The following is a 66597-nucleotide window of genomic DNA, read 5'->3' as shown; positions in this document are numbered from 1 at the left end:
ATCAATTTAATCCTACCCTATAGTAATTTAGAGGTAGCTACTTAAATCATTCCCTAACACAGTATTTTGAGTAAATTATAGTTTAAGACCTGCATCCCCTGTTTAAGGACTCACAATCAAATGAAGCTGGTTGGAGCTCATTTCCTCTTCAAGAACAGCAGAAATTATGAGCCAGTCTATTCTTTCAGGGAGTTACAGAGGAGAAGTATGCACATGTGCTACTTTTGCCTATTTCTGTTCCCCCTCCATAATTTTTAGTACTCTTGGGAAAGAGGAAGTATCTTCATTTAGCCCTGACTGGCACATGGAGCATCTAGAAAAAACCCAATACTAATGGAGAATGATTGAAGTCCCAGTCTACAACTCAGACCCTCATTTTGTTCTCTGTATCACTGGGTTCTGAAAAAACCCAGCTTCATTCATTCAACTTATTGCCATTTTCCTTTTAACTTCATATTGGTTGAACAGCAGGAAAGTCCACAGCACATCTGGAAAAGGATGTCAGGCAGATATGTCCAAACTCAAAGCCCCACTTTTTCCCCCCAACAGTGTTTTTCCCTTTGCTTGTTACAGGAAGTCTCCCCCCTCCTCAAGTGTCATTGCTTTCCTTCTTTCCCTTTGTTATTTATTTGTTGTTACCTGAAGTGGTATCCAAAAATGTGGCATGCCCAGCAAAGCCATTTAATTAATGCAATAAAACACTTTTTAACCAAGGATTTTGGCTGAATTTGAAATGTTGGCTTACAGAACCGATGAGCACAGCAACTGTTTGCTTTGTCTCCAGAAATCATCTCCCAGCAGAAAGACTGACTAGGTCTCTTTCAAATATCAATAAAGACATGTACATAAATTTACAGTCTGTTCTCAAAGGGCCTCTCAGAATCAATGAAAATCAATTAGAGGTATAAGCTAAGGAACATGCTTTTCAAGAGAGCCTATTTTACCTGCAGGGGATCTTATTTAATGAAGATCATATTCCATTTTTTTTTATGGCCAGTACCACGTTAAAGCAAACTCCTATATTCCACTTTGTGTCCCAGACTGGTGATTTTTTGCTGGGGAGGGTAAACATCTGCATAGTACTTTTCTGTGGATGAAAGTTATTTTTTAATATGGTCCTTTACAAGCATTTCTAACTAGTGCTAGTAGAAATACTATTTGAAACAAGAATACTGATACCCTGGTGTGCTCTCCTGGGGCCTATGATACAGTAATTAGTGCCTGCCAAACACAAACACCGTTATATGCAAACAGTGGAGCCATTAATATATCACACATCAGGTATCTCAAAAGTAGGTTACACATACACACACTTTAGAGAAAAGTGTAAGGTAAGTGGAGTGGGGGAACCCAAAAATACTCAGCTAATTTCTTCTCCTTTCAATTTCCCATCCTTGCTGAATCTCTAATTTATTTGCTGGTACCTATATAGCAAAGTCTTCTTCATTCCCTTCATTAGGTAGAATGATTGCACATTTTGTTCCATTACTAGCTGGTGTTTAATGGTTTTGCTCTACAGAGTAGTAGGTATTCCATAAACATGGAATTAATTTGGAAGTGAAAAATGAAAGCACATTAGGGTGAGTCAATAGTGCAAGTTGGCTTTTTAAGTGGTATCACCACTTGTTAATTCAGGTATCTCTGAGTTCACAGGGAATAAAAGAAGAAAGTTCCTACTCACACGCAGCTACCATGTGCAATACCTTTGTTCTGCACTCCTACAATCCAGGTAGCCTGTCTGAAAATAAGTATCTAAGCAGAAACAAACTGCCACAGAAGGTATAATGTTCCTGTACCAAAAAAAGAACTGTTTTGTAGGCCTGTGTACAGTATCACAGATCTGTGATCTTGTGACTTTGTATTACTGTCACCCAAGACACACAGCATATTAACATATAATAAGGATGCAGTTGCACAATACAGAAGTGGTTGCACAGCTTCCTTTAGTACATCTAAAATGGGACCCATCTTTAAAATGGCCACATGAACAACCTTACACCCAAACAGAGAAGGTGTCTCGCACACAGTAGCAACCACATACTGAAAGGCATTACTTGGAAATCCTGCATGAAGATAAAATAGAAGTCTTTGCCTACAAGAAGTCTTGGAAAGCTGTGGAAAATCTCTAACAGGGCAAGTGATAGCTTGAAGCAGAAGCACACGCAGCTTTTCACAAACAGCAGCAAACTCAGAATTGCTGGAGGTCAAAGTAGGTCTCTAACAACTGTTGAGCACCTCTGTCAATAAATGCATGTTCAGTCCAGCAATGTGGACCCTTAAGCAAAGGAGTTCATTAAATGGCCAGTGTGAGTCCTGGGTCCTAACTCCAATATATCGACATACTGCTGCTACTAATGCTCCTCCAGCTTCTGCTCTTCTCCAGCAGCTAAGGAAAATGTACCTATGCACATACCTTTGGGCATTGCTCTTCTGAGAGTGGCTCAATGCTATAAAGAGTAAGTTTTCTCTGTAGCATTTACCATCTCATAAATTTTCTGTGCTGCTTGATGTAAGCTTTTTTGAACTGATATCATCCACCTGATGTGCTCCCTGGAGTCCCCCCAGACCTGGAAAAGTCAGTGTGTTCTTTGTTACGTGTTGTAGCACCTTTTTGTTTTTTGTACTTAAAACTTCAATTAAAAATACTCAGACACTTATGCTGATGTGAGGTTTGGGATCTATTTTTAAACTTTTAAATAATGCAATGCTCAAACCACATGCACTTTAATTCTTTTTAAGTTAATAAACCACAAACACTCTGAACATCAAATTCTGGCGTCAATAGCGGTAGGCAGGCAAACGGAGCAAAGCATTCAGTTAATAAGGCAACCATGATATAGGTTATTTTTCTGCTAAGCAACTTACCAGAGAAAAAGTGTATTTAAGAAGAGATTAGAAACAAAAATTAGGTCTAGTTAAATTATGTAAATGTGATATTAATTCAGGAAGTGTTCAAAACCCAATCCTGCAAGACATCGGTATTTGCTGGTGCTTAATTCCAGTAAGAAATGTACACTGGTCTGAGATTTAATGAGGTCTGAAAACTACTTAGGAGGTCCTAAAACTGTTCTTTTACACAAAGTTGATTTGTAGGATGCAAAACATGAAAATAGAAAGGCATGACAGGCAGGCAGATGTTCTGCATAGAAAGGCTCAGAAACTAGGTTGGTAGAAGTTTGCAGGTGTCCATCTCTATACTTAAAATCAAGCCAGTGTATTACACACTTACCCTTGCAACTCTACATTATACCTGCGCTTACTCTTCTTGGTCCTGCACAGAATCTTACCCTATCTGTACACCTCTGTTGAGAAAATTATATCTTGAAGACCCAGTCTTCATTCAGTCATCACACAGTAATGACATGATAAATATTGTCATCATCCTTCTGTCTTGCAGCTCAGAGATGACAGAATAGAATAGAATAGAATAGAATAGAATAGAATAGAATAGAATAGAATAGAATAGAATAGAATAGAATAGAATAGAATAGAATAAACCAGGTTGGAAGAGACCTTCAAGATCATCGTGTCCAACCCCTCAACCAAACCCGCCTAAACAACTAAACCATGGTACCAAGCACCCCATCAAGTGTCTTCCTGAAAACCACCAATGAAGGTGACTCCATCACCTCCCCAGGCAGCCCATTCCAATGGGCAATCACTCTCTCTGTATAGAACTTCTTCCTCACATCCAACCTAAACCTCCCCTGGTGCAGCCTGAGACTGTGTCCTCTTGTTCTGGTACTGGCTGCCTGGGAAAAGAGACCATCATCTGCCTGCCTGCAACCTCCCTTCAGGTAGTTGTGGAAAGTGATAAGGTCACCCCTGAGTCTCCTTCTCTCCAGGCTAAGCAACCCCAGCTCCCTCAGTCTTTCCTCATAGGGCATGTGTTCCAAAACCCTCACCGATTTCGTAACATTCAAAAGCACAGGTCTGACTCTTCAAAGAATTTTGACTCAGCAGACTGTCCCTGCAGGTGATAGCTTTATACTGGGTGCTTTCATGGCAAATGACACCGGCCAGCATGGGACAATGCATAGCACAAGTTCTGCCAGTCTAGATTTTCAGGCTTTCAGCTCCTCTGCATTTCAAAAATCACAAGTCTGGCTCTGAAAACATTAATCCAAATTAATTTGTAACATGGCCTTTATGAGGAAAAAAAGATCATAAACCCTGACAATGTTTCAATCCATAACAAAAAAGGTAACACCCAATAACAACAACTGTACACACTCCCAGTATAAAAACAATCTGCTGCTTCACGTGCAGAAATCGTGGCATCCAAGTATCAAATTCTGCCAATCTTTATTTGTTCCATGCAGGGCTAAACTGGAAGAAAATCATCTGGATTCAACTTAAATCCTTAAGTTCTCTACGTTGTAAGGAGAAATAATAGAAAGCCCCTCGAGCCAGGTGAGGGAACAGAGCCAATACCTATGAGGAGAAAGGTGACTAGCTGTAGAGGAAAAGGAAGCAATATTGGTGTTTGGGGACCAAAGAGAAGGGGACAAAACAGAAAGCAAAAGGAACAGGATGGAGGCAGCAACACTCATAATAATAAGGTTAGAAATCATAAGATATAAAAACAAACACCCCTCTTCCATACAACACCCTATGAAGGGAATGTCTTAGCAGAAACAGTTAGGTATTACATTTCCTAGTATTTCAGTACTTTAGCAATCCTTGACCTATTTCTTGGCCTTCAGAGTGCCTAAATACTTCAATATTTGAGTTTATTCCATGCTCAGCTACAGACACACATCTTAAACTACAACTCCAGACATATTGCCCTGTGCAGTCAGAACTAGTTTATAGTGAAGAACACTAAGATTTGAAGTAGCTTCACATTTAACTCTACTAGGTACTACCTTGCACTAGTGGGAAAGAATTATGGATGTTATAACCAGTGCTGCACTTGTCAACCCTTCCTCTATTGGAAAGGTTCTCTCTCAAGTTCTCAGTATCCTTAACAAAACATCAGCTCCAGAGGGGTTAAAAGCAGTTGAAAACCAACTGCAGACAGGCTGGTGCTGTTCAATAAAATGAAGTCATGCCCAATGAATAGAGCTGAGTAAGAATAAATGACAAACTGCTGGTAGCTTCTCTACACTGTCCCACATTAACACTGCTAGAATTGTAATGAGAAGTAAAACAAGAGTCTAAAAAGCATATAATATCCTTTTTCTTCTTCCCCAGGAATAAGAAAGTAGGTTCCACCTATTTAGGTAACTACTTTCCTCAAAGAGATTCATTGAGGTGTGATCAGATAAGTGCCATGGATGAAAAGGAGACATCGCTGGAAGGTTTAACAAGGACATTCTCAATAGGAACTGCAGAGGATATAGATCTTGTTTCCAACACAGCCCTGCCAGGTCCCCTGATCTAATGATCCTTACAGTAAACTGCAAGATAAACATCTACCTCTAGACACCACTGAGTACATCATTCCTCTTGCAGGGAAGAAGGAAAAAGAAAGGTCAGTTCTGCACCTGAAGTGAGGTCCTATCTCTAGGAAAGTTACTAAACACTAGTTAAAGTTAGGTCTTTGAAAGGGAATCTGTACTGTACAAAAGAAGCAGAAAAAAATTTAGTTCCTTTTAAACATTCTGAAAAGGCAATCATAACTAATTTTTACCACTTTTCATCAGATAACTGTATTTCAATCTGTAACAAATGTTAAAAAAATCACCTCTAAGAACCAAGTTTTACAAGCAACCTCTGTCACTCTCAGGAGTTACGACTCATGTTCCATGGACTCGAGCTGACTGCAGGAACGACTCCATCCTAGCAAGCAAGTCATGACAAATTGTACGAGTTTGTCACTTGCCTCATGCAGGAGCTCCTGCTAGTTGCTAACTTCTCATTATCTGCTTATTTAACAAGCTGGCCATGCATTTCCAGGAATCACTAAAATAACTGCTGATTGTTTTCAGATTTAAATTGGCACGTGCAGTTATAAGAAAATCATGTAAACAAAGCAATGCTGGGAAACAGAAGAGAAACAAGGAGTCAGGTTATACAATTGTATATTGTGTAACTGTAAATTCCAAACAATTCATTTTCCCCCTATTCATCTCAAGGTGAAAACAAGCCTACTCTTAACTATGGCAAATAAATTTCCACATCAATTCCATAACGCTTTCAAGGGACATAATGATCAAGAAAACAGGAGCCCAAGACTGCATCATCAAAATCAGCTGCAGAATCCACAATTCACCTTCTTTCCTTTCACCGGACCAAGGAAGTGGCAGTATGTATTTACTGTTGATCTACCTTCGAATTCCTAATCTTTCACTGAAGTGCAAACTATCCTACATGGTTGTCATAAATGTAAAATCCAGAAGGATGTCTGACTTCATTTTACTTCTCTTAATGAAGCAAAATACAAATTCCATGGCCAGAAATGTACTCTAATAACTACGCCAGAAAACAGGAGGGACTGGATCTGTTTCTCAACATATAGGCCTAGTTCCCTGTCAAGAAAATCTTTATTACTATTTTAAGACTTCAGTGGTGGGGGAAAAAACCCAAACCAACCAACCAACCCAAAAAAACCCCAAAACCACATGCAAAACCACAAACCAAACCAAACCCAACAAAACAAACAGTTAAAACCAAAACAGGCTGGGTCTCACAGCCAGAGGTGCAAGGGGAAGGGGTGGGGGGTGTGTGTGAAGGCAATGATAAAGACTTCATTTATTTATTTTTCCAGCCCAAGTTGCATAACTTCCACTTTTAAGGGGTCATCCACAGTGCAAATACAGTGAAATGATGACAGTTAAGCTAACTCTTATACTGGCAAGGATAGGAGGGAAAGTGATGGCCTCTTTATGATTAGAGTACCTCAAATGCATTGCAGAGTTTTGCGCATTTTCTGATGCAAGGCACTTGTACACATTCCCTATTTGTACTGGATCTAGCACAAGAGATTACCAAGCCACAGCAGGCTCAGAAAGAATTACACTCCATCCTAAACACATCTTCAAACACACTAGACTATATGCTGCAAGTTCCCTCAGTTGGTATTAGATTTAGATCCCTAACTACATCAGGACCAGGATTCTTGTGGTTTATGTTTTGTAAGAACTGTCAGAGAGGATAAATCCCAAACCTGCAGAGCATTACAGGCAACGTGGGAAAGAAGAGCACAGCAGAGAAAAAATAGGAGCCAAAGCATTCTTAGAACAGAGCACCCCTTCACAAACAGCTCCTGCTTCTTCACAAGGAACGCATTGGATTTCCATTTGAACAACCACAAGCCTGGGTGCCTGTGATTTATTTTTTGTATTTGGTGCCCAGTGTTTATCTGATTGCCTAAGATTCCATTTTCATGGTCCAATTGCCTAAGTGCCAAGGTTTATCACTGCCGCTTTTGTGCCCATTTACTCAGGTTAACTTGGCATTTGTCTTCCTGTGCCTGAAAGAGCCACACTGAGAAGATCTGTCACACTTTGTTTCCTTTAAAAGCAAAGAGATGCTGAGAGTACCTTACCCTAACACTTGAACACTTTTCAGCCACTTAGCTGCCTATGATTTTAAGGATCCAACAGTTGTACTGAAATATAAGCACTTGAAACAGACTGAAACAAAAATTCCCCTCAGAATCACCAGCACTAACACTGAAATAACTTATGCAAATGAGAGACCCAAACCTTATAAAGCATCAAGGCTGCTGAGCACTCAAGACTGCAGCTCACAGAAAACAGTCAAGTGTTTAAACACTACTAGACCTACTGGGCTGCATTGCTGCCACTACCACATTTGCTTAGGTTAAGTTAACCAAGCACATAAGGAGAGGGAAAAAAAAAACCTAAACAACCTTGCAATGAACTGAAGCCACAGATGCAACTAATTTTGTAGTACAGCTCTCAGCCTACATTTTGCTAGGAAAGAAAAGCAGAGTAGAATTTCCTTATCCACAGGTATTAAGCTATTGACATTTTTGCATCTCTAAAATTTTCCAATATTTTAATAGGTGTTCAGATCCTGTGTCGTGCTGGTTCATCATTCAGTCTACTGTAGCTACCAAAAACTCTTTACTTCTTTTATGCCTTCCTGCCTGCAGCTGGGGAGAAAAGAATGGGACAAGAACAGAAATCTAACAAGCTGAAGCAACTGATCATCATGACCCACAAATTTATTCAAAGTCTGCTTACAATGCAGAAGAGTTCTCAAATCCAAGCAGTGTTAACAAAGAAGCACACCATAAAGACACAGGAGCTTTTAATGAAGGTAAAAAGTATTTTCTTTTTAATATGCACTTAAGTCACAGTATCTGTTTTGAGATAATTACACCAGGTAACATTTTCATTGTATTCTCAAAGTACTTCACCAGAGCCTGTCTATACACTGAAGGAGTAGGTACTAACTAAAGGAACCCAAAAAAATGTGGATTCAGAGCAAAAATAAAGCCAGTGACCAACATTCTTTCCATTCATCATTGAATTAACCTTTGCACAACACACCATTTTTAAAAAAAAAAATCAAGTCATCACAGTAATTAAATGAAATCAAAGGATATAGGCATTTCAGGAGGTTTCTGGCAGTCCTTACCAAATGCTGGTAGAAAAAGGCAAGCATCATCTAATAAGACCATTTTAACTTCTTTTACAAATTCTAGATTTAGGCTATTTTCAATGTCCTGAATCACTCTGGGGGAAATAAAAATCTTTAAAGGACAAACAATCATTTCCTGCAATTTCTATTACTAGAATACATTAAAAAAAAAAAGCAGCTATTGATTAGAATATTCTGAAATGAAGACAGACCTGGTGTGCTAATGGAATTTTAGTTGAAAGCAATATATCTAAAGATATATCAAGTCAAAACTCAAGAACTTGAGGGTAGAAACCAGCTGTGAAAGTATTAACTGTGTCTGCCAGCCGGGTACACAGTGCTTACAAATGCTCATTCTCTGTGCAGTATTCATTTGCAAGGCTGTAGCACTGAGACTTCTCCTTTGGCAATAAATTACTTGCTATAATACAGTGCATAGAACAATGGTGAAACATTTCTTGACAACTCAGAAGACAGACACACTGCAAAAGTCCATGTCTCTGAAAACGAGAAATGGAGACAACCGCCTCCTTACATCTTCATTAGCTAGACCTCGTCTTCTCTTCGTCAGCAGAAGCCTCCGTCAGAGCAGCTTCCAAATCTTTGCTTGACTTCTCTTTTTCTTCATTTTCATCCTCTTGAGGGTAAAGATCTGGGTATTTTTGCATGCATTCCTGCATGGCACGGAATTGGTCCACACAGTCTGATCCCTTTATTTCTTCTGTGCTATAATGGAAACATGAGAAGGCTGACTTGAACTGTTCCCCACAGGGACCACTAGCCATTCCACCCAGGCATGGGCAATTCCAATTGATATCTCCATTGGGCAATATCAATCCTGAACAAACAAGAAACAAGAAAAGTTAAGTACTCTCCAAAAATCGATTTCATTTGGTGAAAGCTGCAAGGTTGCAGGTGTAAGCTGAAGTATGAACAATGCCAAATCATTTCTGTACCTTCAGGGGTGTTATACATCCTGCACTTTGTGGCCACTCTGTTCCTCTCTCTCTGATTCTTTACTGGGCACAAGTGAAATTAGCTTTATATCCATGCTTGAATTAAAGTTTTTCCCCCTGAAATACAGACCACTGAGAATACTCAATGGAAACAGCAAAACAGATTTAAGTCAAGTCAATCCACTTGCCAGACTCTAACAGGGGAACAGGCAAACCTTAAAGTCACATCATACAAGTCATAAGAATTTAATTCCAGTATCAAAACCAGAATTCTTTTGAATCAAGTTGGATGAATGCACTTTTCTTCTTATTTTAAATGCACTCAGACACTAACCCTAACTTTCCCCCTTAAAATTTGAACTGGAAAACCAGAATTACAAAAGTGAAAATCAGTTTATTTGTAAAACACAGATTAAGTCATATGCCACAGAACTAAAGAAGCAGTGACAGCCTGCCTGGTTTCCAGGAATCAAATTGTGCCTTAGATCACAACTGAAAGAGAGTTAGGTCTTATTTTAGACTCTAAACTAGAAGAGCTGTAAATTTTTTGTTCTGAAACAGTTGACATCACCACAGAAATACTTCAGTGACAGAACAGCAGGGTGAAGATTTAAATGGGCATATGTTCCTCAAGACATCAACTGACTCGCACAATGAAATTCAAGCAGAAAGCAAGAGAATCTATTTCCTCCAAGTTTTACAAAACCTTTTAAACATTCAGGTATAAAAATGTAATATAATGGAGTTGGTCACATGGGTTTCTAGACTCTCCAGTGTACTTCTCTAAGGAAATGCATCTCCATTCCTTTTCTGCTTTGCATGAACATACAGGTAGACAGGTTCATCTACAAGGATCAAGAGAAATATTTGCTGTGATGCAAACTGCTTCCTTCCCACCTTAAGTTTGCTCTCCTCTTCATAAACATCCCTAACTTCATCTCCAGGTTGAGTTGCTGCAGATGCTAACAGCATGTTAGAACCTAATGTAACTCAGTGTTCCCCAAAATACTCCCACAGAATTCAATAAGCCGACTTATTGTCTTTGTCTAGTGGGATCATGAAGTTCCAGACACATGTTTAGCAACGCCTGGGACACTAGGTCACAATATCATGAATCTTACGTACTGGTACAGCAAAAGCAGCTCAATCATATTTGTTGCTGTATTAAAAGGAACATTTTACTCTGATTTGCAGTTCATCAGTGATGTGCTCTAACTCAGTCAATGCAGTTCAACAGAAAATTACAGCCAAACCTCAGTGTTCAGTCTGCTCTTCATTACAGAAAGTAAAAGCCTCCTTAGCATGATTTAGCCAAGCACGTGAATACTGTCATTCTTCACAGGTTATGCTTAATTAAGTACTGTGTCCAGTTCTGGGCCCCTCAATTTAAGAAGAACATTGAGACTCTTGAACGTGTCCAGAGAAGGGCAACGAGGCTGGGGAGAGGCCTTGAGCACAAGCCCTACCAGAAGAGGCTGAGGGAGCTGGGATTGTTTAGCCTGGAGAAGAAGAGGCTCAGGGGAGACCTTATTGCTCTCTACAACTACCTGATGGGAGGCTGTAGCCAGGAAGGGGTTGGTCTCTTCTCCCAGGCAATCAGCACCAGAACAAGAGGACACAGTCTCAAGCTGCGCCAGGGGAAGTTTAGGCTCAAGGTGAGGAGAAAGTTCCTCACAGAGGGAATTGTTAACCGTTGGAATGTGCTGCGCAGGGAGGTGGTGGAGTCACCATCCCTGGAGGTGTTCAAGAGGGGATTGGATGTGGCACTTAATGCCATGGTTTAGTAGCCATGAGGTCTTGGGTGACAGGTTGGACTTGATGATCTTTGAGGTCTTTTCCAACCTTATTGATTCTGTGATTGATTTGGCAAGATACTTTTGTAAGATACCTGTAATAAAACACTGTACTGAGAAGATATACCTACAGCACAGTGCATCATGGTATCTCCAGCTGTCTGGAGGAAAAGCAGAACTTCTGAGACAAGGAAATGGGATAGCTAGTGCTAGATTCCTTATTGTCAAGGATGACAAAGCAGAAAGATGTTGATCTCACAGTGTAGAAGAAATACAGCTTGCTTTGTAAACCAGATTTTGAAGTCCTATATTCCTCCTCACTAACATCAACAAGTCACTTTATACAGTCATTTTTCTAATACTTCAAAAAGAGAACAAAGTACATGAAGAGCTTTGGAATGTTCCTGAAGACACTACAGCAATAAAATTACTTGTAATTTAACTCTCTTAATATAAGAATCAGAACTGCCTTGTGAGCATGCACATTTTAACAACGTAGGAGTTAACTCATAACCAATGCATCCTTATCTCCCACACGAGCATTGATTTGCACCTCTCTGATCAGTGAAAGAGCCTGCCTCTCTGATGTTTATATGCATAGAAACCATGCTTTAGAAAAACCAAACAACAAAACCACAGATGAATAAGGCAAGCACTTCCTCACTGATAATTACAGCAGAAAGCACACTTCAGTGAGTCAGTGCATCAGCTAGCTTAGAACACAATCGAAACGGAAACAGATTTCATCCATCACACTCCCTGAATTGCAAGTCTGCAATAGACAGGATTACTATTTGTAATTAAAATAGAATTAAAATTTCTTTTCAATGCACCCTGAACCTCACAGATCCAGCAGGTCATAATGAACTTGAGTCTGTGCTGGAGAAGAAAAAGCAACTATTTACATCATAGCAGATCAAGGCTTGTGTTAGCAATTCACTGCCAACACCACACAGTCTAATCTCTCATAGCTCATGGGACCTCATGTCAATATCATGGATGAGGGCAGACCCATCTGCATTTATGTCAACACTTCTCTTTGTACTTGCTGCAATGAAGAGCCACTGCTGTTCTGCAATAAGTTTCTTCCCTTTTATAGGACAAACGCTCCAAATGCAAGTCTTATCTGCCAATAATTTACACTGTAAGATGACAGACACACATGTAGTAAATTGAAAGGCACATCATCAATCACAGAACAGTCCTGTACATCTGATCATTCATCAAGTTCATTTTTAAAAGAATTTAGGGGTTTGCTTCATCAGTCCTCTGTGGAGTGGAACATCTCCATTATGAGGAAAGGCTGAGGGAGATGGAGCACTTTTGCTTGGAGGAGACTGAGGAGTGACCTCATTGTAACTACATGAAGGACAAGTGTCTGGAGGACAGAGCCAGGCTCTTCTCAGTGATGTCCAATGATAAGAGAAGGGGCAATAGGTGCAAACTGGAGCATAGGAGGTTGCATGTAAACACGAAGAAAAACTTTTTCACTGTGAGGGTGACAGGGCACTGGAACAGGCTGCCCAGAGGGGTTGTGGAGTCTCCTCTGAAGACATTCACAACCCTTCTGGATGCATTCTTGTGTGAACTGCTCTAGGTGACCCTGCTCTAGCAGGGCAGTCGGACTAGATGATCTTTCCCTAGTATTTTGTGATTCTGTGAAACCATTTCAAAACTCTCTCTAAAACAAGATTACATAAACAAGGGCAGAAAAACTGAGAAGGAAGAGGACAGCAACAAACTGTTAGAGGTGCTATCCCACATGAATTTTTAGCCTATTCTGGCATAGCTGCAATGCTAATTAAAATTACTTTTCATGCATAAAATTTATTAGCCTAATAAACTAATCCTAACTGACAGACATTAATAAGAACACTATACGACTTTATTCTCTCTCAAGGTAAACAGAGCATAAGTCTTCCTAAGTGATCTACAGACTGAAGTGATCCAAGACTGATGTTTGTTAATGCCTGAAGCAAAGTAACTACCCAAAAATACCAAAGTGCAGGTTTAAGGCCCCTACAAATCCCCCAAACCTCAAGTAAGTTAGAAAGCAAAACAGATTATGGCATATCTGCATAATAAATCTAATCTTCTCCAGATATGACTGTTCTGTATACAGCACAGCAGAAAAGATGAGAAGAGTCATTAGAGTTAATTATGCCACAGAAGTTGAACACTGGAAACCAAGTTTCCTATTCAAAGTAGATGCTAAATTGGAAAAGCCTGCATGTTACTTTATGCACATGGACCCTTTCAATTTTCTTTTAAATAAAACCACACAAGACAGAGCTTCTGCACTTCAACATAGTACAAAATGTTCAACCCATGTCTTTCCTGCCCACAAATTTCACCCTTATTAGACGCAGCTACATTCTGTAGTATGTCAGTTGTTGCTCTGTTTTGATCTAATGCATCGTGGCCCAAGAATGTTCAAATGAGAAGTTTTCAGAGAACCCTTAAAATATGGCAGTAACTTACCCCACGTCAAGAAACATAATGAACTCAAAACAGCAACAATCCCCCCCAAACCAAACTTTGTATTTAAATAAGGATTTAAAGAGTTTACAAAGTTTATAATTTTGAATAGCATGGATAAGGTGTCCCAAACATAATGCACCTGTTTTTTTCCTGTTTTCTTCCTTGCTTTATAGTTTAGAAAGTAAGTTATCTAACATGCTGTAAACACAATGTTGCTAGCAAAAATCTCCACCACCTCTTTTCCCCACTATAGCCCTTTCACATCCAGTAAAAACACAAGTAAGAATCACTCAATAGAATAGGTATTAAATTTGCTTGAAACAGGAAGTAAAAACTCTGATTCTGTATCACCTCCACTTGGCACAGGCAGGAGCAAATACCCAAAAATGAGCTCTCCACAGACATTTTCCATGTAAGGATGAACTGCTTTTTATTAGTTCTCTGTAGGTTCCATTTTCCTCTGCAGTCAAGGCAGCAATGGATATAAATGCCATGTAGACTTTACTGCCCGAAGAGGTCTCTATCTGAAATCTTTAGGGGTTGAAGCACCATTCCCTAATGAAGATGGTGACAAATCCCAAAGTATAGTTTCCTCCAAACAGGCAGTTTGGGTATTGGGTCTTAGCCAACAAAACAACCTACATGAAAATACAAAATAAAAGAATTCCTAACAGATACTAAGCTGCAGGTTTTGAACACCTTTCTGAAAAGGAAATTCTCTCATTGATCTCATTTGGGTCACTATAAAACTGAACAGATTCATCACCGCTGATTAAGCAAAACTTTTAGATCTCTCTGCTGACTACATGCAGTTGTCATGAAGCCAAGATAGGCAGCTAAATGCAAGATCATAATAATTTCAAATCTATATAAGAAAAAGGTTAATGACATAGGAAGACATGGTCCAAATTAAATTGCATTATACACAGCTAACAATGCTCCCCTATGTACTCCAGGTACTAAAGTGTGCTTCAATGCTGCCCTCCAAAGGGCACAGAGACACTTGCATAATTTTTACTTGAACAAAATTTCAATCTCTCCTGAGATGAAAGCAATGAGATCACTTCACACAAAGATGCTAAAATACCTGTAAGCATAAAAGCAATTAGGAAAAAAATAACAACAAACACCACCCCAAATTCACAGATGTTTATGACCATTTATCAATCTAGGGCAAAAATTTGCTCAATCATGATAGGCACATAATGTCATTTACCTATTATAACCAACCTAAAATACGCTCTGTGCAATCAGAGTACTACAAACCTTGATCTCATAAATATTCTCTGCTCTTAAATCTCCATTTCCTGTTTAGATCTACTCCAGAGAAGAACTTTGATCTTCACTAAAAACTTCAATAATGTCTATCTTTTCAAGGCAAGATGGTTATAGTTGAAAAGTGAGTAATTTGAACTTACCTGTGAATCACAGAATCAACAAGGTTGGAAAAGACCTCAAAGATCATCAACTCCAACCGGTCACCCAAGACCTCATGACTACTAGACCATGGCACCAAGTGCCACATGCAAACCCCTCTTGAACTCCTCCAGGGATGGTGACTCCACCACCTCCTTGTGCAGCCCATTCCAATGGCTAACAAGTGCCATTGAAAGATATTACTATTAGCTATTGATTACATTGCTACTAGCATAGCACAAGATTAGTCAGGTATAATTAAATGGGGTATCCAGAGATCAGTAAGTTAGGCAAGTTCAGCTGCAGACAGGTGAGCAACTCACATCAATGACAGCTGTGTGTAACTCTGGCTTCTTTGAAAATTGCACTTCATCATTAAAACAGTGAAAAAACAACCATAATTTTCAGTGGTTAAGCTCTAATTTTGTAAATCAAAGAAAGGAAGGAAAATATTTTTCTGGTTATCTCTGGCTACTAACTAAAATTATACACTGTCACCTGAAGTATTTGTACAGGGCACTCTGAAATATCTTTACAAGCATATACCAAAAAACACGCTGTAAAGAGCATGTCACTTGAGACATCCTCATTTGGAAGTTACAACTGCTAAGAGTTAGGATATTTATCTATTGAACAACCCAGCTGCCCTAAGTCTTTCAAAAGAAGTGAATAATTTGCTCCTATTTCATAGGTGGTTTGTTTTCTATTCTCATTATTTAATATTGTTAGAGTAGGATATATACAATGTATTGCTCCTTACTTCCCTCTTGCTTACTACTGACCTTGTTCTTCATAAGGGTCATCTGGGTCATCTGCAACCAGTTCAGCACTGCTTGGCGTCTCATGGTCCTCCTTGGTTGCAAATATAATTCTGTCTTTTCCTACCATGTAAGAGAAAATAAACAGAAGTTCAGCGTAAGCCGAGACAGAAGTAGTCATTTACAAGGCCGCTGTACATCACAAGAGATATTCAACACAATACATTAATATTTATAGTACTTAATCACCTTCGACATTTCCAATTTTCACAGCAACATACTGTAATGGCTGTGGATCACAGCACAGTTCACTGAACTGTGAAGTTAAAGAGCTGTTTCAAAACAAGCTGAAACTACTCCATTACCAGAACTAACCTAGATGAAGGGGTTAGACAAAAAAAATGAAGCGTGAAAGAAAAACCATACCAAATTACACTAAAGTGTTCAATAGGACACTTATAACACCACTCTTCATTAAAGTCTAGATAAATATTTTACTGATAAATATTTTACTGAAAGAGGCTATGAACATTAGCAAGGACAGAAAAACAACACAGTGTCCTTCTTGCTTTTGTGCCACTCTTCATTTAACACAGAATTTCTGTAGTGGGGTGGGAAGAGGCTTGGCTGGAAACCCCAGCAGAGTTTTCTAACAACTCTGTAAAACTATGAAAACACTCTGAGGCAGACAAGCAGAAAGGTACAGCCAGCTGAAACTCTTCTAAATACACAACTGAGTACTCACTGAGTAGGAAAAAAACCCTGTAAGTTCCTTAAGCACTTTCTGTCATTCTCCCAATTCATAAAGGCCACTACAGTGAGTCAGCACATTAGAAATTAGTATTTTCTCGCCCCCCAGTATGACCTCAACCAGCAGATGTTAAGTAACTTCCTTTATTTTTCTCAGTAAATAATATACACTGAAGCATGTCTGAGGAAAAATCAAAATAAATGTGAACCCTTTTTAAAAGGGAAAGTTTTCTGTCAACTCTGCATTGTACTCCAGCAGACTACAACGGAGGTTGTCCAGTCATTTCCTATATAAAAGGAACTAGAAGCATATGAACTCTAACTTCTCTCACTGTAATTTTGTAGGATGCTGTAAGATAACCTGCAGATCTTGCAACGATCTTAGATACTGTTAAAAAATAAGAAGCAAAGAGGTCCATGGGTTGTAACTACTTCAGCACAGATAAGAATCATCATTCAGTGTGCCAGAACTTCAAAATAGCATTTAGAACCACAGAATGACTTTTTTTTTTTCTTTCAGTTTGAAACTTTACATTTAGTCTCTTTATATTACCTCAGGGGGAGCAGCATATCCCAGGATATGTTCAAGTCTCATAAATACCCCCAACCCGTATAAAGTAAGATACAGAAATATAAACTTCGCACTCTAGTCACCGTGTTTTCCTTAAAAAGGTAAAAGAAAATCCACCTACGGCTACTTAAGCTAAGCCGGTAGAACTTCAACCCCTACTGGAAGCAACCATTCCGCGCCGCAGCAGGGAGCATGAACACATGCCTCAGCCATTCCGCAGCAAAGCCTAGCGAGCTAAATTGAGAGCCCCGAGGTGCCCACACGCTCAGCTCTGGCCATTTAGCGGGGATGTTTCAACTCCCAGCTACAGGGCGGTACTTTCTCACCACGCCCGCAGCTACCTGCAGCCGGGACGTGCGCCCCGCACACCGCCTCGCCCCGGGGCGCCGCCGCAGCCGGGCAGCTATGGGAACCCGCTAGCCTGCAGCCAGGCGCAGCCCCCACAGCGCAGGCCAACCCGTAAGGCGGCAGAGGCCCTCTGTGCCCTCATGGCCAACCGGCCCGCCGCGGCTTCCCGCCTACCGTGAGGAGAAAGGTCGCAGGAGGGAGAGGCGAGGCAGCCCTCCTGTCTGCCATACACGGCCCGCGGACGCCTTTCACGCCTCTTCTCCCCTCAGGCCGTGCCTTTCCTTCATGGGCTGAGATGAGCCGCCCCGCGTCATCTCCAGCCCCCCGGCCGTCTCAGGACGAGCCCACCCGTCCCGTCCCGGCGGCATGACATTGGGAAGGACACCCGGGCGCACCTTCTTGCCTGCAGTAGGACATGGCGGAGCCGTCCGCTGCTTTCCACTGCAGCGTGCGCGCAGACTAGCCCCAGGGGTGCTCCGCCGTCCTCACCACTCTTCTTTGCCACAGCAACGGACAGCGGCGCGCTGCTCCACGCTACGACCTCCCGCCTCCGGAAGCACCTTCCCTGCCCGCCGGTGTTCGCTGACGCACCTCCTGCCGACCGCGACCCGAGAGCCGGCGCGGGAACATCCAATTCTGCCAGGCCCGGTCTCAGTGCTGACTACATGTCCCGGCATGCCCGGCGCGGAGCGGTTCCTCCCTGGGGTAACTACGTGTCCCGGCATGCATCGCGGAGGCGGGAGGGCCGACCAGCCCTGAGGCGTGGGGCGCGGCTCTGTTCAGTTCTTGGTGCGTGGCTCTTGTGGCGGCATTTGTGGTCTCTTTGGGGTGATACCTGGCGAGAGTACGAGGCTCACGATGTCGAGGAATGTAAGTACTTATCGGGCCTGTCCTCCTATTGCTCCGCGCTATGTGTGGTGGTCCCCTGTGTCGGCCCCTTGCCGCTCCGGCTGTGCCCCCGAGGTGGCCCCGTCTGAGGAGAGGGGCCTCTTGCAGCGCCTGGTGCAGCGCAGGGACCGCTGTCTCACTCTGCTTGGCATCTCCTGCTTGGCCTCATCTCCTCCTCTCTTGGATGTGAGTGCTACTCTGAAATTACTTCTTTGTTGCTCCCCACAGTTAGCGTACCCCTGGGCTTTCATGCTTTGATGTGGTGCTGGCCAGGGCAGCAATAGCAAATCTTTTTTTAAGCTAGCTTTTTTTGTTGTTCTAAGTGCAATTATTTTTAAGTGTGCAGGCACTTTTCCACTGGTGAGGTAAAAGTGTACTTTGTTATTTATAGCGGTGTTATAGTTGGTCTGGAATTCAGGAGTATGACTCAATTTGCCATTGACAAATTGCGCCCTGAATGCAGGGTGTGGACACCGAATAAGGAACCTAGAGACGGGCTGAGGAAAATTTGAAGGAACGTGTTGAACCACTATAATGGCAATTATTTTTACTGTTAGACTTGGATTTTATTTGTTGCTTACAATTCTGCTGTTAAAAGTGTGTTGAGACATCTATTAAGCGTGAGAAAGTTTTGGTCCAAGGCAAGAGGTGGTGTTCTGTAGAGAAGCACTATTAATAGGGCTGAAAGACTTATTTTGAAACAGAGTGCTTCCCCCTTTACACCAATATTGTGTGTTTTTGTTTAATAGTTCTCAGACACAGGCAGCAGAAGAGAGCATGTTAAAATCACAAGTGAATCCAAACCAGGGTTCCTGGAGAGGCTCAGCGAGACATCTGGAGGCATGTTAATGGGACTTGTGACATTTCTTCTGTCTTTCTACCTTCTTTTTACCAATGAAGTAAGTAAAACACTGTCAGCATTTATACACAGCTTTAAAATGTCACAGCAGTGGTGACAATAAACCAGTGTTGCATTTACAGACTTACTAAAATAGTCATATTAAAGCTCTATTGCCTCATCCATGAGAATAGGACATTATGTTTGGAGAGCCTGGTGCTTACACTTGGGGTATAACATAAGAGTGAAATCACAGGGCCACGGACTATTGTTTCTGTAGAACTGGGTGTAGTAGACAATGGCACCTAAGATCCAAAACTTGTGAGCTGATAAAGAAATGGGCTGTAGTATTATTGGAAGAGGGTTGCATGAACCAACCACATTCCAGTCTTCTCTCTTTTCTTGGGATAACATAGAGTCCTCATTTTCTATCATGTTACAACTGTATTAAAGGAATTGATACTCCTTATTGCAAATTTGAGGGTGTTAATTATTCTCTGTGTTATTTTATGACTTAGTATTAGAAAGTAATTAAAGTAATCAGAGAATCCTAACACCATGCTGTTGCAAACACACATGCTTTTGGGAGCCTTGGAGCAGAATTCTGTGAATCCCCACCTAAAACTTCCTTTTGTACCTCTACAACAGGAAATAGAACTGCTCTCAATTTCAGTGACTTTGCAGGAAAAAGCACTCTCTAATGTGACTGGTAAAATGAAGACAATTTCTGCCAAATAGTTTTATGGGTCTGGGGAAGAAGCACCATTATTGGCACAATTGTGTGTTTCAGGAGCTTAGTCAATGTTAGTGGTGGTGCTGCATGGGTAAGAAGTATGGCCCCAAAGTCATTCAGACAGCAGAAGATGTTAGAAATACAAGGATGTTTTGAGAATATGACTTTAGGCTGAAGATAGAAGCATTCCTTGTGATCTTCAGATGGCTTCTCTGCTAAGATTTTTCACAAAACAGTGCTGTACCATTGATTTTCCACAACATCATCTTGCTTTTCTTGATTGCAGGGACGAGCCTTAAGGACAGCCAAATCTCTTGATGAGGGACTTTCTCTTGTGATCCCTCTTGATAGCATCCACAGTGTGGCTCAGGAGAATGAAGGGAGATTGGTGCACTTAGCTGGTGCTCTGAGTACATCTAAGGTAAGTAAAATAGTGTCTTGAAGATATGGGTATTTCAGACTTGGGAGGGAAGAACAGGTCTTTGCCAATTAAATTATGTTTGATATCCAGGGAGAAGGCAGGTAGCTTCTCTCCTCTGTAGGCACTGCCAGCTACCATCCAAGCTTAGGGAGATGCCATACAGCCTTGATCTCCCTAATCCCCAGCCACATGCTACCTCTAGCTGTGTTTACTCTTTCACTGCCTTTGGTGAAAATTCCTCCTTATGTAAGGAACCTCTTGCATATTTATATTGTGAAGTCTTTGGGCTCTTGCAGTCTAGAGGCTCTGCAAGTTCTGACTTCTCCATAGAAATGTCATTTTCTATGGGTAGTCACCACTGAAGAAGGTAACACAGGACAGTAGCGCCTAGCAAAATAAAATTTCCCCCTGGTTTAAACTCAAGCCTGCATACCATTAGCAAGCATTTCTGTCTCTATTCTTCACTATAGCAGAATTTTTTGATGATGATTCTGTAGGTCAGATATATCAGTGATGCATTTTTTTGTTTTTGGCTTTCATAACATTCTGTATTCATCTGTGTGCAACACAGTGCCGTGTACAGTGTAAATGAGTTTGATGATAAAAGTACAGCATTTGAGTTTGTGAGATGTACAACATTTATGATGCCTTGTATTTTCTTTACTTTTTTTAATAGCCTTTGTTTGATCCCAGCTATGGGCTCTCCATCCAGGCTGTCAAACTTAAGCGTCACGTGGAAATGTACCAGTGGGTAGAGTATGAAGATTCCACGTAAGTAAAAGAAACCTTTAAAAGTTGTTTTTAAAGCTTTTCTATTATAAACATCTCATCACCTTTTCTCTCACCAAAAAACCAAACAAAAACTAACCAAGACCTATTGGCCCTGAAGCTGCCTGGTTGATACCTACTTATTCTAGAGTCTTTCAAAGCAATTTAAAAACCCCTTTTGTAGCCAGTTTAATCTAGAAGTCAGATTCTTTTCTCAGACTTGTGCACATGAGACTTTTTGATGTGAGGGAGATCTCTGAATTTCCTTGGCGCTTCACATGCGTGCAAATTGAAGTACTTAATTAAACCAAAACACCAAAAGGTGTGAAAATCTCTCATTTTACATGTTTAAGGTGCAGCATCTGTAGAAGACTTGATATTTTAAGTCAGTTTTTGTCTAATACTTCGTATTCCACATTGATCTAGTCAACACCTACTTGTTAGCAACATGGGAATAAAAGGGTTGTGGCTGTTTAGCTTTTGTATGTAATTTTCTGTTTGTACAGATAATCTGTGTCTTCAGAATAGGTAGTTCAGAGAAGAGTTAGTTTACTTGTAAAGGGAAGGTTGTGTTGACAGTGTCTGCCTGTTTTGTTTGTAAAGTGTGTTCTGCCCTGAGCAGGGGTGTGTGCACTGTTTTGGTTCTCATCCCACACCTTTTCTCTGCAGGGAATATGAAGAGAATGGTGAGATTAAGAAAGAGACAAAGTACTCATACAGTAAGTTGATCAACAGAAAGTGCCTTTTGTGCACGTAACTTTGGACTTTTATGTGTGTGTATATTTTGATTTTTGTTGTAAACCCGGTATATTGTTGGGGCAGAAAGGAGCGTGAAGAAATAAGCAAAAATTCTGTTTCCTAAACAAATGACAGGACCTCCTTGGGGTCACTGAGGTGAAAGGAGGCATGCTGTTAGCAAGCAACTACTACAGAAAATCTAAGTCTTGTCTTGAAACTTTGAACCTAGAGGTTCAGAGTAGTGTCCAGGAATAGGATGGTCTAGAGACGGGGTCCATAAGGTCCTCAGAGACAGAAGATCAGCAGAGATGGGAGTGGGCTCTTAGATCTGCTTTTCAGAAGTGGGGTAATTTGGCATAGGTCACACATGAGCAGAAGAGAACAGACAGTGTAGGACAGGCTGGTGAAAGTCTTCAAGGTGTTAGTATCACCTAATGAAAACCACCAGTGCCTTCTGATGTGTGCTGTAGCTTTTGCCAAATGCTGGTTTGGGCAGGAGCAAAACTGACAGCTTTATACCCAGTAGCAGATAAATACTCTGAGTCATCATATATCTGAAGATTGGTCTCTCTGCTTCATTTATCTCTAATTAAAGCACATGGATGTGTAATGTGGGTGTGCAGCAGTTTCTGTGTGTGATCATGAAAACACCCCAGGTCAGTAAAGTGTGAGACCCTCCAGCACAGAGATACAGAAGCTAGTGGTTGTGAGCAACGAAGAACAGCCTTACAGTGGCAAGGAAGGAAAACAAAGGCCATTAAAACAAAACCAAAACAAATTAAAAAAACCCACAACAAAACAGCTGCCTCCTAAGGATTGAGGGATTCTGTCCAATAGAAGTCTGTGTATTATTAGATGTGATGGGTCAACCTTGGCTGGCAGCCAAGGGCCCACACGGCTGCTTGCTTATTCTCTTCCTCAACGGTACTGAGAAAGAGATAGGGAAGAACAGAAATGAGAGAGCTTGTGGGTTGAAATACAGATAGAATGATTGCTTACTAATTACCATTGTGAGCCAAACAAACTTGACTAGGGGAAAAGTAACTTTTTTTTTCCCAATTAAAATAAATATTTAATTACTTAGTAGGGTGTTGTCAAAACACATTTGCTGTCATCCTTTCCCAGGCTCAACTTCACTCCAGGCTCCTTTGCCCTTACCCTCCTGCCTTGGTTATCACCACAGGTTATGCTCACTCCTTTAGTGGGTTAGTGAGCAGTGCAGAGAGTAGAGATTGATTTGCAGTCAGTGCTTTGTCTCTGCTCCTGTTTCCTTCTCACACTTTTCCCTACTCTAGTATGGACTCTCCCATGCAGCAGTGACTATGTGCTCTGCTGTGAGCACCTCCTTTTTGTTCCCACCCTTCTTGATTCAGCATTTTCTGCCCTTTCTTAAAAATGTATTCACAGAGGTGCCCCAGACTTCACTGATGGGGTCAGCTGTGGCCTGCAGTGGGATCTGTATGGAACCAGCTGCTTCCAGCACAGGGCAGCCTCTGATCTCTTTCCACAGAAACCACCTCTGCTGCATCCCCCCTCTACCAAAATCTTGTCATGTACTCAATACATCAGAATATCCCTTACAATTATACCTACTCCTCTATTTAAGCAAACCCCCTTTTCTTCCTCTACTCCATCACGGAAGTTGAGCAAGCTATATTTAATATGGAAGCTGCTCAAAAAAAGGACTCTAGTTTTGCAGGAGTTACATCCACAGAACAAACTCCATTGGGTTGCTTGTAGGAAGGATGTCATGGCCCAGACAAAGGCAGTATTACAAGATTTTGACACTGGTACATACAGGTATCATCTCTGTCTGTTGCTTGACTGATCTGAAATGTGCTAGTTCCAACAGAGTTTGCAGCCTTTCCTCACAAAACCAGATTACTCCAGGAGGCAGGAATCAAAGCCTGATCATGGAAGATGCTAAAAGAAAGCTCTCACTGTGCAAAGTCAAGTTAGTTTTATCCCTGAAATTATTTTTCCCCCACTAAATCCTGCTGTTCCTTCTTAATATGCTAAGAGGATGGATTTAAGTATCAGTACAGACTATCACATACATACCTTGACATAAACAGTATTGCTAGAATTATAACTTAGGAACTGATTAATTCATTGAGGTGTCTTCAGTAACTAAGGTCTGAGTGGTAATCCTTCCTGTTGTTCTTCAACATTCTTATTTTCTTTAGATACAGAATGGAAATCAGAAGTTGTGAACAGCAAAAACTTTGATCGAGAAATTGGACACAAAAACCCAAGGTAACAACCACCTGACACAGTCCTTCTAGATTCTGTCACTGTATCTGATTGAAGGTGAGAGCTGAATGACTGATCTTCATGACACAGGGAAGCAGATGGAAACTGTTGGTCTTCAGGCAGTTAGGAGAACTTAGGCATAGAGAAAGTAGAATAGAAGTTAAAACTGCCTAGTGGAACTAGAATTAAGCTATCCATTAGTAATTGGGAGATAGAAACTATATTACCCCTGGATTTTGTGGTCTCCATGTAGGAGAACCTGAAGAAGTTTCTGACTTAAATTGGTGCAGTCTATTAGTAATTAGTTGTTCTACTCTTAAGTCCATGGTTAGAACAGCAAGCATCCTCTGAGCTTGTCTTGCAATTGCATGCTGCTTTTTGAAGTTCATAGGCTTCTTTGTGGCAATGTACCTCTCATCTGCAGCATTTCCAGAACTTGGTTTTGCTTCTGTGGGCTCATCCAAATATGCTGCCCTTTATTTGGAAGTATTACATCAGGAAGGAAAGTAAAAGTCTATGGGGTTTTGATTGTAAGTCTCAACTAGCAGCTGAGAGTGGAAAAAAGGATGCAAGGGTGACATACCTGCTTTGCCTCTCCTCCTCATGCACAATGTTTTTGTTAATGAAAATTCTCCAAGCCTTCTCCAATAAATGTAAATCTCCAGTTGAGAGTAAGAAGTACTTTTTTTATTTAGTCCTATTGCAGTACCTAATGAAAAATGTGCTGCTTCTAAGAACATTTCATCTGAGTATAGTAGTACAAACCAAAGAGGCTGACGCATAACTGTGGTAGATCCTTGTGTGAGACAGCACAGTGTATGCAGAATCAGGTCTGTAAGTAAAGGATTCTTGAGTTTGGAATTTATTTAACTTGGGCATGAGGTAAAAGTATCTTTATATAGAGAGGAAGGATTATGGTCTAGGCTTCTTAATTTAGCAGGTAAGAAATAAAAGTGCATTTATAATTGTAGTTAAATATTGCAAGAATGTGTTTAGGGATATGATTGATTTATTGTCACTCAAAACCTCTGTATCACCACTAACAGCTTCCTAGGAGCTGAACTCCATTTCAGGCCATTACAGGTTCAGTACAGAAACAAAATAGTGAAATGTTATGGTGTGAATGGAAGGTCAGGCCAGGGGATGAGATGATCACATCTTGTCTTAATTTAGTTAGCTCCAACACCATAAAGTCTGAACACTGTTTCTTGATAGATTTGTTGTACATCATGACAGCAATTTAGCTCTTGAGATTTTCTTGGTGTTTGACATAGTACAGTTTGTGTGCCATATAATTGTGGGACTAATCAGGGGCTATCTCTGTTACTCAGTGCCATGGCTGTGGAGTCCTTCACTGCTGTTTCTCCTAACGTCCAGGTTGGCAGCTTTGTCCTTTCCAAGGGTAAGGATTGCTTTGTACTGCCATTGTGCCTGCTTTTGTGTCAGCAGTGGACTTCAGGTTTTTTTCACAGTGCTCATTTCAAGGAAGCCTGCCAGCAAATTGGCTGTTCCAAGTTAGACTCCAGACCTGAGCTTGATTCTTTATTCTGCTTAGGTCTTGTGGATAAAATTGATAACTTCAAGCAGTTGAGTTTATCAAACCTTGAGGATCCACATGCTGATGTTACCCGAGGAGGAGATTACTTTTACCACAGCGAGAACCCCAGGCGTCCAGAAGTAAGATGAGAAAGATAAACCAAAGTAGTGATTACTGTTACGTGAAAAAAGAAAGCTGAGGCATGTCCCATTTCTATTTAAATATGTGAAAATTGGAGTGCAGACCATCACATAGGATGACACTCTTAGTACAGTCCTTCAGCATGTATGCTTCTCTTGCAGGAAGCTTCCGATCCTGCTTCTTTGTCTTCTGTTTTCTTGACTCTGTCATGCTTTTAAATGAAGAAAACTAGGATGGTGCTAGGAGGTGGATTCTAGTTCTGCCTTGCTGTGTACTGAACAGACTACAATGAAATAGCTTCTTGTCAGCTTGCTCTGCTTGCCCTCATCTGCCAAAAGATGAAATGACAAGGGATGAATGTAGAATCTCATTAGTATTAATGTGCTCCTGCAGCTAAATCAGGGGAGATTGTCAAACAGCACTGGAGCTGTCCTGTTTTGGCTGTCAAATAGGCCTGCATAAACTACAACTTGGAAATCATTCTGAGTATCCTCTGGCTTGACATAAGCTATCAGAAAAAAGTGTTCATATATAAAGGGTGTTTCCATGCAGAGCCGTCTTTCCTGTGATTCTCCTTTGTAAAGAGATCCTTCTTATCTTCCAATATTCTCTTCTTTGTAGGTAGGAGACCTTCGTGTCTCGTTCTTCTATGCAGGTCTGAGTGGAGAAGACCCCCGTTTGGGCTCTGCTGATACGGTGAGTCTTCAGCCGTTTCTGTACCTTGCAAACTCTGTTCCCAACTCAGTAACCAGTAAATATTTTTCCCTTTCCTCAAGGTGAGTGTGATTGCTCGCCAGCGAGGTGATCAGCTGGTTCCGTATCACACCAAGTCCGGAGATGTCCTGCAGATTCTGTACCCTGGAGATCTCACCGCGGAGGTGAGATAGCACACTGTACTAGTTAAGGGTCAAAACTGGAGATGATAGTGCAGAAACAGCAAGGGAGTAAGTTCTCATTTTCCTTCAGACCTGCCCTAGAGGAGCAGATGCTGGATGTAAACACTGGATTTTCTCCTTTTTCTAGGACAACACATGGCAGCCTGTGTTTTCCTTCCAGGTTTCTGCACATTCTACGTGTTGCAGCAAAATGCTGTGCTTCACCCACTAGCAGTGGGCCTACTGCAATAGGCTGTAGTTAGCTCTGATTGTTTTTTTTTAAAAATTTATTTTAAAAAGGAACCATGGCTGAAGTAGCCATGTTACTGCTGAACATCCTTTGCTTTAAAAGCTGTTTCTGTGCCTTCTCTTTTTGCTTTTATTAGCCCTTTGGTATTTTCCCACTTACACATGCAAGCACGTGGTTTTGTAAAGGTCATATGTCAAAATAGTAAAAATCACTCTTTAATTAAACAAACCATGGGAGCTATCATCTTCAGCTTCTAATAACAGGAGTTCAGGCTTGTTTGAAATGTTTATTGCTGTTCTGGCTGAGAAAGAACCTTCAGGCAGAGCATTATGCTCCAATAAATCCTGCATGCTCCATCAATTTGGTGATTCATTTACTCCTGTTAATAGGTTTGTTTCCGTTAATGATTGTTTCATGGCCTGTTGCAAAAAATCCCAGATGTCAACATTTTATAGGATCTCCCCAAAGTAGTTAAAAAGGCTTTTAAGTTGAGAGAGAGTGGCAGCAAAATCAGGTCTGCTGTGAGCTCTGAATCTTCTTTAGAATTTTAGTTTATTGGAAATCAACTCACTACAAATGAATGATTTGTGGAGTACTTGTATGTACAAGTAATCAGTCAGTCTCATCCATCTTTTCCCATTTCTTACTGGGTTTTACTATGTCTTGGCTATCTTCATGTGTACCTTTTATAAAGCCAGAAGGGCACACAGCCTATTTTAAAAACAAAATCATACTTGGAATTCTTGCAAATAGGTGCTTTGCTTTGCCTGATGAAATGCAGCTGTACCTTTTATCTCTTCTTCCCTGTGTACTTTCTTTCATACCCCTTTCCTTAAGTCATCTGTGTATATTGTTGCCTTTTTTCTCTTCCTCCAAACTGTGACATCAGATCATTCTTCCTTCATTACATTTACTTATTAGTATGCTGTTTTCCACAACAATATTGAATGTTTCTATTTGCAGCAAAACCTGTGTGTTTTCTGCCTGTGGTTCTAGACTGTGGAATGGTGCTCATTTAACTGTCTTAATGCTGTTTCCCCACGTGCTGTACTTCGACATCTATTGTAGTGTGCTGTGATACGGCAGAGAAAGACCCTTCAGAACAATCTGCAATGTATCTGCTATGAGGGAATTATACTCCTAATGTGCTCTTGGCTCTGATTCCATCATAATGCACTGGAATTGAGAGGATCTCAAAAAACCAGTCTTCCACATAATGGTGTTTGTTTTCAGGAAGTGTTTCAGAAAGAGCATGAGAGCAACACCATGAAGACCTGGGCCCTCCGTGCAGCAGGCTGGATGGCAATGTTTGTAGGTGTCAGCCTAATGACCCGAATCTTTTACACTTTAGGTAAGTTTTTTACAGAAAGGTAAAATAATTTAGAAATAAGTTTGTAATTACTAGAGAGTCTTCTCTTGCTCACATAGGCACTTAATTTGGAGGTCACGATGAATCTGGTTTGAACTCGGATTAGATACGATCAGAAAGTCACTGTAGGCAGTTGCAGATAACAGGTCTCCAAAACCAGATGGTTGCTTTGTGAACATAAACAAACAAAAACCCACCACAAATCTCTTGCCAGTCTCAGAAGGTCCCAGCATTTGCCAAGATCAGAAGCTGAAACAGCTGTTAGGCTGATTCTTTAAAGTCTAACTCAAGGTGCTGCAATCCAGTTACTTTCTCCACCCACACACAAGTGGTCCCCCCAACAAGTCTTAATTAGTTGTTACATAGCAGTATGTCTTTATGTCTGGTTAGTCTGTGCTGCTGGGAGCAAACAGCAAAGAAAGTTTTTGTTTATCCTTTTGAGCAAGAAAAATGTTGGAATAAAAATTTACAGAAAAGCAGGATGGTGCCTCACAGACATCAAAGCTATCATGTGTTTTGTAGCTGTGAACTCTTTACTTTTCTTATTTTTCCATATACATGCTACTGCAAAATTTATTGTTGCTCTAAGTTATGTTTCTGCTAGCATATTGTATCAGTTGCTGCAGACTTGTTCCATAGCTGCAAGACTATTGGTCTGCTCTGCCTTTCAAGTCTTGGACAAGTCTTCAGGCTTAATTTTGGATTAGTTCCTACCTGAAGAGATGAGGATACCACTGCCTTACACATTTACCTGTTGCTTAATTATCAGATGCTTTGAGGATGCTGTGCTCAAATGCCTTATGGAGTGTTCTTGATAAATACTTTGAGTCTGTCTTTTGATGGCAGTAGTTTTGTGTGCAAAACCTAGGCATGAAAAGTATTTCTTTAACTATTGTCATCTACTTTATCCCTTGTTGAATTCTTTCTGCAGTGGACTGGTTTCCTGTTGTGAGAGATCTGGTTAACATTGGATTAAAAGCATTTGCCTTCTGTGTAGCCAGTTCACTGTCACTCCTGACCATCTCCATTGGCTGGCTCTTCTACCGCCCTCTTTGGGCTGTGCTCATCGCCTGTCTCTCTGTTGTGCCAATTGTGGTTGCCAGGTCTCGTGTACCACCAAAGAAGCAGCAGTGAGAAGGAGCTGGTCGGGTTTTGTACTGAATCCTGGTTAGAGACTTTGAAGTGTATTTCCATCCCAGTTGCTGCAGTGTGCTTCCAGCATATCTTACTTCAGCAGTGTGCGCTGAGAGTTGGGGAGGGGGCTCAATATATGTTATCCATGGAAAAATATGACTCTGGGATGCTGTTTGTAGGAAGTCAGTGACAGCAACTTTGCCAGGGGGAAAAAGGCATTTTGGAGCATTTGTATTGATTTGAGAACTGGCAATTCATGTCCAGGAATAAGATCCAGGTACTTGGAGGGTAAGTTTGTAAGTTCCACATGAACTGGTTTCTGTTGCTGGTGGAGATAAATGCGCAGTTGAGTCTTGTTTATCTTGCACGCGTTTCCCTATTTTGGGAAGCATGTTCTTAGTAACAGCACAGCTCCTTTCTGGTCTCTGTACACCTCCTGATGAAAGGCTGATTCCAGCCTACATTCACTTTACTCCCCATTACTGACTACTCAAGTAATGTCCTTGCCTCTGTGTGTTTATTTGAAAACTACAATGGTTCAACCTGACTGGATACAGCCTCTTCTATTTTTAAAGAGACTGGAAGTTTACCAGCACCTTTAACAGCTTAAAATACTTTCCTATTGCATACTAGTGTGCACACAGGAATGATGCAAAAGGAACTAAGGATCCTTTGATTTATAAGAACTTTGTGTTTCCCAGGCCAGGCATGCTGGTGGAGCCAAGGCTCTTTTCTTGCATGTACACAAACAGTTCTATAGTAACAAGTGAGGCAAGATTTCTCATGCAAGAACTTGAGCTGTCAATCTTCTGCTTTGGTCTCTCTTAAAGCCTATTTAGTCCTTCATCTTTTGCATGCTTAGGCTAGGAGAGCTGGCTGGCTGTGGAGCCGAGTGGGATCCTGCCTTCTGAAGATGTTACTATTTCTTTCTCTGCTGACTATATAAACTTACTAACCTCCTAATTTCTGTTCTGTGCTGCACATCCCAAGCTAGGAAGCACAGAATCACTTTGGTACAGCTGGTACCAGCTCCCATTTTAAGCAGATGAAAAATCACCTATGCCAGCAGGAGCTGGATGCGGGCCCATCCATTCCAACTACTCATCTTGGGGTGTATCCTGCATGACTAACATGGAAGGAATTATGTTCTCTGTGCCCTCTGCTGTTTTACCAGCTCCTGCAAGATTTAGAATTGTTCTTGAAGCCTTTTATACAGGTCATGCCTACTCCCTAAGCCTTTGACTTAGGTTGCTTTTTAAAATTTTTTTAGAATTTGGTAGCAAAAAAATTCACAAGGATATCCTGGGACCCAATTTGTTATTCCTGGAAATAACTGTAGTGTGCTCTTATGTTTGTGTGAGAGTTCTTTGAGGGAAACCCAGCTGCTTAGAGAAGAATATACTGTAATGGACAGGTTGTGGGGTTTGTTATTTTTTTTTCAATACTTTATTTTGTTCTACATCTATGGTACAAAAATAGAAGTTTTTGAACATAACTAAATGTAAGCCATTCTCCTCTGTGACAATGTCCAGCAATGACTAGAGTCTATTCCCCTCTGTTTTTGAAGAGACAGTGTCAGTGCAGTTTAGTTATAAAAATAATGCAGAAGGCAGATCACCATTTCTATTACAAAACAGCAGAAAAAGCTTGTGTAGATTCCTCTGTCAACAGTTTTTAAATGCTTAGGTGTACTGGTTAACACTTACAAGAATTCCCTGGGTGCAAAAAATGATCTTAGAAGGTGCAGCTGCGTATCTGCTTTTTGGAAATCCAGTGATAAACAGATGAATCTAATTATCGGTGACAGCAAAAGAAACTCTTGACAACTGAATTAGGTTGATCCCTGATAGCTCAGTAGCACAAGTGCACAGAAATCTAAGTCCCTAAGTGGCAAAGGATACATTTATTGTGACTATTGCTTTTCTATCTGGAAATAAAGTCACAGTTTCTCAAAAGGGAATAACTGTGCTTCCTCTCCTTTCTTCTCTCGCTTGCTCTTTCGCGTTGTCTTCTCCTCATTTTTTTTCTCTAACTGGCGATTTTGGGGCCAAGAAATGGCTGTGCTCCCTACTGCAGTCTCTGAACTTGGACCTCCTTCATCTGAAGAGAAACCCTCTCCTTTCTCTGTCTGGGGTGCGAATGGTTCAGTCTGGAAAAAAAAATCAGGCATGATAGTCAAACATTTGCTCTAGAAATTACTTGTAACTATCCCTTTCTTGTCTTTTTGTCACTGTGACACTTCAGGTCACTCCAAAAGTCAGTTGCTCTGGCTTGGGCTTCTCACCAAAGCAGTGTTTTTCTATTCATTCTTTCAACACAAAGTATTTTGATGGTGCAAGAATAAAAATAAACCTGCTTTTAAAAGATTATGCTTTTCAGCTTTCTTATTGGGGAAAATATGAAGAATGTCTCCCTTTATTACAAAAAATGGCCCCCTCATCCTGTTAGCTACATGCTTGGCTTGGAAGGAAAAAAAAATACTAGGAAAGGGGTATGGACAAACAAACTAATATCAAAACCTGGAAGCTTTAGGAAAGCCTAATCTCTTGTTAAACAATAGCGAATCCTGCAGGGATGTGACCACAGTGAATTTTGGGGGTGGATTTTTTTTTTTCCCTCGTTGCTAGTGGCATGCTAAACAACAGGCAAGAAGATCTTTGAACATCTACATTCTGGAAGTTCTACACTACTGCTGGAAGCATATACTGGAAAGCCTTGGGGGGGGGGGGAATCATTTGGTAGAGAAATATCCTGAAAATAAAACACTAATGGAAATGCAGAATACCTTGATGGAATAACGTTGCTTCAGTCTCTCTCGGATAAGAAGTCCTTTTGTCAGCAGCTTCCAGTTCCCCAGAGCTCTTTTCTCACGCTTCTGCAGTGGGATTTTTATTGAAAAGAGGGAAAAATTACTATTGCAAATGTCAGTGTATTTATGTCTACAGCAAGTCTGAAGATTTTAAACTGCTACTGAAAAAAAACATTCCAGATTTGGTCTGTCACATTAAAACGTTATAGGTCACTAGGATTCTTAAGAATAAAATGTCCTGGTGTCCACTTATCTGTTCTACACTTGCATTACTGTCACTTTCCTGACTGCACCCTGACTGTGTAAGTTACACCACAACCACTTCCAGAACTTTAACCTCATAGGCATATTCCTCATTTTCATTTCCCAGCAGCCATGGAAGACCACTCTGGAGTGTGCACTGTTCCAGATGTTGCTACACACTTGCATTGCATCATCCCACTGCAGTCCAGACAGCAAGCCCAAAATGGGGCATCTGGGGGATGCAACTAGCCCCTCATGGTTAGAATGCCCTCTGTCTGTTGCTTACAGAGCCCACCCTTATTTGACTGTCTGGATTTGATGACATTTATTTAATATATATAATGATAAGAAAGCTAAAAAAAGACCAAAACATCTCACCTCCTTCTCTTTCTTCTCTATTTCTGCTTGTTCATTCTCCCAGGCAGCAATGAGGATCTCTTTATACTCCTCACAGACAACATAGCCATCAGTACTAGGAAGGAGAACAGTAGATCTGTCAGCTACTAGAAGAAAAAAGAAAGGCAGCAAATGCCTGTTTCACAGCTACATCAAAAACTACTCAATATTCACAGAACTGTTTGTCTCACAGGATCACAGAATGGTTTGGGTTGAGTGGCACCTTATAGATCATCTAATTCCAAGCTCCCTGGAATGGGCATGGATATCTACTAGACCAGGTTGCTTGAGGCTCCAACCAGCCTGGTTTTCAACACTTTCAGGGCTATAGCCTCCATCACTTTTCTGGGCAACCTGTTGCAGTGCCTCACGGTGAAGAAGAGCTTCCTAAGTGTGTAACTCATCACACATGCTCCTTAACACAGGGCAGACAACTTCTGCAGGACATAAAAATCTGTCAGCTGCAACAAAGCATCTTTACTTACACAGGGTGTGAGTAGCCACCATGAAAATCAAATCCAGTGATGGCTTGAGCACAGTCAATGTCCAACTTCCGTGCCAATCTGTTCAGATTTGGGAGTCTCAGCTGCACACAGCCAATGGGTAACATGGATGGTAGGAAGAGATAGACATTTCCATATTCATTCCGAGGAACCTGTTGAGGCAAAAGTAAAGAGAAATGGTGATAATCCTGCCTTCAGGAGAGAGGTGAAAATTCCCACTATAACTCAAAGACTCTCCCTTCTGACCTGCTACTTTCCACTCCAGTATTTGATTCATACTCACAATGCAAGGCAAAAGCCTAGATTTTAGCTGCTTGTTATCTCACAACCATGCTCTCTATTACCCTTGCCACAATGCAGAGAATTAGCGAAACAAACATGGGCTAGGAAAAGCACATCAAGAAAATTCAGAAATTAACAATCTGCACTGTTAGCACTCAGGAAAGGAAGGCCTCAGTGAAGGTTTGACCATCACCTCCCCAGTTACCTCTGAACTTTTAATCCTGAATCCAGGTGTTACTGACTGATTTACAACATGCAACACGCAACTTCTGGAAAACTTCAGTTGCATTCTGAAACGTGCAATTTCTGGAAAAATAAAGCCCACAGCCCCATACAAAATACTTCTCCTAACACCAGCCCTCTGCCCTCCTAGCTACCTTCCCATCCACTGCTACAGGCGGCTGATACTCCTCTGTCTGCCAGTGACCAAACAGTGCCAGGTCCTCTTTGTCTCGGTTTGCAGGCTCTGCAAGGCGTGCCTTCCTCGCCTGGTTGGAAAATCCTTTCACCATCTGTGTAAGGACAATGACCAAGCCTGTGACACCACAACCACCAACTACCAGTGATTTCAGACCTTCAAACATCAAAGGAGAAGGCTCTGGGAGAGAAGACATGTCTGTTTCCTTGCTTCAGTATCCATAGTTTAAAAATGATAACCCATGGCACCTATATGCAAGTGAGCATAGATCCTGCAGGAGCCAGATCCTGCAGTTCATATAAAACACCCAGCAGGCCTATGAAGAAGGTGACAAAGACGCAGTTCTGCTTGGGGTGGGAAGAAAACATAGCTGAGCTTTGGGTAATATATAGGAGCTATAAAAGCACAGTAGGTGGACAGATGCACAATGCAGCTATGACAAGCCATTCAAGCAAGTGAGAAATCTACTTCTCCAAAAACCAAACAGAACTGAGCTTGAACTTTATAGGGCAGATGTGTTACACAGGAGGAAGTCAAACACTCTTACCTTGTAAGGCACTTCTCCAATCCTCACCACTCGAGCTTGCTTCAGCCAAGTGTCCCTGGAGTGCAGCGTATGTACACAGTCTCTAAGAATACCAGAAGGAAGCAACCATCAGTTTTGAAGTCTCTTCATAAGAGACCTCCAAACTTGGATGTTAGGAATGGCAAAAAAGCTGTATCTAAGTGATAAGCAGATACTGTCTGAGCAGCTAAATGCCTTACTCTGCCTATGCATGTGGCTTGAGACTACTGCTGGTACAGTTGTGGTCTTCACACAAATTAGCTCTTAGAGTTGTTACAAAAATCAGCCACATGTGACTATATGCACAACTCACCTGGAGTAGACAGCCTCTCCCCTGCAGTACCCTAGGATAGCAGCTGACTCAGGATAGATCGCCTGATACTTCAAGAGGTGCCTCTTCAGTGCATAAAGAGGGTGATTTTTGTACTCTCCAATCGCTGTTGGCAGAGGCTGATCTTGAAGCTTAACTTGAAACTGTAGGAATTACACAGAACAAGTGATTTCACAACTCTCTTGCACTACCCTTTGTAAGAAAATAAGAATGATTTTTTGCATGAATCAAAGTGAAAAAAAAATATATCAAAAAACCCCAAACAACACCAGAAACTTAATCAGATGTGCCAACAGACTCAAGTATCCTTGTTACAAACAGGTACTTAGATGTGTACCTAGATCTACATATTTTAAAGACCCTCCAAGAAGGGTAATGCTAAACTGTACAGAAACAACATCAGGAAGTTTGCAGTGTGGGCTGTCCAGTACTTTTGCTATGCGAATTTCTCTGAAGAGCCTCTGCTCAGTATTATTGCAATCTATCATTGTATACTCCCTTTAAAACATGCTCAATCTGAGCATTTTGAGCTCAAATACAAACTTCCTTCCTCATGAAAGATTCCTAATGATTTTTGCCCAAATGAGAATCCAAGGACTGGATTCCTGGCACTAAATCATAGAGTCAGTAAGGTTGGAAAAGACCTCAAAGATCATCAAGTCCAACCTGTCAACCCAAGACCTCATGAGTACTACACCATGGGACGAAGTGCCACATACAATCCTCCCTTGAACACCTCCAGGGATGGTGACTCCACCACCTCCCTGGGCAGCACATTCCAATGGCTAACAACTCTCTCAGTGAAGAACTGTCTCCTCACCTTGAGCCTAAACTTCCCCTGGCACAGCTTGAGACTGTGTCCTCTTGTTCTGGTGCTGGTTGCCTGGGAGAAGAGACCAACCCCCTCCTGGCTACAACCACCCTTCAGGTAGTTGTAGACAGCAATAAGGCCTCCCTTGAGCCTCCTCTTCTCCAGGCTAAACAATCCCAGCTCCCTCAGCCTTTCCTCATAGGGCTTGTGTTTGAGGCCTTTCCCCAGCCTCGTTGCCGTTCTCTGGACACATTCAAGAGTCAAAATGTCCTTAATTCAGGGCCCCAGAACTGGACACAGTACTCAAGGTGTGGCCTAACCAGCGCTGAGTACAGGGGCACAATGACTTCCCTGCTCCTGCTGGCCACACTACTCTTGATGCAGGCCAGGATGCCATTGGCCTTCTTGGCCACCTGGGCATAGAATACATAGAATAAACCAGGTTGGAAGAGACCTTCAAGATCATCATGTCCAACCCATCAACCAATCCAACCCACCTAAACAACTAACCCATGGCACCAAGCACCCCATCAAGTCTCCTCCTGAACACCTTCAATGATGGCGATTCCACCACCTCCCCCAGCAGCCCATTCTTCTGGTTCATGTTCAGCCAACTGTCAATCAGTACCCCCAGGTCCCTTTCTGTTTGGCTGCTCTCCAGCCACTCTGACCCAAATCTCCTGCGTAACCTACTGCCACTTACCTCATTTTCCTCCTTCCTGTCTCTTTCCACATAAGGACTCTTATATGGCTGCAGTGTGTCTTCCCACCACTCAGGGTCCACACGGCTCTTCCTTGTTGCAGTCATCCACACTGGGTCGTATCTTTGGGTCACATCCCTGACACTCCCATCATTATCAAATCCCACAATGTAGGAAAGAGGCTTTGTGGCATACTTGAAGCACTGCTGGGGCTGGCCAACGCTACCACGGACACAGTCTACACACACCCACTTGTCCTCACGTTCAAGGAAAACCTCCAGCCACTGGTCTGTGCCCATCACTTTCCTTACTTCTTGCTCTCCATCATCCTCATCACTAGAAATTATTTTGTTTCTCTTTCTCTGCCCATGAGGCAAGGCTGGAGCTCTACTTTTTGCTGGCTTAGGTTCAGTGCCACATGGATTTTTGGACAGCCTTGATTCTGAAGTCTTGGTCTTTGGTTTTTTTGCAGTTGTTAGCTTTGAGTTCTGGGAGCCCATTGAGCTCCTCCGCCTTTTAGAGACAGTTTCAAAGTCCTCATCAGAGAGATTGCTCTCCTCCTCTGAAACCTCAAACTCCGAAACACTGCCCTCATCGCTTCCACTTTCTTCTTTGTAACACACTTTGGAGGCAACTCGTCTCCGGCGATCATTTTTAGGCCTGCCTGGCACATCTTTTCCTGCTAAAATGCCCTCCTCAGTATTAGATTCTTTCTCTTCCTGGCTGCTTGTAATCAACTTTGACTTGCGTGTCTGAGCACTTTTGGGTTTCTCTGGTCCTTTGTCTTCTTTGCTCTCTGAGGATTTCTCATCCTCGTCTTTTCTGCAGGGGCATTTTTTTGCCACAGTTTTGGGTGTTGAGGCAGAGCTCTTCTGCCCCTCAGAGGTACTGCTGAGAGACTGCCTCTTGGATGAGATTTTCCCCTGCAAAGAAACAGGCTGGATCACTTTTATCACCATGGCTAAGAACATGCTAAAAAAGAAAGACTGAAATCAGCACATGGTGCATGTAGACCAAAGGTAAGCAGGCATGGCCAATCTAAACATCTTATTAACTTGAAAACTTCTGGGAAAAGGCTGAAGAGAGGTGCCCTTGAGCAGGAAGTGTTGCTGTCTAGTTTTAAAGACATTTAAAATGACTGAAGGATAAGGAGTTTTTACTGAAACACATAAAATGGATGGAATTTTTAAAGGAGAAGCCTAAAAAAATAAAGGTTTGCATCTTGCACTGTAGACAGTGATGATGTGCACCACCTTGGTTCATGCAGTAAGTGGTTTGCCAACAGACAGGAAGTTTTTTCAATCCCACTCTAAACCAGTGCCTATCACTTATTCCACCCCATAAAAATTACCTTTGCTTTTGTCTCCTTGAGAGGAACTGGCTGAAAAGACAGCACGAGGCGACACAGGAGCTGCAATGCTCTCAGGACAATTAGAAGTATCTGCAAAAGAAAAAAACAAGCATGTGTATTTAACCTTTTTACAAGTTTTATTATAAAAAGCCCTGCTTGACATTCTCTTAGAGTTTGGGTTCTGGTACAAATAATTTTCATGCCTACCTTTTACCCAGTGCTGTACACACAGATGTGTGTAGCCCAGTTGCTGCAGTATTAAATCACCAGTGTGCTCTCTGGCTCTCATTTATGACACTACTGTGACAGGGATTCTGTTGTTAACTGACAGGTAATTCTTAAAGAGACTTAATAACCCATCATATGAAACATGTGCCCAAGGCTAGTAGACAACTAAAAGACAGTAGTGAGGTGGGGTGTCTGAATAAACTTTGTGTGGATTAGGTTTTTTCATTAACAGGTTGGTTACAAGGTTTGGTATTGCATGAGCATGATCTGAGATTCCATCTCAAGTCATGGGGTGGATGACATGGGATAAATGCCCAGCTTACTGTGGGACAGGAGTGCAGGTTAATTTAGTGCGCTTCAGGAGAAAGGTCGAGATGCTTACAACTGAGAGATGGCTGTTATCTCTGAAAACAAAGACAGCTGAAGGAGAGGGTCTTGTGAAGATAAGATGGTCCCCTTTTGGCTAAAACTAAAAGCTAAACCAACAAAACAAGTAGCTTCAAAACAGATTCTGAAGGCTGTAGTGTCTGAACAAAGACATCTGCTTAATTAACTACAAAATGAATACTCAAGTTTATACTCCTAAGTAAAAGTGAGTCAAACAGAGTACATACTAAACATATATGTTACTCAACTCTCCGCCCAAATCAAGCTGAACATCACCTAGAAGGCAGAGACAGCTGGGGTTACTGTATAAAGAAAAGGCACATCATGAGATGAACATCTTTCTGTGGGGGACAGTTGACAGATTGTGCTCTCCTTCCTCCACCTATGGTAGGGACACCACCTTGGTAAGAGCTGTGCATTCATTAAGGGCTGAACTCTTGCTTCACTACTGTTATGTATTAGTGCTGCTGCAAAGACTTGCTCAGATGTTACCTGGAATTTATTCATTTCTTCTCAATCACTTGCAGTTAGTGCATTCATCTCCAGTAATCCTGAATCTGTGGTGTCTGTTACTTTAATAAATTAAACTACATTATCTTAGCTATCTGAACCTATGCTAGTGCAAGTACTTCTTGGGGGACTGGAAATTTTGTTAAACAGGAGTTTCTGCAAGAGTCCTCGGGCTTTGAGACAAGCAGACATCAAGATCTTATCTCTAATGCAACACCAAGCCATGCATCTACAAAACAGGAGCTTGTTTTCATTGTTTCAAACTTCCCCTGCCAAACTCATCTCCTGTGCTTTCTCCTCCCTCAGCTCTTATACCAAAATCTCTGTGTGACTGGAAGCAACTGACTCCACTTCTTCTCTTAATCCAATTCACCACAGAACAACTGCAGAGTTGAAGTAATTTTGAAGCTGCAGCCTCAGCCTGCTCTAAATCAAAGCTCAAATCCTCTAGCCTTCAGTGGTGACTCAGTAACAAACTACCAACCTTCAACTCAGATCTTTAAAGAGTTTTTCTGACTGCAAGCAAGCCCAAGAATTTCCTCACTCAACTTAGCATTTCAGAAGAAATCTACTAAGATGAGGGGTTTTTGATCTACATTGCTAAAGCAATATAAAGAAGCCAAAACATATTTAGGAACAAGTAGCTCTACACACTATATACATAGAGCCATCCATAGCAGAACAGGAAATGCACAGTAACACCAACCAGAACTGGGCACAGTTCAAACTGAGTAATTTAAGCACAGAATGATTCCAGCTAAAAATACAACAAAAAGAAAAAGCCACAGAATCACCTAAGTCACCAAGCTGTTTTTTTCCAAATTGATCCCTCAAACACCACTTTGTGTATCACCTGACAGCACTGCAGCTCTGATCTAGCACCCAAACTCATCAACTACCCCTGCACTTTTCAGTAACTTACGTGAACCAACTCTTCATCATCTCGTGCAGCATAGATGGCAAAGCGCCGCTCCAAGGTTGACTGAAGGGGCTCTCCTTTTTCAGTGGAAAGCTCATCATTGACAGTGAAGGTTCCAACAAACCTGAAATATGAGACACCCACTTACTGTTTAGTGTGTTTGTGACTGTATTCTTCACACTTCATCCTTTCCTTCTGTAAAAGGACAGACTCTCACCCTTGCTTTAAAATCAGAAAAATGACTGAAAATCAGTAATTACATTTACCCCCCCTCCCTTACCACTGGCTCTACATTCTATGTGACAGCATGATTAAGTGAGATAATTTTACCATTTTACCAAGTTGGAAAGGTAGAGAAGGTCGACTTGGCCTGCAGTCACTTTTGTGAAGTGGATAGGGATGACAGATAGACCAATGGCATGAAGATCTGGCTGGTTGCAGATCCTGTTTCTATAGAAACCGTTTGCTAATAAACACAAGAGGTGAACCTGAGAGAAGAAAGTTTCTGTAGTGAGTTCACAAGGGAAGCTCTTGAGCTTTGCATGACTGACAGTTTAACCCTGACAGAATGAGCAGATACACTCACAGTATACACCCTACTCACTCTGGTTTGATTTAGAATTTTACTAAGGCAGCTACTGATGTTGCTAACAGTTTAGGCAGAAAGGGGTCTGGGGGTGCTAGTTGATAGTAGGCTGAACATGAGCCAGCCATGTGCCCAGGTGACCAAGGTGGCCAATGGCATCCTGGCCTGTATCAGGAACAGTGTGGCCAGCAGGAGCAGGGAGGTCATTCTGTCCCTGTACTCAGCATTGGTTAGGCCACACCTTGAGTACTGTGTCCAGTTCTGGGCCCCTCAGTTTAGGAAAGATGTTGACTTGCTGGAATACCTGCAGAGAAGGGCAAAGCTGGGGAGGGGTTTGGAGCACAAGCCCTATGAGGCTGACTGAGCTGGAGTTGCTTAGCCTGGAGAGGAGGAGGCTCAGGGGAGACTTTCTTGCTCTCTACAACTACCTGAAGGGAGGTTGTAGCCAGGTGGGGGTTGGTCTCTTCTCCCAGGCAACCAGCACCAGAACAGGAGGACACAGTCTCAAGCTGCACCAGGGGAGGTTTAGGCTGGATGTTAGGAAGTTCTTCACAGAAAGAGTGATTGGCCATTGGAATGTGCTGCCTAGGGAGGTGGTAGAGTCACCATCACTGGAGGTGTTTAGGAAGAGACTTGATGGGGTGCTTGGTGCCATAGTTTAGTTGATTAGATAGTGTTGGGTGATAGGTTGGACTCAATGATCTCAAAGGTCTCTTCCAACCTGGTTAATTCTATTCCTATGAGCATGTCAGGACTACAGCCCTTTTAATTTTTTTTTAATTAGCCATGCCCCCAAATTACTTGACTAAAGTTAGTTTCTTCTTCATTACAGATCAGTTCAGATATCTTTATGCTCAATATTTTCTTTGCCAGGTTTCTCTGTGATCAATACCTTATGGGTGTCCTCACGAACCTCCTTGCTGAAACGTTTCCTTATTCTCCGAAGATATATCTCAAACTCAGATCTCATTTTTTCACTGCATAAGATCACAAAAGACATGGATATTGTGGGGTTTGTTTCTAGATTCCTGAACTGGATTAGTTCACAAAAAGAATCCATCACAGAGAAGCTTCTGTGCACACTTAACAGAATTTTAGTTACTGGCTATGTGTACAGGCCTGCAGACTGCTGAACTGTCAACTCCACACACCTGACTGCTGAGAGCTTGGGTGTATTCACAGGGCCTAAACTGAACATTGTGCGCCAACAGTTTGCAGCTAGACAGCTTTGGACAGCTCCACAGTAAGCTTATAATTCACTAAATTGTTTGACTTTTAGACTACTGCTAATATTCCATTCAGATTCCTTGAAAAAAAGTAGTTTTCTTTTCATTACTGAGGTTTGATTGTTTTGTTGTGAAGGGCTGACTTGGGTCAGCTACCACATAACGAAAGGCACCTTTAATATAATGCTCCCAGATGCCAGGAGCATTCATCTGACCCACCTATTCACACCTCAGGGATGGACAAACAGAGGCTTCTACCTGAGCTATTTTCTATTCTTACCTCCTCTCTCTTTTCTTGACCTGCTCAGGGGTTTCAATCTCTATCTCAACTGGATTGCTTGGCAGCACCTCCGCTGGAAAAGCAGCAGCTTCTAACTTATCTGTGACAGGTTCCTGGAGTTCTGTAAAAACAAAGTATTACTAAATGATAACTAAACATTGAACAGATACTCCAAGGAGATGTGACAATGAGATAAGAACCCTCTTATTCCTCATCAAGTATTCAAATACCCTGAAAAATGAACATGCCCAGTAATTACCAGCTCCTGGGTATTCCATAACAGAGTGCATGTGTGTGCATGTTCAGTTATTTCAAGTAATTCTGGGGTGCCAGTCACATGCTGTTGAATCAGCTCAGCAGAGTTTAATGTCACAGGCCAACTCAATCATGAGAAAGGTGAAGCAGGTATGACCTGAAGGGTCCTTGTAGACTAGCAAAGAAAAAACCTGACTGCTGTTTACTTTAGAAGACATAAATCTGCAGCAGCAAAACAGGAAGATAACAGTCACAATGATTTGACAGGTTGGACCTGATGATCTCTGAGGTCCTTTCCAACCTTGTTGATTCCATGATTCTATGATTTTTATCCCAGTTTGTTGATGGTCACCTAATCCAACAGGTCAGTTGGTTTCATCCCCACTCTACTATAAAGTTGCAGTTTTGAGTCTTCAAAATGACTTATTCTTAGTTGCTCAGTATTAGAAAACACAGCTGAGAAAGTGCTTTGTGCACAGCAGCATAATTTTTACCTAAGCCACCAAATAGTCAAATTCAGGCACTACCATAGGATCAGTGGTTGCCTAGCTTTTCTCTACTGGAACCACCCTAGAAACACTGTGAGATAAACAGCTACAGATATGCACATGGAGCATACTTTAGGTAGACAAGGTACATAAATTCACCTAAATCCAAATGAGAAATTACTCAAAAACCAAACTACTAATTAAAAAATAAAGTGTGAATTTGCTCCTTAAAATTAATAAATGTGCAATTCTTACCTTCCACATCCTCCCATTCATCTTCACTTTCATCATCATCATCTTCTTCATCATCATTGTCTTCATCTGCCTCTTTTTTAACAGGAGATTCTCTTTTCAACTTCACCTCTTTTTGTGGCAGCTTCAGCAAGTCACTGTTAAAATTATCAAAATAGCTTTAACATCAGGTGCTTCTTTATTAAGAAAACCAGAATACTGTAAAAATAGGAAAATAAATGAAGCCTGACCTCTGCATCAACAACTGACAAACAAACCAGAGATACCTCCTCTGTAAAGCAATCCATCTATGCTATAAATAAGCACAGGTTCAATGCAAACCTCCAGTGCAAACTTAGGTTCCGACTCTGCTAAGGGTGTTTAGAAAGGAAGATGCTTGAACCTACACCAGTCTTTAGAACAGCTTGTACAAATAAGTCCTTGGGGAACTGCTTCACTGAATCTTTTGGTCTTACTGAACCCGCAAAGTGTACTGAAATGGGAACTCTTTTCTGTTTCACTACACAAATCCAAGGCTCTGGCTGGTCAGTGAAATAAGACAAATCAGTTTAATCTCTTGATTAACTGATTTGCTGTAGCAATCTACATGGGCAGGCTTTGCTGATATTATATTTGGATTCCAAAGAAACACCACAGAATGGTATGTTAATGATTTCTGCTTATAATTTTAAACTCTTGAATGGTAAACAAACTTACCTGCATGTTTCCTCTTTGTTATGATCCCCTTTATTTCTAGTATTTTTTTTGTTTTCTTTTACTAGAGAATTTGCCCCTTTTTGTTTTGATGGCTTATTTGCTGAGTTGGAATCTTCTTCCTTCTTCCTACCTAGGGCTTTTGAGTCATTCTCCTTTTTACCAGGCTTCTTCTCTTCAAAGTCATCTGCATGTCACAGAAGGAAGATATGTTAAAGGATAAAGTTTCATCTCCATGGCAATCAGAAACAATACCTCTCTTGGACTTCAGCAGAGCCAGCTACAGAAGAAAGTGAGCCCTAACAATGAGGAGCATGTCATTGTTTCTAAATAAATCAGTAAGAATTGAACAGAGACCTGTTTAAGAAAACCACAATAATGTAACACACAAGAAATACATAAAGATTCCTATAGTTCTGCCAACGGGGACAGATGGAAAACAAACGTTGTGTTTACTTTTGTGAAACTGCTCTGGAGAGCTTTATTCAGGGCACCTCTGGGACACGGACCTGGGGAACAGACGGCAGCCCCACCACGGCTGGGGCGAGGCAAGCTCTCACCAGGTCGCTCAGTGCCCGTGTCAGTTCTTCCAGAGAGCATGCGGTGCCCATTTCATACCTGGATTTAGATGCCTGATTTCTGCGTGTCAACTGTCCCGCCCTCTGTCGCTATGGAGAAGTTACCCACGCCTCCAGCCTGAGATTTTGGCTTTTCCCCTCGCCGGGGCCGCAGCGGTACAGCGCTGCGCTACGAGCGAGCTGTCATTTTCGGCTCCCTCGGCTCCGCGGCTCTCCGACTCCCCCGAAACACCTGCGGCCTAGTACGGCCCCAAGCCCCGGCCCGACCCGCTGTGGTCTCCATCCCGCACTCACTCTCCTCCTCATCGGGCTCGCCCCCCGATGCACTCAGGCCTCCGGAGCGTCTCTTCCTAGCAGCGGCTGGCCGGGGCGATGCTTTGCGCTTCCTAGCCATGACGGTCCCGCGGCAGACCCCTACAGCAGCCGCCACCACGCTCCGCGCCAAGCCGTCGCCGTCACCGCCCCCTCCCCCTGACCCGCCCCCATCGGAGGGCAGGGCCTTGCGCTCTCGCGGGAGCAGGCGGGAGGTGGTTTGAAAGATGGCGGATGAAGTGGACCAGGTGAGCGGCTCCCTGCTTCTCTCCCTGGGGGAGGCAGCGCCGAGGCCTTCCCTTTGCGGTCGAGCTTCGAGCTCCTGCCTTCCCGGCGCCTCCCGCCTTCCTTCTGCGGGACTGGGGGAGTCTCCCCGGCTGGAGAGGCGTAAGATGAAGGCAAACTTTTGCCTGCCTCCCGGCAGAGCCCCCCCGGCCTGGGAAGCCTTCGTAGGCACAGCTCTCGGCGGCGGGGGCGGGCCGCGTTTTCTCTGCAGAACGAAACGGCCTCGGTCCATCTGCTGCCGTGGGGCTTGGCAGGAGTGCGGGCAAGGCTTGCTTTAAGCCCGTTTCCCCCAGGAGCTGATGTAGGAGGGAGATGGAGTAAAGTACTGAGGGGAAAAAAAAAAGTCTTGTGCTATGCCTCCCTGAGAAGAAAATAGGTAGTGTGCTGCGGGATGTGCACGCATTTATCACAAAAAAGGAGACCTGGGCCTGAGGTTTCTAACCCCCTTTGAGACCTGGTATGACTGCTGTGTTGCTGAGATAGACCTCAAGGAGCGATGTGTGTTCGGGGCAGCGTGTGGCTGGTGCGTGCTGCACAAGTGTCAGTGTGTGCTGGGCTTTTCTAGCTTGCACCCTGTGGTGCTAGGTCGTGCGGAGTGGGCTCTGCTGTCCAATGGTTCTAGTAAGGAATGTAGTTTATACAATGCTATGCCTGAGGCATGGTTTGCTGCAGGCTCAAGTCTTTTTAACTCACTTTGCTCAGACTAGTGAATAGCCATGGAGTGGCAAAAACAGCTGTGCTCAGGTTCTACACGGTATGAAGGAATGATCTGGAATATTTGGATCTATGTTCTTATCTGCTTGTTTTCCGTGTGTCACAAAAACTGAGGAATGGGAAAGTCTTATTCTGTACTAATAACTCCTCTAATTTTATCTTTTTTTTTTATTTTTCAGCAACAAACAACAAATACTGTAGAGGAGCCACTTGATCTCATCAGACTCAGTCTAGATGAGCGAATCTATGTCAAAATGAGGAATGACAGAGAGCTTAGAGGCAGACTACATGTAAGTCAAACTTTCAGAACACCATGCTTATTCAGTTAAACACTGGGCAGCCTTTTTGTAATGTATAGCAGTCTTACACAAGCTTACTTGTAGCATTCCATTGATCTTAGTGTTAAATCATAGGAAATTGTATCTCATGGTTAAAAGTGCAAAGTGGTTAGAAAAGGAGGTTAAAGCTTGTCTTAGTAGCAAGGGCTGAACACTTCCTCTTACCAAAAATCTATCGTGATCAGTGGCAAAATCTAACTTGTTCAATATTCCGTCTGCTATCAAATGCTTTTCTAGAGAGTGTAGAGATGTGTTTTGGTTTTCATAGAATAGCTTGAGTTGGAAGGGACCTTAATGACCATCTAGTTCCAACCCACCTGTCATGGGTAGGGACACTTCCTACTAGACCAAGTTGCTCAAAGCCTCATCCAGCCTGGCCTTTGAACACTTCCAGGGATGAGGCATCCACAACTTCTGTGGATAACTGTTCCAGTGTCTCACCACCTTCATAGTAAAGAACTTCTTCCTAATCTCTAATCTAAATCCACCCTGCTTCAGTTTAAGGCCATTACCCTTTGTGCTATCACCACATACCCATGTTAAATGTCCCTCTCAGGCTCTCCTGTAGCCCCCTTCAGGTACTGGAAAGCTGCTTTAATATCTCCTCAGAGCCACCTTTTCTCCAGGCTGAACAACCCCAACTCTTTCAGCCTGTTGTCACAGGAGAGGTGCTTCACCCCTCTCATCATCTTACTTTTTTTTTTCCCTGTCTAAATTGAAGGCAAATCTGTGACAAGTCTTGTTTGTACTTCCCACCCCCCACCACCTGAATGCTCATGCTCTCCATGTTTTCCTATCTAGTTTTGATAGAAATGTCAAGCTATCTCTTGCCACCTGGATGATATCAAGCAATTAATTCCACTGCTTTTTACATCTGTTTCTATCTGTGAAATAAGCAATAATGTTGCCTCCTCTTGCAAAGTATCCTGAAGTCTCTTTAAGATTGAATTAAGAATGGGATTATCAAATAAGTATCTCTTAAGGCATGCCCTGTGAGGGTATTATGGAGTATGTACTCATCTGGAAATCTCATTTGTCTAAATGCTTTCTTCTGGGAGTAAGATATGGCTCTTGACGAGAACATTTTTGCTTTCTATTGTCAGCCATCCTTCTAGAATGCTCTGTGCTATGCTGGGAAGGAGAACCACTTGCCCCATGTGTTAACTGGGCCTCAATTCCTTTGGGAACACAAAGTCAAGAAAAAGCTCCATGAGTAATAAATGCAGTTTGCAGCATGCATATGGAAGGGGTTTTGGGACATGCACATTTTTTGTGGCACTGTATGAATTAGAGCTTTGGTATTCTTTAAGTTGACCCTGGACAATCAGTCCAGGAGGCTAGACTGGCAGCAGTGAATGTGTAGCTGTTTCAATGTTAATAAAGTTTGTCTCCAGGTTCTTGTGTGTGTTCTGGATGTTTCAGAGCTATTTCCCAGAAGAACATTTCAGTAAGGATAACTCTCTTCCCTCTTTTTCCCTACTGCATTCTACTCATTTCCTGGCATTTGCAATTACAACACGCTCTATTTTGTTTTGACACAGCACCATATTTTGATCAAAGCCAGGATCAACTACTCATATATGGAGGGCTTGCTAAAAATTATCATTTTAATAAGCTCCTCTTTGCATTTTGGAATAAATCATTAACTTCATTCCTACAGGCATACGATCAGCACTTAAATATGATTTTGGGTGATGTGGAAGAAACTGTAACTACAATAGAGATTGATGAAGAAACCTATGAAGAGATTTATAAAGTAAGGATGGAAAGCCTTTTATAGACACTATAATATTGTTAGTTTATTGCTGACTACTTTTTGAACCAAGATCTAACAGAAGTTCTGGGAAAATTGTGATGAAAGTTCAAAGGATTTCCAAAGATAGGTGTGTGTTGTGTCGATCTCTGCAGCACACTTGGATGTCGCATGCTTGAGCTTATATGCTTGTTGGAGTTGTTCCTGGTGTTTTGTTATGTTTGAAGTTGGTTGTATGTTTAGCAGGTGTTTTGTAAACTACACTTCTGTAGTTTCACTTTTGTAACTGTAAATTTGTCTTTCTTTCTTTCTTCATAGTCTACCAAAAGGAATATTCCGATGCTCTTTGTCAGAGGTGATGGCGTTGTGCTTGTAGCTCCTCCATTGAGGGTTGGTTGAAGAAACAAAGAATTTAACCTTGTTGGGAAAGTTTCAGACTTGGACAATGGTTCATGTTTCAGTCATGCCTCAAAATTCTGTCCATGGGTGTTTTTTTTCATAAGATGTTTTTGTCTGCCCTTTTGGGAAGGGGAGGGAAAGAGAACTAGTTTGTTTTGCAGAAACTACATGTAGTCAACCCAATCTGTTTTTCTCAGAATTGATGTAATTGCTGTAAATTGGCTGTTCTCACATCAGTAAAAGAATCTTTCATTTTCTTCAATCTTGACTGTAGTACAGTCTTCTTTTGTTTTTTTTTTCTAAATAAAGTTGGTTTATCTTTCACATTTGACTTCTTGTGGCTTTATGTTGAAGAGGTTGTTACATTCTTCTGTAAAGCTAGTGCTATATTAAGTTGCAGCATGTAGCCTCACATTCTGAGAAAGTATAGCACCATTAAGGTTGGAAATGTGGTTGAGTTCTACCACAACCCTGCTGCCATGACCACTAAACTCTATGCTGAAGAGCCACACCTACATGCCATCTCTGGAGGTGTTCAAGAAGCAACTCCCCCCATCTCCCTGGGTAGCCTGTTCCAATGCCCCACTACTCTCAGTAATTTTTATAATGACCAATCTAAATCTCCCCTGGCACAACTTAAACCTCTTGTACTATTGCTAGTTACTTGGGAGAAGAGATCAACACCAGCCACTCTACAGTCTCTGTTCTGGTAGTTATAGGGAGCCTTGCCTTCTCCAGACTGAACAACTTCAGATCCCTCAGCTGCTCCCACACCAGCTTTGTTGCTCTTACCTGGATGTGTTCCAGAACCTTAATGTCTTTCCTCTACTGTGGTGCTGAGAACTGAACATGGTACTCAAGCTGTGGCCTCACCAGGGCCAAGGACAGGTACAATCTCTTCCCTACTGCCCCTGGATGCACTGGTTTTGATACAGGCCAGGTTGCCATTGGCCTTGGCCACCTGGGCATGCTGCTGGCTTGTGTTCAGTTGGTCCACCAGCATTCCCAGAGTCTTTGCTGGGCTGCTCTCCAGCCACTCTTCCCCAAACCTATTGCATTACTTAGGGTTGTTGTGACCAAAATACAGGCCCCAGCACTTGGTTCCTACTGATGAGCAGATCAACACACCTGCTCAGTTTAGTGTCATCTGCAAACTGGCTGAGGGTGCCCTCGATCCCTCTCATCCAAATCATTATTGAAGACATTAAACAGAACTGGCCCCAATACTGAGCCCTGGGGGGCACTGTTTGTGACTTGCTGCCAGCAGAATTTAATTCTGTTTATCACAACTCTTTGGGCCTGGCAATCCATCTGGTTTTAATCCAGCAAAGAGTACACCTGGATATGCCATGGGCTGCAAGTTTCTGGAGGAGAATGCTGTGGGAGATGGTGTCAAAAGAAAGGTTTTACTAAAGTCCAGGTAGACAATGTCCACAGCCTTCCCCTCATCCAGTGGGTGGGTCACCTGGTCATAGAAGGAGATGAGGTCAATCAGGACCTGCCTTTCACAAACCCCTGATAGCTGGGCCTTGATCCCACTGTAATCCTGCACTTGCTGTGTCAGCACACCCAAGATGAACAGGTCCATAATCTTCCCTGGTACCAAGGTCAGGCTGACAGGCCTGTAGTTCCCCAGATCCTCCTTTTGGCCCTTTTTGTAGATGGGTGTCACACTGGCAAGCCTCTAATCATCTGTCACCTTCCCTGTTATCCAGGACTGCTGCCAGATGATGGATCTTGGAAAGTTCCTCCACCATCTCAGCACTCTTGGGTGGATCCCATCTGGCCCTGTAGCATCCAGGTGGCACACCAGATCATTAACTGATTTCTCAAATGCCTTTTGATGTTATCTTGTTTTTAGCCTGTCAGAATGTTTGGTTTTACTCAGGTTCTTGAAGTTGCCTTTTTATTTTTAGTAGCCTTCTGCTAATTGTTAGCCTTTGACTACATTTTTTTTCATAAGTGGCAGAGTAATTTATCAATCTTTTGCCTTTAAAAATGTTCTGTTCCCCCTGCAAACATTCAACTCACAGCAGCTCTTTTTTAAAGAAGTATTTTATTATGCAGCTCCCTTTTTCAGAACTGCAGAGTAGCTGGGCCTCTGGTCACTTACTGCTTTTGTGATACCTGTGGAACTTCATCCTGGGGTGCATCAAGAAAAGTGTGTCCAGCGGGCCTAGGTAAGTTCTCCTTCCCCTCTGCTCTGCTCTGGTGAGACCACACCTGGAATACTGTGTGCAGGTGTGGGCTCCTCAATTCAAGAGAGACATGGCTCTGCTGGAGAGAGTCCAAGAGAGAGCTAAGAGGATGATTGCATGACTTGAACATCTCTCCTCTGAAGAAAGGCTGAAAGAACTGGGACTGTTTAGTCTTGAGAAGAGGTGGCTGAGAGGGGACCTTATCAGCATCTGTAAATATCTGAAGGGTGAGTGTCAAGATGAAGGTGCCAGTCTCTTTTTGGCCCAGTGACAGGACAAGGAGTGGGTGCAAGCTAGGAGGTCCCACCTCAATGCAAGGAGACAATTCTTTACAGGGAGAATGACCGAGCACTGAAACAGGCTGCTCAGAGAGGTTGTGGAGTCTTCTCTGAGACTTCCAAAATCCACCCGGATGCATTCCTGTGTGGCCTGCCCTAGGTGATCCTGCTTTGGCAGGGGGGGTGCACTCCATCTTAGGAGGTCCCTTGCAATCCCTAACATTCAGTGATTCTGTGACTCGTTGTAAAACAGAGGACACAGTCTCAAGCTGCGCCAGGGAAAGTTTGGGCTCGAGGTGAGAGAGCTCTTCACAGAAAGAGTTGTTAGCTGTTGGAATGTGCTGCCCAGGGAGGCGGTGGAGTCACCATCCCTGGAGGTGTTTAAGAGGGGATTGGATGTGGCACTTAGTGCTATGGTTTAGTAGTTATGAGGTCTTGGGTTGACAGGTTGGACTTGATGATCTTTGAGGTCTTTTACAACCTTATTGATTCTGTGATTCTATGAAAACCGATTTCTGCCTTTCTACACAGGTAGGACACTAGATGGAGCTGTGATTCCTCACATTCACGCTCGGTTGGCTGTGCCGGCCTGATGCACGCAGCCTGTGTCAACAGACCCTGTCATTGTAGACGTTGTCATCTGTTTTTAATTAGGAAGGCACTTGCTGACAGTTCTAAATTAACTCCGCTTCTCACTCATAAGTAAAGATCAAAATATTTTTTGATGTTTACGTAGGCACAGACCAAGCCCTGAAAAGAGTTAAACAGTGTGTGTGCCTTGCACTGTCAGATTTGAAGCTGCAGGAACCCCAGGCTAGCAGCTTTGCTGGTAGCATTAGCCGACGAATTACACCATATAGAATAAACTGCGGTTAACCACGTTGTTGTGAGGCACTGCTTGGAGAAGAGCAGCACACTGCTGTGTGTGGTGTGCAAGGCTTTTTCTGCACCCACATTGATTCAAGTGCTGTTCATACAGCTGTCCAATAAAACTTTATGGCAGAACTCATTGCAGCTAAAATTCAGCAGGGGGATGAGCCTGAGCCTAGGATTGTATGTACATTAAACTCCAAAAGTGGTAAATATTTCAGTTTATTTCAACAGTGTCTTTTTTGCACCCACAGAAAAATGTTTTGATCCAGTCTACCGATCTGAACAAGACAGAATTTTCTAATAGATTATGTTGTTTTCTAAATTTTAGCAAGTTTAGATTGTGTTTTACTCCCATTTCCCGTTAAAGAACAAGGCCAGGATTTGAGGATGATCAGAGGGCTGGAGTACCTCTCCTATGAGGACAGACTGAAAGCATTGGGGCTATTCAGTCTGGAGAAGAGAAGGCTCTGAGGAGACCTTTTTGTAGAATACATAGAATACATAGAATAAACCAGGTTGGAAGAGACCTTCAAGATCACCGCGTCCAACCCATCAACCAATCCAACACCACCCAAACAACTAACCCACGGCACCAAGCACCCCATCAAGTCTTCTCCTGAAAACCTCCAGTGATGGCGACTCCACCACCTCCCCAGGCAGCCCATTCCAATGTGCAATCACTCTCTCTGTATAGAACTTTTTCCTAACATCCAGCCTGAACCTCCCCTGGCGCAGCCTGAGACTGTGTCCTCTTGTCCTGGTACTGGCCACCTGGGAGAAGAGACCAACATCTGTCTGTCTACTACCTCCCTTCAGGTAGTTGTAGAGAGTAATAAGGTCACCCCTGAGTCTCCTCTTCTCTAGGCTAAGCAACCCCAGCTCCCTCATCCTCTCCTCGTAGGGCTTATGTTCCAAACCCCTCACCAACTTTGTTGCTCTTCTCTGGACTCGTTCCAGCCTTCCAGTATCTTAAGAGGGCCTACAAGAAAGCTGGGGAGGGTCTTTTTAGGGTGTCAGGTAATGAAAGGACTAGGGGGAATGGAAAAAAAAACCATAGAAATGGGTAGATTCAGATCTGATGTTAGGAAGAAATTCTTCAGCATGAGGGTGGTGAGACACTGGAACAGGTTGCCAAGGGAGGTGGTAGAATCCCCATCCCTGGAGGTTTTGAAGGCCAGGCTGGATGTGGCTCTTAGCAACCTGATCTAGTGTGAGGTGTCCCTGCCCATGGCAGGAGATTGGAATTAGATGATCCTTGAGATCCCTTCCAACCCTAACAATTCTATGATTGTATGACTTGTGTGATAGGTTATAGTGAGACTTCAGCAGCGTGAGCAATGGCTGACTGCCGCAGGGACTTGGGGTTGGAAAAGTAGAATGCTATTCATCATGTTCTGCAACATTGTCACCTCTCAGTGTTTCTGTTGTTGTTCTGTTGGCATTGGAAATCTATAATTTGAAATATTTAAGAGAAGGAAGCTTGTGAGCCCTTAGACTTCTTATTAGAACTGTCGCACTGGGAAGGGAGCTGATTCAGTGCAAGATGACAAATGTTGTGCATTGTTTTTTGAACTGATGATGACATGCACAGAAAATCCCATCAGGCTTATTAAGGTTTAAGGCATTCATGCCAAGATCATTGATGGGCTGAATACATCATTACTGAGGGTGTAGAACTCCCGTGTTTCTAGACAGGAAGCTGCTTTCATATATCAAACAAAAAGAATGGGAAAGAAAAATAGAAAGTTCTACAGAAAATTGAAGCACGGTGTCCAAGCCAGCCTTTTTTGGAAGGGAAGAATGGGTGGAAGGAAGAGAATAGATGATGTGGGTTGGAGCGGAAAACAAGAACCACTGGCGGAAAAAGATGCAGTCAGAAGCCCTGTTTATGAGTGAATTTTTTCATTGTTACCCAAATTAGTTTGAATGGAAGACAGATCCACTCCCAAATTTTGGAAACATAGGCCAAGAAGCCTATTTAGTTTTACAATGGCATTTGATCAGTTTATGATGTGACTGACTACAACAGAAAGGGACTAGGCATGCTGACTGTCTGTGTGGGTGGACAGACTATTGCAGAATACACTGCATAAACCTTTGGAAGAGTTGTGTAATGACTAACCACGAAGGGAGGGTTTAGCAATGTTTTTGTCTATAGGGTGCATAGTAAACATGGAGATTGACTTGCTAAGGGTGCATATGGAAATCTTTGGAAGGGATCAGAGTATTCCAATGTAAGTATGTTTTGAGAATTGGAAGGATGTTATTTCATCCAGACTGTGGACAGTGTTTCTTAGCCTTAAATGGAAAAGGTTTATTTATTTTTGTGTGTGTGATGATAATAAAGTATTCACGTGGCAACATAAAATAGTTCTTGAATACCATTGTAGTTCCAGAAATTTCAGTAAGCCTAATCTGTGCTTATATATTTAGATCATGAAATGTCTTTAATTCCTCAGGTAATTTCAGTAAGCCTAATCTGTGCTTATATATTTAGATCATGAAATATCTTTAATTCCTCAGGTAATTTCAGTCAGCCTAATCTGTGCTTATATATTTAGTTCATGAAATATCTTTAATACCTCAGGTAATTGATGCCTTTCCAGTTTCTCTTTGCATTTAATGATGAAAATTGCTCTAGGTTTTAGAGCCATTTTTTAAATTAATTGTCTGAGTAAGACCTGTGCTTTATCCATCTGTGCTGGCTAAGCGTGATGCACTTTGATTGCAGTTTGTTGGCTCATGTCACCCAAGGCCCATGTCAGAATATAGCAGCTCTCTGCAGCAGGTGATCTAGTGTTCTAGACTATTTCTGGATGATTTGAGCAGGGAACTTTCACCAGTGTGTTTAAACTGTTTGGCAAGTAGAAGCTTCAGTTCCATGAACTCTATTGCAATGGTGGATCATTTTTAGTCTGTAAAGGAGACCTTAGTCCTGAAGGCACTTTAATCCTGTTCCTTCCTCAGTGCACAGAAAGGCTGCCATCATTGCAAAAGCCTTTGTCAGTGACAGCACAGTTTAATACATGATTCATAGTCTGATCACTACCCAGCAGAGTTCACAGTTGTGGCACATCTGCTACAGTAAATTTTCTTTCTCTCAAATCCACTAAACTGTTGTGCAGCAAAAATTCTAGGTCTATGTAAATCATTGCATCAAGTGTGCATGTCAACAGACCCTGTCACTTAATCAGGGTGAAGCACTGTGCAAAATTTTGACCAAGGAAGTCATATAATCTCTTCCCCAATGCTTTGTGGGATTCTCAAGGAACTTTCATGCAAGCAAGCTTTTTGCTTTTAAAAAGAAGAAAGTATGCTGCTCTAAATTTAAGTTAAAATATGCAGAACATCAGGTAGAAAGCCTATGGCTGTCATCATTAAATGCATTTCTGAATTCTTCCAGAGGCTTCAAATTTCAGTGGCAGGGAAAAAATTGAAACAAGTAAATGGTGCTCCAAAACTTGAATTCTTTAAAGAACCTCTGCAACAGAAGACTTTGTCATTAATCCTTAGCATGTAATTCCTCTGATTAAGTTGGCTTTTTCTGCTGTAAAGGTGACACAGGCTAGGCAGGTAATTACCTTTTCTGCAGCAGGTAACTTGTCCTCTGCTGTAGGTGGTGTGCTGAAGCAGTGTTTTCATTTGTTCTGTAGGATCTATAGTTACTGCTTTTTAGTAAAACAGTTGCCTCCCCCAACTGCCCAGATGCTGCATTCCAGTGGTTAGCAGAAGTCTGAGGAAGAAATGAGATATCAGCAGATCACATCTGAGAGCTAATTTGATTTGTTCTACATTTGTAATGCATTCCTCCAAGCAAAATTCTTGTTGACTGAGGTGCTGTTTATAAAAGGCAAGAGATCCAAAGCTCCACTACAACTCAGAGTATGCTGGAGTTATGCTGAACACAACTCTTAACAATATTTTATACTAAACTTTCTGATTGTTATTGCTGCCTGCTGGTGCTATTTCCCTGTTAACATCATCCTATCCATAAAGTGCAGCCTCTAACCTTAGCAGCAGCTAATGGAGAATTTCTCCATGAAGGCCTTTTTAAGTTTTCAGAACTTACTTTTCCTGCATTCATTCTCCAAAACCCAAACTAAATCCAGCAATGCTGCATGCAGCTTCCACATTCACAATGTTCTATGGGTACTGCAAAAGATCTCTCATCTGTACCCAGTCCTAAAGCCAGCTTTCATAGCTAGTCCTTCTTTGTTGGGACAGTGTGATATCTGTGCAACTTTATCCACCACCTCCACCCCACCCACTCCACTCCTTATGCACAGTCCCATGAGTTAAGGAAAAATATTGCACATGTGGTGTTTCCAGCACTGAATGTGAAATTTATTGTGTCATTTTCTTCCCCCATGCCTTTCCCACCAGTACCTACAGTTTTGGTACTATAGTACCAACAGTTTGGGTACTATTGCCTCACAGAAAGGTTACAAAGTTCCATTCTTGTGAAGGGCTCTAGACAGTCTCCATCTTATTCCTACCTTTCTGGTACTAGTCATCATACGCATTTCTGAAAAGAGGGTGAGCACTGTTCTTTGGCACAGCTGTGCAGAGAAGACAGTCAGAGAACTTACCACAGTTACAAGACTGATCTACTGCTTCTTGGTATAGTGTCTCTTCTGCTGTCTGGACTCTTTCAGTACAGTACCATCTGTTATAATCTTGATTTCTTTTTTGAAAAGGATGCAAGCTATACATCTGATTCAGTATAGGTGATGTATTTGAGCACAAAAATGTAATTTTATAGGATGTAAATAGGAGCAACAAGTAAATCTCCCTTGTATTTTCCTTCTTTTGTAGCCTGTAGCTACTTAAATTCTCTGTTTCAGGTACAATCTCTAGTATGTTTTTAAGTGAGATTGATAGAGTTGTGGTTTTGGTTTGGGTTTTTTTTTGTTGTTGTTGTGTTCTTTTTTGGTTGGTTGGTTGGGTTGGGGGTGGGGTGGGGTGTTTGATTTTGTTTTGTTTCTTTTTTTTTTCCATCTCTGTTCTCCTCTAACTAGTATTCAGGGGGGGTTTAAAAGAACAAAAAAGCCAAATGTAAACATCAGTAAACACTTGAACACCTACACATTGGTGAAGCTTCTGCGTTGATCTCATAAAAGGCATGTCAGTAAAGTTGTTAGAGGACATCTGCCACATGGAACAAATGTCTACAACTCTTTTAAACTACAGTCACAAACTGCAGTTGCAGTTTTGAGCTGATGATAATCTCAATTTACTAGTAGGAGAAATGTCAGATCCATGACTTCCTTCTCAAAAAAAACCCCAAACCCAACACAACTATTCTCAACTTCATGAAGAAGTGCAGCTGTATAAGGAAGGATTTTAACTTTTGGTCTGTTCAAAGCACGCATCTCTGAAACATTTGTTTTCTGTTCAAGGTGTTTCGACCCTGAAGTCCTCTTCTTGTGCTGAAGGGAAGGTGTTAGACAGTGAGTTATAGAGTATCCTTTGAGCTGGTTGTCCACCCACTCATTTTTCTGTTTAATGTAAGCCTTGCCTGTGGCATTAGCAGTTGCATTGTGCTAATGTTACTCATAATCCCTAGGATTTTTATTTCTGATGAGAGTTAAATGATGGCTGACTATCGAAAGCCAAGGAGTTCTGTGTGCACAGAATACATCAAAACATTTGGAAAAATCTTTTCAGTTTGGCTCCAAAACTTTCAGTGTCCAAATATCTAACATAGAATCATAGAATCAATAAGGTTGGAAAAGACCTCCAAGATCATCAAGTCCAACCTGTCACCTAATACCGCATGACTACTAAACCATGGCACCAAGTGCCACCTCCAATCCCCCCTTGAACTCTTGAACACCTCCAGGGATGGTGACTCCACCACCTCCCTGCGCAGCACATTCCAATGGCTAACAACTCTCTCTGTGAAGAACTTTCTCCTCACCTCCAGCCTAAACTTCCCTTGGTGCAGCTTGAGACTGTGTCCTCTTGTTCTGGTGCTGATTGCCTGGGAGAAGAGACCAACCCTTTCCTGGCTACAACCACCCTTCAGGTAGTTGTAGACAGAAAGAAAGTCTCCCCTGAGCCTCCTCTTCTCTAGGCTAAACAATCCCAGCTCCCTCAGCCTCTCTTCATAAGGCTTGTGCTTGAGGCCTCTCCCCAGCCTCGTTGCCCTTCTCTGGACACATTCAAGAGTCTCAATGTTCTTCTTAAATTGAGGGCCCCAGAACTGGATACAGTACTCAAGGTGTGGCCTAACCAGTGCTGAGTACAGGGCACAATGACTTCCCTGCTCCTGCTGGCCACACTATTCTTCATGCAGGCCATATCTACAGTCTCTGTGGTATCATCTTCTTCTAGCTGGAGATGAACTCCCTTCCTCCTGTGTCGCTCTGCTTGGGGACATTCTAGTCTGATTTTTGTTTCCACTCTTGAAACCTGCTGTTACAGTGCTGCATGAGTTTTTTTCTGCATGCCTACCTGATGGGTGCATGTCTGTGTGATGGATGAGAGAGAATTTCCAGGAACCAAGCTTTTCAGTACTTGCTGATAAAAGTGCTTGCAGGGCCTAGGTAGGAATTGTTTGCAGTGTCTGAGCAGCATGGGGAACTGACACAAGTAGAAGATGTGTACCATTAACCTGCATCTGTTCTCTGCTTGGTTCAGGGAGCAAGAGCTGCCTAATCCAATTCTGCAGCTGAGGGAAAATATTTATTAACCTGAAGTTTAAACTAACATTGAGTCCCCTTAGTGAAGACTAGAGGTTTCAAAGTCCTGTCTTGAGCTCATTAGTACTGAAATGAAGCTGGAATGCTTACAAGAGAGTTCAGAAGAGCTGAATGTAGGGGGAATTGTGGTCTCAAAAGAAAAAAGTCCAAGGACTATATGGAAGCTATCCCCATTCATCAGACTTAACCTCTTACAAGGTTTTGCATTTTCTTAAATACAAACCAAAAAACCCCTCAGCTAAGTATGTGACATTTGAAAGACTACGTTCAACTGAAATTTGACATGATTGTACAATAAGGTGTTTAGGTTTTTTCTTACTTTACCAGGCTATATTCCCCTATATCTTACAGAGCAGAATTGTGAGATTCCTGTACAAAGAGGTTGTAAACAGAGCATGAAAATATACAATGTAAGCAGCCAATTTGCCTTGAGCAGTTTTTTTTCTCTTGCACAGGGTCCTGTTGCATAACTGTTCCCTTCAGTCTGGCTCTGACATTTATGGGCTGGATGGTTATGTGAGACACTAAATCTGACCATTTTCTATTTCCAAGGATTAGGAATTTCTGGAGAAATCTGGAAGTTCTTCATGTAGTAATTGCATCCAGAGAAACGAGGGTTAATTTCCATAGGATTCCTTCCCAGAGTTTCCCACAGATAAATATTCTTTCTGAATTAGGAGTGAAGTTAGTATTTTGTGTCCTTTGAGCAGTTAAGCTTGGGGCAAGAGGTTTTCTCTCTTTCTCTCTCTTTTTTTTCCCCTTTCCACTACTTGCTGTTGTAGGGTGTTGTGTAGAGTGACTGTTAATCCTTAATGTGTGTCTGAGAGCAGCAGAACCAATTACTGCAGGTCATGCTGACCTCAGGCTAAGTTGCTTTTGTTTTTAAGTTGCTTATTAGTTACCCTTCTAACCCAACATCCTTTGTTTCAGACAGAAAGCCATTGCAGGAATGCAATAGCAAGGGAAGGAGGAATGCTTCATTCATAAATCTGAGATCTTTTATAAAGAAGGCTATAAACTATCTAATTTCTTTCATCTGTAGAAAAGAAAGCAGGACATTGCAATTAAACTTTTTGTTCAAGGTTCCATGCTAAGACCAAGGCAGAACTGCAAATAGGGTACATTTCTGTCTTTTATAAATGGTCTCAAATCCTCCAGCCCAGTGATGTGGGCTGGTCCAGGAGTACATGGATCATTGTTTCTGCTACTGTACTGGTGATGTGGAGGAAGCTGGTACCTCCAATACTGAAGGCTTTGGAAGAGGAATTAAAGTGAACCTACAGGATAAAATTTACTTTCTTTTAATACATAATGCAAATAAGTGAGTAATACTCATAGAAAATAATGTCAGTTTTAAGATTACTCTGTGGATTTCATATTAAAAATTAAAAGATGATATGATTGAGTGTGAGTCTTAAAAACAAAAAGGATTGATACTGAATAGATCAGTCTTCCTATAGAGAGCTCATAGTGGTTGACCATCCTGCTGTAAAGTTTGAGTCAACAAAAGGTACTCAAAATAGAATGCAAGGCTAGGAAATGAGATGTGATCCTCATACTTGAGACAAGATAAGAAACTGCAGTTTTATTCTAGTCCTTTCTTACCCTGGTGCTACAGCCTGGTAACTCAGGTGTCACTAGCACTACTGATTCTTGTAAAAGGAGTTGTGTACTTGAAGCCCTGCATCTATACCAGGCAGTAAGCATACTTGGTTGAAAATCTCGGCATGCAAACTCCTTGTCTCTGCATTTCAGTCTGTTCTTAGCTACGTCACAGGTGTTTTGAGAACTTGTCTGTAACGTATTTTGATAGCCACATACTATATCTGTAGTAGTTATTACTGTAAATTTCCATGGGCAATCTGGGAAGGTAGGTCATACTACCAGATCTGTTCATAAGGGTTATGTCCTGTAAAGTCCTGTAAAGGTATTACAAAGATACAGCTGCAACTGCATTTAGTTAAGCTTCATTTTTCTAATACTCATTATTTAATGCTAGGCCATATGATATTAATTGCCTACTTTGAAAAATACCTTGTTTGTTGGAAATTTTGTGTGACCTTATTCCTTACTATCTTTTCAGACATCTTCATAATCAAACATCTGCTCAGGTTCTGTATGATTGTGGTTGTGGATCATTGGATTTTGGTGAGGTAAGAGAGAAACACACTTTGGGTTGTATTTTTTAGTGACTTGTCAATATTAGCACAAGACATACATAACATGAGAATGCAGTTCATCAAGAATCAACAAACTGATGGGTGAAGATGTACTCTGTCATCAATAACTTGTGAACAAGAAGGAGCCCTGTGGGAACCATGCTGGTTACGTAAGTTGCACCTGGGACTCATCCTCTTGAAATCCAAACTAAGCTCCCCACTCCCCCAAGTACTTTAAGATACAAGTCTCCTTGATTGTGGTTGACAATATGGCTCATGGAAGGTACAGGCCCTAGCATGTGATACGCCTTAGGTTGGAGCAAGATGGAGCACTGCAAGTTGAGATGCCTTGTAGTCTCTCTGAGCTGTACCTTGGGGTGCAGAAGATGAAAGCTTCAACAGTGTGAAGCTCTGCGTGGGCTGTGTTTGGCCCACAGGCTACATTCACCATCCCTCATGTTCACTGGAATGTAGAACTTTCCAGCCTAATACAGATTGTTTGGTTTTTTAACTGTTTAACAAAATAGAACTTGTAATTATCTGACCCTAAGTGGGAGTCGCTTAAAATGCATTAGTCAAGGCCAAAGGAATTTCCATTTCACCCATGGCTCACACAAACCCTCATTCTAGGCTCTTTTATGTTGAGAACCTGCCAGCTCAACTGCAGATGAACCATTTTTACTGGCATGATGTTGCTCGTGCTGATGCCAGCCATTCTGTCTTTAAACTTGGGCTTTTACACTGTAAACCTGCATATCCCTTGGGTACCCTTTTGCACAAGCATGAACTCCCCACTTAGCTCTGGGCCTTCTTTGAATCTTGAGACTGCATTGATAAACCACAGCACCCCAGCTTACCCTCTGTGGCTTCATCAGGGAGACTTAAATTCTGAGTAAATTTTACTTTTTAGAGAATTGAGACAAGCAACTGAGAAGAGTCTTGCAGCTAGACAAAATGACCTCTCTAAAATAAACCAGAGTTTTTCACAGTTATCTAGATTACAGAGTGCACTGTTCAATAATTTCCAAAAAGTGTTTCAGACCACAAAGTTTGTCTCTGGCAGACTCCAGCTTCTTCAGGATACTGACAGTGGCATCATTTTTCTCTCCTGCTCTTTGCAAAGAGTTTTTCTCCATATTTGGTAAGAAGTCCCTTTGCAGATGGATGGAAATTCACTGTTAAAATCAGTGCTTGATACTCAAATTTTCTACGGGTTTTGGCAAAATACCCTGTCTCACATGTAATGTCCCATTCAGATCTGTAGAGGTCAATGTACAGCTTGAGTTTAGACACATCTTACCCTCCAGAGCAAGGAAATGCAAGGAAACTTTGTCTTTTCCTTGTCCTTACCAAAAGCATCTACAAAAGTGAAGAAGCATCAAAAGTGATCATAATACAAAACTATTCTTAATGGGGGGGGGTGGGGGGTGGGTATGTGAATAACCAGGTGCAATGGAGGAAGGAAAACTCTGTGTGCAAGCAGTCCTTTGGCCAGCCCTATGGTTTTAATGACTTGATGACCTGGGAGGAGGTGGGAGTATTTTTTCCTGTGTTTCTCCTGGAATTTCTCTGATCAATAGAATTTCCAATAGCTGCACAATGGAATGACAAAAATGGTCCTGTTTCTTCAGAAATGTCTCTGGTGGCAGCTTTTAAAGGTCTGGGAGTTTCCCTATTGTATTTAGTGGGCCTTTGGCTCATAAACACAATTAAACAAAGAAACAATAGATCCCTAGGGGAATTTTAAAAGCTGAAGTGTAGGAACTTTAATAATATTATGAGGACCTAATATGTCTGATGTGGGAACTTAAATCTGAGGCAAGAGTTTTGAAAAGAATGTTGGAAGTGAAGATTTAATTACATGATTTATTGTTAATCATTTATTATTATATATACACTGCCAGGGGCACTCCTGGTGCTTTACAGATGATTACAGAATAGTAATTCCCAGATCAAAGATCTTGATCATGCAATCTTTATTCATGTAAATATTCCCCATGGTGCCTGATCTTGTTCCATGTTAAAACTCAATAATCTCCCTCCAACACAGCCCATCACAGACAATTAAAAGGACTTCATCAAGAGAGCCCTGATTAATTATCCTCCCCAGAACACTGAATGTTTTGGTGCCATATATTGTATGGATAAAAGATATCTATTGTGTTTTAGCAAACCTCACATTTTTCTGCAGCTTTAATTCTTAATTATAGTGTCAGCAAACATTAAGATTATTTCTATGATAAAAATGGCTTTTTTTCTGGAAGAAAAAAAAAATCCCATTGGCTTGTTCCCATATGTTTCAGACCCTGCTGATTTAATGGAGCCAATTTACTCGCATGCAATTCTTCCCTTAGTGACCAATACAGAAAGTTTCACCTTCAAAGACAGATGCTGAACGTGAAACACTCCTGGGAGCTATGCAGATGCTGAAATCTCTGTTTGCAGAAGGTTCTGCTTTTCTTTGTTTCATCCTGTGACACTTTGCACTCCTCTAGAAATGCCACGGATGAGCAATGCACTTAGATGGTTTTCTTATTCTTCAGCTGAAATGGCTGTTGTTTATCCACTGGGTTGCTGTAGGCAGCCACAGAAGTGAACACAGCTTGTGCAGCCATCTTTTGGCTTATGTCTTTGAGACATAACAGCTCTGGTGGGGAGAGATTGAGGCAATTGTGTGCAGAAGGCAAAGGGAGCTTTTTTTCCTCGCTTCCATCTGTTAGAGAGTTTTAATATAGCTTTTTGCAGCATGCTGTTTCATTCCTCTAAAAGCAGTGGCATGTAGCACAGAGGAGGATATTCTGGCTAGCAATGTATGCTGAGATACATGCCTAAGATTCTGGTGTAGTTATCAGGATTCAGATTCCCATCTGCATATTGTTGGTCTAGACATCGGGTAAGGAGTATTGCTAGAGGAGACAGTTGGGGTGATACCCAACATAATTGCCTGCTCTTCAAAATACTTTCTTCTTCTTCTTCTTCTTCTTTCTTTTTCCCCCCTTCTTCTTCTTCTTTTTTTTTTTTTTTTTTCTTTTTCTTCCAAGGTTGTGTTGAATCATTAAGATTTAAACAGTCTACGTTGTCACACAGTTACTGAGGATGTTAATGAAGTCTAGTACCTAGTGCAGGAATGGGCATTGCTCTGGCCGGTAGCCAGATGCACTCACCAATTTTATGTTTACAGCTAATAACAGGGAAGCAATTTTTCATGCAACTCAGAGTTACATTTAGAAACTTACTGCCCCAAAATGGTGTGGAGGTCAGAAATCTCTGTGGCTTGAAAACGGGACTAAGGCAATTTATGGAGGGCAGGTCCATTTGTGACTATTAAGTACAATAGTTCTGGTGTACTCCTTCAGCCCTAGATTACTGATTGCTGAAAAACGGGAGGATGTCCCCAAGGAAGACTTACTCTCTATGCACACACCCTGTTTGTAGTACTCTTTACCTTACTGCTGAAAACAATGCACTGTGCCTCATCACATTATTAATCCTCCTCGTATTGTATGCATAAACATGCAACCTTTCCTAAACTCCAACTCCTGTCTCAGCGTGCCTAGTGCTTAATTCTCAAGGAGGGCTGGTTTCTAGTTGCTACCCATTCTGCACCTTAAATTCTGATACCCCTGAATCAATGACAAAGCTTCAGAGGGACCAGAGATTCACTGGAGTCATGGATCCCTGGGAGACTGCTCAGATTCAGCAGCAAAGAAATGCTAACTAACCTTAACAGATCATTTCTAGGTCTCTCTTAAATGCTTTGAGTAAAAGCAGTTTTGATATGTGAGACTGAATTATGGCTATGAAGTGATTTACTTAAGGCACATGTGAAGGAATTGTGAACCAGAATTAGAATTATCTAGATACAGATATGTCAAGTTTCTGGACAAATACTATAGCAGCATCTTTGGAGGGACTTCTGACATGTAATATTACCTTAAAGATCAGTTTTACAGTCACAGGAAGGCTTGACTGTCATCAGCAGAAGACATATTCTTTCTCTCCCCTCTGTCTTCCTCCTTTTCTTGAGCTATCACACTTTCCAGTGTAACATATTAGCAAAGACTGCGTTTTAGTTTACATGACTAAAACCAGCTATATTGCATGGTATCTACATGGGACTACATATACCGTTCAGTCCTCCTTGTTGGAAGACCAGGGAACTCTGGCATAAAATTGGTGTAAATTGAGGGGAACCATAACTGCTTTAGCTCCCACAGCTACATCCACCTCTGATCATAAGCCAGAGGCCTTATGGTGCAAAATCTTTTGGGAGTGGGACGGAGTTATCCCATAGGTCACTCACAATCTGTAGGCTGTCACTTCTCTGATCTAGACAGCCATGGGTACACAGGCCTAGTCTGAAGGCCCCTAAACATACTAATTTTTGTTAATTATACTTGTGCATATTCTGGCAATGCTTGAAAACCCAAACTGAGATTGGGATATCATTGTGCTAGGTGCTGAGCTAACACACAAGTCACGTTTCCATTTTCAGTATGTCTTGAGCTCAGCAAGGAGCATCACAGCAAAAATGGAAGTGAAAGGTAAAGGATTACTGATATGAATTGTCTTGGCTCCAGTGAAAACAGCAGACATTCTCAGGTTCAGCTTTTTCCCCAAAGATATGATTTCCTGGAGACTGAAAACATTCCCTTCACTTTTTGAAGCATCTTTAGACAAGCCTTGTGTTGGTATAAAGCCTCACAACAAAGCCTGGAATTGCTCAGGTGATCCTGACATGATTGCAAACAAACTTCAGCAGTGAGTAGTAGGAGAATTGAGATTCACTTTATCCAGAGCTATATATTTTTTAAGATTACTGTAAATGGATGTTTAAGATACAAGTGACCTCCTGAAGACCTCAGGATTCAAAGAATAACTCAGAAGTGTCCCTACAGGTTAGTGTGACCCACAAAATATCCATTACTCATTCCTCTTTAGCCTTAAAACAGCAATGCCTTTGTTTCTCTTTCTCCTTTTCTCTAACTTGAAGGCAATAACAGGACCTGTGGCTTTGCTCTGTGCATGTCACTGCCTGCCAAGAACAGCAGGCAAATGAGTAATACTATTCCTCCCTTGAAATTCTTTCCTTTGAAATTAATGAAGATCTTTACCATAAAAGAGATTAATCTAGTCTTGTGGAGAGGCAGAGGAAGGGTTTTGACTTAGACTGGTTTACCCCGTTTTCAGTTAGTTTTATGATAGTGGTGGTGGTAATATCTAAAAAAGACAATGAGAAGAGGAAAAGAAGTATCCAGAGAACTCCTTGTCTTCTGGCAACTGGCTACTTAAGAAGCTAGTACAGCAAACTTAGACAGGACACCATAGTGCTCAATATGGGAAATCCACTCACAATAAGAATACTTCTCCAGCCTCTGATGTTGGAATAGTCACTGTTAACCTATTTTTGTACCAAGAACTGGATGCTTCAGGACAGGACTTTGTAAAGGCCATCAGCTGAAAGAACAAAATTCTGCTAACAAATGAGTAAGCTGCTATACTGATTCTTCAAGGCCATGAGGTAACATATCACCAGTCTCCAGAGTAAAGGAGGAAATGAGTTGTAAAAGGACTTTCTTTTACTTTCTTGTGTTTAAAGTGTTCACTAAATTTTGGTGATATTATCACCAGACAAGCATTCCCTTGTAAAATTGATACCTCCCAGGCTACTTCTCGTTAGTAATGTAATAGTTGTGTTTAAGTCATGGTGGTCTAAGGACAGAATGGAAGCTGAGCAGCCAGAGAGAGATGATATCTTTTATTAGGTATTTGTATGTGCATTCTAGCTCCCCCGAGAGGCCTTAAAAGAATCCAGTGGGCAAATTTATAACAGAAGCTGGTGAATAAATGGGATGCTTTCTCACCTTTAAACTTGTTCTCTCTGGTCATGGTGCAAGAATGATAGCAGGCCAGTGTAAGGAAGCAGCATCCACTATTGTTGCCTATGCTGTTTGCTATGTGAATAAACAAAGGAATTCTGTCTTCATCACTGTTCTTGCTATGATGAATGCTTTGGAAATGCTGATGGATGGATGGATTAGGAAAGAAAGATAAAAGTCTGACATGTCTTGCCAGGACTGAATTCATATATGGATTGAAAGTGCAGTGTAATTGCCACTCAGATCAAATTCTTTCATGAGCCAGAGCTGTCTAGACCAACAGCAGATATTTATTTTTAGGGTTGATCTTTGTAGGGTT

At 41.9% G+C, this 66597-nt stretch overlaps 4 protein-coding genes across 5 annotated transcripts; 2 read left to right on the top strand and 2 right to left on the bottom strand.

Annotated features, from left to right (window-relative positions):
- Positions 1-8474: 8474 nt before the first annotated feature.
- On the bottom strand, positions 8475-18280 carry CHCHD4 (coiled-coil-helix-coiled-coil-helix domain containing 4). The gene is made up of 3 exons (XM_009908994.2): positions 18025-18280; positions 15985-16083; positions 8475-9394 (listed from the first exon to the last, which is right to left on the bottom strand). Exons 1-3 carry the CDS (start codon positions 18044-18046, stop codon positions 9099-9101), a joined length of 417 nt encoding a protein of 138 aa, XP_009907296.1. The 5' UTR covers positions 18047-18280; the 3' UTR covers positions 8475-9098.
- A 108-nt stretch (positions 18281-18388) lies between these two features.
- TMEM43 (transmembrane protein 43) lies at positions 18389-30665 on the top strand (the record flags this gene model as incomplete). Its single annotated transcript, XM_009909007.2, has 12 exons — positions 18389-18499; positions 19267-19416; positions 20375-20509; positions 21186-21280; positions 21947-21996; positions 24202-24271; positions 25600-25670; positions 25824-25945; positions 26568-26642; positions 26723-26824; positions 28305-28422; positions 29372-30665. Coding segments are annotated over 12 exons (1302 nt in total), but the record flags the coding sequence as incomplete, so codon positions are not given.
- XPC (XPC complex subunit, DNA damage recognition and repair factor) lies at positions 30664-44826 on the bottom strand. 2 transcript variants are annotated; one of them, XM_054161479.1, is made up of 16 exons: positions 44681-44826; positions 43812-43995; positions 43119-43252; positions 42121-42241; positions 41507-41591; positions 40359-40516; positions 40032-40152; positions 37985-38074; positions 36636-37556; positions 35104-35264; positions 34773-34854; positions 34185-34319; positions 33508-33677; positions 33005-33098; positions 32360-32449; positions 30664-31723 (listed from the first exon to the last, which is right to left on the bottom strand). In XM_054161479.1, the coding sequence occupies exons 1-16, from the start codon at positions 44778-44780 to the stop codon at positions 31514-31516; spliced, it is 2856 nt and encodes a 951-aa protein (XP_054017454.1). In that variant the 5' UTR covers positions 44781-44826; the 3' UTR covers positions 30664-31513. The 2 variants fall into 2 exon arrangements, with proteins under 2 accessions (XP_054017454.1, XP_054017463.1); XM_054161488.1 differs by lacking the exons at positions 30664-31723; positions 32360-32449 and having other exon boundaries at positions 33045-33129.
- Positions 44827-44902: 76 nt separating this feature from the next.
- On the top strand, positions 44903-48275 carry LSM3 (LSM3 homolog, U6 small nuclear RNA and mRNA degradation associated). The gene is made up of 4 exons (XM_054180352.1): positions 44903-44946; positions 45877-45987; positions 47696-47791; positions 48107-48275. Exons 1-4 carry the CDS (start codon positions 44926-44928, stop codon positions 48185-48187), a joined length of 309 nt encoding a protein of 102 aa, XP_054036327.1. The 5' UTR covers positions 44903-44925; the 3' UTR covers positions 48188-48275.
- The last annotated feature ends 18322 nt before the right edge of the window (positions 48276-66597 follow it).

The sequence above is a fragment of the Dryobates pubescens genome, chromosome 1 (genome assembly GCF_014839835.1).
Source record: "Dryobates pubescens isolate bDryPub1 chromosome 1, bDryPub1.pri, whole genome shotgun sequence".
Classification (NCBI taxonomy): domain Eukaryota; kingdom Metazoa; phylum Chordata; class Aves; order Piciformes; family Picidae; genus Dryobates; species Dryobates pubescens.
Note: the sequence above shows the minus strand (reverse complement) of the source record. Positions and strands in the feature narration are given on the sequence as shown.

Coding starts and splice junctions, on each gene's coding strand:
- CHCHD4 (XM_009908994.2), bottom strand. CDS start 18,046: ATGTCCTACTGCAGGCAAGAAG. Junction 16,084..18,024: donor GTCCTACTGCAGGCAAGAAG/GTGCGCCCGGGT, acceptor CTTACATGGTAG/GAAAAGACAGAATTATATTT. Junction 9,395..15,984: donor TGACCCTTATGAAGAACAAG/GTCAGTAGTAAG, acceptor TTGTTTGTTCAG/GATTGATATTGCCCAATGGA.
- XPC (XM_054161479.1), bottom strand. CDS start 44,780: ATGGCTAGGAAGCGCAAAGCATCGCCCCGGCCAGCCGCTGCTAGGAAG. Junction 41,592..42,120: donor GTCAAGAAAAGAGAGAGGAG/GTAAGAATAGAA, acceptor GATCTTATGCAG/TGAAAAAATGAGATCTGAGT. Junction 32,450..33,004: donor TAGAGAAGAAAGAGAAGGAG/GTGAGATGTTTT, acceptor ATCCCACTGCAG/AAGCGTGAGAAAAGAGCTCT.
- LSM3 (XM_054180352.1), top strand. CDS start 44,926: ATGGCGGATGAAGTGGACCAG. Junction 45,988..47,695: donor AGCTTAGAGGCAGACTACAT/GTAAGTCAAACT, acceptor TCATTCCTACAG/GCATACGATCAGCACTTAAA. Junction 47,792..48,106: donor CCTATGAAGAGATTTATAAA/GTAAGGATGGAA, acceptor CTTTCTTCATAG/TCTACCAAAAGGAATATTCC.